This window comes from Chenopodium quinoa, unplaced genomic scaffold (assembly GCF_001683475.1).
Source record: "Chenopodium quinoa cultivar QQ74 unplaced genomic scaffold, ASM168347v1, whole genome shotgun sequence".
In the NCBI taxonomy this organism is placed as follows: Eukaryota; Viridiplantae; Streptophyta; class Magnoliopsida; order Caryophyllales; family Amaranthaceae; genus Chenopodium; species Chenopodium quinoa.
The window spans coordinates 6066592-6138680 of NW_018742263.1; the positions used below are offsets into that span (position 1 = coordinate 6066592).

Here is a 72089-nt window from a genome sequence, read left to right on the forward strand (position 1 = left end):
TTATATTTATTATGATCACCATATTGCATGTTTAAAGGGAATATGTAATTGAAAATCACGCCATATAAGATAATTTGGACAACCGATTTAGGTTCCTTTTTAATCTTATTGTTTAATCAAAGTGATCACAAATATTAGAATTATATGTTACATTAAAATTTAACCAATTTAGCATAATAATAGTTTGGATCAAATTGAATATTTTGTTTGCATGCCTTTGAGATCGCAAGAATGCTTTTAACTATAAGAAACGAGTAGAGGCCGATACGGGCGAATATGACTCCATGACTCACTTCGTACCATCATCCCCGATCCTAATTTCGTGGTTTCGAACCATATGGAGTTAGTAATATCATGGATTATGAATGGGGTGTAACCTTCACGAGTCAATCGTCGTTGCCTATCGTTGTCCCTTTATCGTGGTTACCTTTTATGATCCGTGAACGATTTACAAGTTTCTTAAAATCTTGGTGGCGGCTCCCTACTTTCCTTGTCCCTAATCGTATATGTCAATCCCCACTTCCTATGAGTGCCAAGCGTAATCACCACATGCTTTAACATAGGCGCACTTCGAACGACGCCTACAATACTTAAGACCTTTCTGTTTTTTGAACAAATTTAATGTAGCTTATGATTTCCCTCTAATATTTTTAGCTTAGTTAAAAGCCTCTCTCTCTCGTTTTAGGGTTAGTTTAGGAGTAGTTTTAGAGAGAGAAAATGAGGAATTTCAATGCTTATTTGTGAGATTGAAGATTAACGGTGATAATTGTATTGAAGATCTCCATAATGAATCAATGAGCATTTCTCAGTCTCTCTCCTTTTTATTGCTTTGGTTAATTTAATGATTGTTGATTTTGTTTTAACGATGATTGTTGATTTGCTTTCTAGGGGATTGGGTAACATGTATGATTGATTGTTGAGATTGATTTGGGAATTTGAGTAGTTGTTGTGATCACTAGTACAAAACTAATCTTAAGTAACACCCAAAATGTGTTACATAAAGTAGTAAACATGTTATCATAGACAATAGGTAACACTTTATTGAGTGATACCTACGCCCATGTCACCTTAGGTCTTATGTAACACTTTAGGTGTTTTATTGTAACACTTTTAAAAGTGATACTATAAACCCTCTTATGTAACACTTTTTATATTATTAGTATCATTTTTAAAGTGTTACTTTTTATTTCTTAGGTAATACTCACTTGTCTTTGGTAACATTTTTCAATCATGTTGTAACACCTTATATGACATTATGTATCATTTTTCGATCAAATGTAACACCTTATTGATTATTAGGTAACATTTTTTAGTTAGTTTATTTTTATATATTGTAACTTTAGTTGATTTTATGTATCACTTTTTTAAAAATAATGTATCACCTTATTAATAAATAGGTAACATTTATTATTAATATGCAACTTTTTTCTCTTTCTTAAATATAAAAATACTATTAACATGTACAACAATCATGAATGTGAAATTAATACATACAACAAACAACAATTTGAATTGATAAAATTTCATAGTTTATTTAAAAAGAATCCATAAACACCAATTTTTTCTTTTGCCTAAACAATTTAATAAACAAAACAAAAGAAAAAGAAAGTGAACCTTGGTCTCTTGCTTGACCACCAAATTCACAAACATGTTAAGCAAAATAATTTTAAAAAGTCAAGCGGTAGCAAATGGACAGCAGTAGCAGCAACTAGGAGTAGCAACCAATAGCAGTAGCTGATAGTAACTAAATTCAACAATACCAGGCTAGCGGTAACAGTGGCTAGCAACAGTAGTACTAGGATAGAAGTAGCAGCAGCTTGTAGTAATTTTAGTGAGTAGTACTAGGCTAGAAGTAACAACAGCTAGCAGCAACGTGCAGTAACGTTAGTCAGCAATACGAGGCCAACAGGCAGTAGTAGCAACAAACATCAGTAGCAACAAGCATCAATAACAACATTAGACGTTAGTATCAGCATCAACAACAACAGTAACATTGGCAGCTACATACATGCAAGCATTTTTTTTAGTCCTGTACGTAGCATGGCGGAAGTATTTCTTTCTATCGTCTTTGAACTTCCAATGCTCTAACTCATGGTATCTCACTCCCCCTACTCATAAATTGAAGAGCATCAATAAATATAATGAGAATTTTAAAAAAGTATAAACTGATACTCTAAGAGTAACTTTTGAGCAATACACGACCATGTTTCTTACCACCTAAGTAAACTCGAGGCTTTGAACAATGCCTGGTCAGGGTTATTCTTAATTAAAGTTGCTGCAATTTATTACAGAAAGATACGCCCTAGATGATAGAACTCTCTAAAAAATAGGAAGAGTTGCTTAAATAAAAGATGTGAGTGTAAAAAGAAGCATCCAAGCAATTGTCTTTATTAGAAAGGCTAACAATCACAAATCTATATGCATAATTTCCAAAGTCATGGACATTAGAGCGATGATCATGTGTTATAACTTAAAGTCTATATCATGCCCTGAAAGTCGCAGCTGCTATTATTACTAGGAGCTCGTTTCCCTATTTCCTTACCCTTATTAAACCCTTACTGCAGCATCAATACAGTAGTATCAAATTTGAAGAATTAATATAAGCCAACGGTGGAAATTATTTTTTGAAAATATAAGCATCAAAACTACAAAAATAGAAAGAAATAAATTAAGAAATTATTTTCAGAAAATATGTTCAATTTCTTTTACTCACCGTATAAAACATTCCCACCAGTCCATAGTCCATCCAAACCCTTTTACCAAAAGAAAAAAGAAAAGAGACAATGGGAAAGTCTAGAATGAAATGCATGATTCACATAGCTCAAAAATATAAGACAATTTATGTTTGAAAGAAATGAGGGCTATATAAAGAACAAGTATAATTAAGGATATGTATGCAAACAATATACATTCAATTTGGAGGTACATGGTAAAATACCCCTCACACCAAGACAATCATGGAACTACAATGAGATTATAAAATTCACCATTTCTAGTACTTACCTATCATTAACAAATATACAACAAACAAGTAAGTGATGCTCTCTATATTTATAGAGAAGGGGTATGAGATAATTTAAGTATTGATTCATCTTTGTTTTAGTATTTATAGAGAGGGGGTATGAGGTAATTTAAGTATAGAGTCATCTTTGTTTTAGTTAAACTAATGCTTTTTTTTTTTTGCTTTCCTCATAAAACTCCTTTTTACGAATTCAACAATGAGAGTTGATTACATGTAATAGACTAACATTAACAAGGGTAGTTTGGGAATTTTAGTACTTTTAGGTTAGTAGCCCTTATTCCTAACTAAGCCTTAGTATAAATAAGGGATAGTGTATGCATTAGCTATGGGGTGAATTATGAGGAAAAATGTTGAGAGTAGTAACCTCAAGGTACTAGGAGAGTGATAACCTAAAGTTATCAAGAGAGTGATAGCCTTAAGCTATTAATCTATCCTTTTGTACCCACATTCTGCCACTATTAATCTAAATTATCAAGCTTTTATATCTTAATTAGTCCTTAAATTAGAAAATCCTTACCTCCAAAGCTTGTTGCTCAACAGTCCTCTGTATGTAAGGATTCAATCAACCAACTTATTAGACAAGGTATTGCACAATCATATTTGCAGCCTTTGTCTTGCCTACTCATGTTACTAACTAATATAGATTTTCTTGCATTAAGTGTCATTCATCACTACCCTGTAGACATGAAATGTGAGTCTAATTCAATGAGATTTTAAGCAAAAATTGGTCATATATTCTTTGTTGTAGATCTTAGAGGCAATATTTGGTCCACCTAAATAAAGGATTTTTTCCATTGGTACCCAAGCTGCAGTGCATGGACAATTGTGATCAAGATTTGATAAAACAAGGCGTGCAAACATAAAACTAATTACTATGAGCTTGTTAGATGAAAATGAGACATGAATTGTTTAACAGATTCCAGTTCTACTAGGGTCTACAATATAGCTAGCAAAGTAGCAATTGACATGATAATCACGAATTCATGATCATAGAACAATCAATTTCTTTTTGCCTTCCTTTTTACGACAAAGTGGAGTATCAACCATATTTAAGCAGATGTTCAATCACCCAACCTAACTTCAACATACTTCAAATACACAACGTCAAATCAATCTCCTTAATACATATCTCTAGATGCTCAAACCAGCAATTCAGTTGAGAAATTGCAAACCTTTACACACAAATCAACTCCTTTCTCCTTAATGCAGTCAATAGACTAGCTTCTCACACTATCAAAACTTTAAGCATGGAAGAGTATGAACACATCATCACACCCTGATCTTAATTTATTATAGAAAAAAAAAACTGATAATAAACTATAATTCAAACCAAAAATAAAATTGGGTACCTCAAAAATCAAAACTCACTTAACAAAGCAACATAACTAAAAATTGGGTCAGATTAAGAAATTGGATCATCAAATTAATAAGTGGGGCATTGACGATACACCCACATTACAAAATCGAAAGATAATCAAAGAGTTTTAGAATATGAGATGAGGGAATTTTGATAAGAAAATTAGAAGTATAATGTCGATTAATAAAGGGTGGGTTGAACAATCAATCAATTTTAATAACGTATTTAAGAAAAAAAAAAAAAGTTCGCTCAATGGAGGAACCTTTTATAGACACCATTGATGAACCTTATAAAATTACGTACCTATAATTTTTTGCCTTTGAGAAGAAATAAGGTGTACAATAAGGAGATGAAATTGCGATTGTGGTTGGTTTCCATTGAAATTGAAATCAATAATCCAACAAAAACACCCATATAAAATTAAAGATTACCTTTCACGAAAACACTCTGACCCACTATAAGAGTAGCAACGGCCGCCAAGAATGCTAGATCGACAGACATGTGGATCGTTTGCCAGTGGGTGGGGACGTAGGGAGGTCGGTGACAACTATTTTCTCCAATGTGGGTGGGCGTCAGCGTGGACTGACAGTGAGGAAATTGAGTTTTTGAGATATTAAGGAATTGGGAACGAGTAATAAAGGAGGAAAAATAATCTTTTTTTTTTAGGAAAGAGAACTCAATAAGAACATTTATGTTTTTATTTTATTTTTTAGTATCAAAATATTACAACCAAATGCTACATAAAATCAAAGTGTTGCAACAAATTATTACCTATTATCAAAATGATACAGTCATGTGTTACTGTATACACCTAAAAATGTCTCCTGAAAACCAAACCCGATGATGAACAATCTTTCACCTCCATTGTTGTTCGAGTTCAGTGTCTAATCCCGAGAGTGCTTAAAAATTCGTATTCAATCAAATTCAGTTCATAAAATAGTTAACAGATTAGTCTTAATATTTAGTCAAAGCATAATTCAATTTTTATTTTGGCCCAAACCTTTTTATTTATTTTTCATTATTTTTTTTAGCCCAATTAATAAATAATAAACCTGAAATAGCCCAAAATTATGAATCGGCACTTAAAAAGGCTTAACTTAATTAGGGCAAAAATGTATTTGGACGGAAAAAAGGGAAACTGAGTCACCCGCGTCACGGCAAACTGTGCCGTGTCACGGGAAATACTGCCGCGCCACGGCATGATTCCCCGTGACACGATGCCATTGCCGTGACACGGGACAGTTCTGTGTCGTTTTCGCGTACACCCTTCACGCGTATTGACTCATGTAGGTTAACTATTTCCCGCGTCACTCCAAAATATCCTGCGTCACACAAGGCTTTCTTGTGTCACGTCAGATTTTTCCATGTTACGGCAGTGTTTTTATGTTTTTTTCTCCTTTTTAGGGTTCCGTGTGTTCCCTCTACTCATTTTTCCTATAGATACCCCCTCATTTCTAATGTACAGGGCACCGATTAACTCTATTTTCTCTCCTCCATTCTCTAGCCTAAACACTAGCCTACCTTATTCTTTCAAAATTCCTTCCTTAAGCACTCCAAGGAGTCCGTACTTTACTCGAGGTTCCGTTCTTAAACAAAGGCATGAAAGGAAGAACTGTTTGAGGGTTTGGCTCAAAATCAATTCTATTTAATTTAATTTAATTGTTGTTTTATTAATTTTCCTTGAAGTTACTAACTAGTTTATTGTTTTATAGTTGCAAGCAAACAAAATCTAAGTAAGAATTATGTTCCTTTTATTTCTATTATTTTTCTAACAATTTTATATTGTTGGATTTATTGTTAAATTTCTTCCAATATTAATGTTTATGTTATGAAATATTTGCGGATAACCATTATCCTCCTTTGTATCATTCCGAAACAATCTAGATCTAGGGTTTATATTTTTATCCAATCAAACCCTAATATATTGTATGTATATATACACCTTATCATATGGAATAATATACACAAATTTATTCTCTTTCAATCTCTCATCTTTCCCCTTATTTCACAACAGTTATTAGCACCAAACTCTACCCGATTGAATTATGTTAATCTACTATGAGAATTAGGTTTGTTTTAAATGAGTATTATACTATTATCACATGTATAGCATATGGATACAATTATGTGAAGTTATATATCGTTTGATTTGATTTGCAAAATATTTTAATAGCATGAATCTTTTTACGTAATATATGAATTTGTAATGAATTGTAAATTAATTATTGATCACCAAAGCTCTAACACAATCAATTAAGATTAGGACTAAACCACGGTCGAACGTAAATATGCGGCCATGTTAATTGTCACCAATGATTTCTTGCAGTAGACCTTTGTTGTAATTCGACTATATTGATGAAGGAAATTAAATCTATTCTAGCTTAATCTTATTTGCCGCTTCAATTGACGAAGGAAATTAAGTTGCTGCTCCATCCCTTATATTATCCCTATTAATTAATGAAGCCGCACAAGATATAAAAATAACAAAACCTTTTGTGTGTCCCGGGTGTACAGTAATTTATTGTACATCAGCAATTCTCACACGTGTGCCACCAATAAATTCATTATCCCCAATACTCTGTATTATTCTCTCTCCTCTCTCTCTTCCAACAAACTACCAAATTTACGACCACATTCAACCTCAAATTACAATAAGGTTGTTGTTAGGATGATCTCTCATAGAGTTTCGCTTCCTTTGTCTATATTTCTCAGTCTGCAATTGATTTTTCGTTTTATCAAATTTCAAACCCTAACATTCTTAAATTGGTTTTTTTTTTGGTGCTACATTCTTAAATTGTGATATTTCGCTCTCAAATTTTTCTGATTTAGGTTTCTAATTGATATTCTTATCAAATTTCCTAGCCTTCATAACTTTGGATTTAGAGAACGAGTGAAGTATCAATCGAAAAATCAGGTATTTTTTTCCATTTTAAAATCAAATTTTCATTTTTATGTATAAAAATTACCCTTTTACCCACAAAAGTTACCCTTTTTATCTATAAAAGTTACCCTTTTTACCCACAAAAGTTACCCTTTTTATGTATAAAAGTTACCCTTTTATCCACAAAAGTTACCCTTTTCGTGCATAAAAGTTACCTTTTCTACCCACAAAAGTTACCCTTTTTACCCACAAAAGTTACCCTTTTTATTTATAAAAGTTACCCTTTTTATGTATAAAAGTTACCCTTTTTATCTATAAAAGTTACCCTTTTTACCCACAAAAGTTATCCTTTTCGTGCATAAAAGTTACCTTTTCTACCCACAAAAGGTACCCTTTTTATACATAAAAGTTACCCTTTTACCCATGGAAGGTACCCTTTTCATGCATAAAAGTTACCCTTTTTTTCTTCTTCTGCTTCCTTTGCAACGTTTCTTCTTTCCTCGGCATCTTTCTTTTTCTTCTTTTTCTTTGCAATTGCAGCCTTTTTTCAATTGCATTAACATAATCAACATTTTGAAAAAATCATGAAAAAATTAATAAAACACACCTTCATCTTCTGACGACTTCTTTGTACTCTTCTTCTTCACCATTGTAGAATCAAATAAAAAACAAAGAACAAAAAAAAAATAAAAAAACCTAAAAGTCGAAGAATCAAAACAACTAAATTAAGACACATTTTCACTTTAACTTTTTTCTTCTTCAAAGATTTTTTATCAACCAATTTAGTTGATTCTACTAAAACACGAGAAAGGAAAAACAAAAGGAGAAGAGGTAAGATGAAAATGCAATGAAGAGGAGAAAGAGAGAGGATAAGGAGATTATAATTGTATAAAGACCAAAATATAGAAAAGAAAAGAGGAGAGAGAAAAAAATCAGAGAGTGTTTCAGGAGGAGAGGACAAAATCAGAAAGAGGTAAATAAAAAAGTAAAAAAAAAAAAAAAAAAAAAAAAAAAAAAAAACCTGGCACGTGAGAAGACTAGAAAAGGGCAATAATTCCTCAAATTGGGCCGCACGCCATACACTAAATATTGTACACCGGCCTTTTTAAAAAATTTGTGTAGAAATATTCAATTATCCTCTTGTAATTTATATATTTTCTGTAGAATTATCCTCTTGCAATTTATATATTTTCTAAAGATCATGATTAATTTTTATCCTATATTAATAAGAAAAGATCAATTATAAAGCATTGATAGAGTTTTATAAATTGGTTGTAGTAATATTATAATGGATTGTTATTGCTAACTAAGTATACAAGGTAAAGAAATTTGTTTAGTGTGGCAATAAAAAGTCATTAAAAAAATTTGGGATTTGGTCTAGCTGATTATATTTGACAGTACGCAATCAATCCAATTGTAATTAAAGGTATGCATATACTATACTATATTATTTTATTATTGGTTTATATACAATTAGCATGAATATTTTGAATAATAATTCCTCCCAACAATTCATATTAGACTAAACAAGTGCAATACAAATACAAATACAAGTCTATTATTTTGTGCCCTGCAGATTGTTGTAATTATATATTGTTTTGTTCACTTTGAATCATTGCCATCGATGCTCTTACAGTCTTACGAATGAAGTATATGTTTCACATATAGTCTTAGAACTCACTTGATGGCTCTTTGATAATTACCTTACATGCATGATAAATCATACTTTGTACTATGTATTTGGTTTGTTTTATCAATTATTTATGTATAATATCACATATTAATATTATAAGAGCATTACTTTAAATTATCTAATTAAAATATAATGATAAACAAATATGTCATAAAATTGTATTATGTCTCTAGATCTAACTTTGTTAGTAACTTGACATCTATTATACATGATGGTTACAATTATGCATGATTCCTTATATATACATTTGTGTTGATTTCTCTTATTAGTGAGATTGCTAATATATACATGATGCCATATATTTAATATAATTGACTATGTGGATATTTTCTAGTTGACCTCAAATTAAATTATGATAATACACGTATACAACCCCTTTGGATTCAAATGCAATGTTGAATAATTTAAAACAAAATTATAGACAAATCCATTATTTTGTTAATCATATCAGAAAAGGATTTGATTGATGAATTACAATTTGCCATGATAGTAATAAGTATGATATCATATACATATAAAATGGTAAATGTAAGTAGTGTAATACTATTAACTTGCAAACTAATACTCTATAATGCGTACTCCTTATGTCTTAAAACTTAGAAATGTTAATTTGCGTATGATTGATTTTGTTTATATACCTATATATATGAAGTTGAATTGGATTATAAGAATAATGAATAAATTGAAATGAAATACTTACACGTATATATGGACCTAAAGTTCCTTAAATTTATAAAGGTTTAAAAACCCTAAAAATGATATAAAGATACGTATATGACCTAGAAAATTCTATTAGTTTCTAATAAAGTATGTTTCTAAAAAGCATCTGCGATACTAATGCGTCTATATATAGACACAATTCGATGAGAAAGAATTTACAAAAGGTTTTTAATGTATTTTAGGTATTGAATTCTAAGTGAGTATTGAAGATACATAAATTACTATATTTACTCACTCCATAAGTGAAGAGATTTCATGTGATTAAAAGGAAGCATATTTTCATTATGTTTTCGTAATTACAAATCATTGAAAATCTTAATCAAAATTGCAAAGATGATTACATATTAACTGTTGGACCAAGAAATAATGTTTTTAAGTTTATAAATTACAATATGACATTGTGAGAAACTATACATAATCAACGTTTTATTATACCCATAAATATAATAGGTTTTGTTTTTTTAAGATGAATGTAATTGAGCATGAGGAACATGATAAGTATTCTATAAGTATAATTTTATATAAGCATGTATTTGCTAAATGGAACACGTTACCTGATACATGACATTGCCAAAAGAGTTTACGGCTTAAAAGTTGCAAGGATTTAAAAGGTTGTTGGATTGATTCATTCCATACCCCATATGTAAGGATTAGGGGGATATTGTATGTAATCCTTGCATATAAATAAATAATACATTGATGGTCAGTTTGATACATACAATAACTTAAATATCAACGATTTATTTAATAGAAATGGCCACATGTTAATTAAATATTTTGAAATGATACCATCCTAAAGATGGATATAAACAAATGACATTTATCATATACTAGTTGTAAATACTCTAATTTAAAATTCATGTCCTAAAAGTACAACATCAATTGTTGATGAACCTATAGCATGCCTAAAGCGTGATAAATCAATAGGTTCTAAAGATTATTAAGTATCTTTGAAAAGGAAAGGAGTCACTATTGACAATGAAAAATTTGAGGAAGTGGTAAATCTTATTACATTTCTAGAAGAAATCACTTTTAGTAAAGTTCATATGTTTCATGATTATATAAAAGACTCCAGAAGAGTATGAAATATCCAACAAGATTAACAAGTATCAAGTTTATACTTTAAACTCCAGTAGAGTATGAGTAATTATTGGATAAAATATTAATTGATTGTCTTGCCAATTGTATAAAGAAATACATGTTGCTGTTATAATATCACATCATATTTCATGGCCATGGTTAAAGTAAGTTTAATAAAGTAATCACAAGTGTTAGAAAACTGACTAGAGTTCAAATTTAAAGAAGTGACAAGATGTGATAATTAAATTAGGCCATCCGGGTTTAATAATTACTCGTTATGGAAATCTGAAGTTTCTTTTGATACCGTGCTGACGTTCTATCAATGTTAGATGTATGAAATGAATTGAATGGCAAGACATAACATTGAGATTGAGCTATATTTGGATTGTGATTCACAATAATTTGTTTATATGAAAAATTTCATGGGTTAATAAGTTTTGATTTCTTATATAAAAGAGTAATGGGTGACAAGAAGTTCACCAAAATAACTTATATATTATTGTCAAATATCAAGTGACTAGAAGCTCACCAAATACACTATTTAAGTCTGTAAAGATTAAGAAGATCACAAACTAGTGAAATTGCAAGTAAGTGATTTATGCTTGTATAACAATTTTTTTGATTGGGGCTATAATCTGTCAGCACATAAGAAAAAGGAAAAGAAGAAAATTCAACTGCACAACATATGTCTCCCATTGATGTTGAAGTATTAATCTCCTGAAGAGAACAAATTATGAAAGATTTAATAATAAATACATATGCGCTATGAAGAAATAATTTAAAAATTTCTCTCAAGAAGAGATAAAAGCTTGTTTTAATATAATTATTCTGAGAGATAAATTTTGTTGATTATGATCCTCCTATGAAATGAATTTTATTGGAAATTTGTATACTAAGTTGGTGAAGAACTGTGATGCCCCTATATATGAGTGTAGACACTCATTTGTGTCTCCCCAAAACCAAACCCAGTGATCAGTACCTTTCGCGTCGAATCATAATCGAATGAAGCGAAAGTGTGGAAAGTTTAGTGTTGTGGATAGTTTTAATTTTTTTTCTCTTCACTATGTTTTTGAAAACTTATTTTAAGAAAACAGCCAATCTAGTTTGGTTGGTCTATGATATGGGTCCAATAATAGTGTAGTTGGGCTGGGCTTAACAAGAGCTTTCCAACGATATATTATAAGCCCAATTCCGATAAATATTGAGGAAGTTATGGCCAATTTACTAAATTGGGCCCAGTTTGAGCCTTATATGCGACACAATGATCTTGGGGAGGGCCTAATATATGATTTATCATTCCTTATGCAATGAGGAATGGTTTTAGTCTTCTAGATTCTTCTAGAAGGTTCTTTTCATTCCTAATTCAATTAACATTGATAAATTGACTTTTGTTGACTTTTTAGAGTTTTAATTAAAATCAAATAGCATTTTCGAGGAAAAGATACGGTTTTATCCTCCAGTACGGCAAACTTATCTGATTTTCAAAAACGAATTGAAGCCAGGCCTGGCGCCAATGGCCAATGGCTGGCGCCAACCTCTGTTTTTCGTGCGCTAGACTCTGTTTTGTTAATTTATCTTTTTGGCTGATTTTCTCTATAAATAACGTATTAAAAACTCCGTTTTCATTCACGAATTCTCACCTACAATCAGTTTTCATTCGCTAATTCTCATCAAGTTTTCTTGATTAATTCATCTCTCTCTTTCCTTTTTCTAAACTAATCTTTTTGCATACAAAATTAAGCATTCATTAGATCTAGAAACACCTATCCATATTCGAAGTTGTCTTCGCCCTAGACGTGAAAGGTTTAATTTCTGAGGGTTTGGTCCCAAATCTCTATTTTAATTATTTAATTTAATTGTTTTGATTTATTATTTTCCTTAAAGTTACTAACGTGTGTATTTTGTTATTAGATAGAGGTACGAGGCATCAAAGTAAGTAATTTAATGGTTTTTAATGATGTAGAAATCATGTTTATATTGTTATTATGATATTCCTAGTATCATGTCAAGGGTAATTTTAATATTAAATATGATTGTTACGATGCTTCCTATGTTCTTCCTAATATTTATGATTGTTAGTATCATGTTAGGGCTAAAGATTTGATTTTTATTGCTTAGTGACATGCTAGGATTTGTTATTAATCTTGTTAGTATCATGCCTAGGATCTTGCTATTATTATGCTTTAATATTAACATGAACATGATTATGATTATAATTGTTATAATTTATGATGATTATGATTATTATTATTATTATTATTATTATTATTATTATTATTTTGATGATATTATTATTATGATTATTATAATTATTATTCATGATTATGATTATTATGTTGCTTGATATTTATTGTTATTGCTTGATCACGCCTTTATGCATGCTTAAAGGGAATTTAGTACTTGTAATCGCGCTTAATAAGATATTAATTAATAATCTTGTTTAGGGTTAATTGTGATTATAAATTCAAGTGATCGCCAATGATAGTTTTATTTGTGCATTAATATTCAACCAACATAGATAAACAGGTTTAGGGTTAATCCTATTGATTGCATGTTAATTGAAAAGCGCACATGAATACGATCAGAATAAAGTAGAGGCCTATTATTAGGGCAGGTTCAATCTCTTTTAGGTTGGGTTTGTACCTTCATCCCCGAACCCTTATTTGGTTCTAGACCTTATGGAGTTGACGATCTCTTGGATCGTTAAGGGGTGTAACCTTCACCTCGTGAACGGTTTACAAGTTCCTAAAACTTGTTGGCGACTCTTTTGCTCTATCTTCTTCCCTTTTGGACGCCATTGTACTTTAGTGTATGATCACAGTGGGGTTCAAGCTAGGGAAATTTATTCCCCATAATGAGATATTTTACCAACTTAGGGGGAGAATTGGAGTAAGTTGGCGAAAAAAAACTGATGATCCCTATATAAATAATGGTAATTTGAAATGTTTTCTAGCTAACTTTCGTCAATATCCTATAAAGATATGTTTCACATTGAGATAAAGTTTGCCAATTGCATATACTTGAAACACTACACCTGAAGTGTAGATTATATAATCGGTTCCAAAATAAAGATGTGGTAAATGGCAAGATAGTGAAGTTGACACTTTTAATAGTGTAATAGTATATTAATACCAGGTGTATGAAATACCTTTGAAGTTGCCTAGATGTCTGAATTATTACAATAGATGGCCTATGATGTAAGAAAAATTATGTTGGTACCAATGAAAAATGTATTCAGATATCATTGTCAAAATATCATGCAAATTAAAATTGTACCTTTATATGATGATACCGGTATCTGATGGACCGATAAATAATGCATATGCATGATATAATAGACTAGAGAATAATGGATCTGGAATATATGTCCTTTTTATTGTTGACATAAAGATAATAATTAAAGTTTATCATCGACCAGAAGTCCATGAAATATGGATTTTAAAATCCACACTGTATACTGTCTTGCATCATTTTGAGTCTTATATTCATGTGCATGTGAGTCGTAGATTAATGGTTTATTACATATGTAGGAAATTAGATGCATTACTCATTGTATGATTTGTTTAATATGTTTATCATGTTTTATATATCTCATATTGCATGGATTAATTTCTTACCATGGATGTGATGTATGTGAATGTTCATTTAAGACATATTTACAACTTTGATGAAAAATTAGAAAGAGAACTTTATATTCCAATGGACTTATAATTGTAATGAAATTATTGATGACACTTTTTTAATTGTACGTTATAAATCATGTAAAAAGAGTTCCTGAAGAACTTATATACAACGTATTTAATTATCCATCCCTACCAAGTTTATCTCTTGAATAATGCAATTACTATCAAACTCTTAAAAATTCTATGTAACTACATCAATGACATCTCAACCTAAAGTTTGAGCATATGAGAGTTAATGAGATTTACTATTTGTATTTGCAATAGATCTATAGTGTCAATTATGAAACGTCTAAAGAATATCAATGGAATACTTATGCGTGAGACTGTTTCCTATGGTCCAGAAGAACCATGATTAATGTATATAATTGCATATGTTATATTATAATTCATCTGAGATTGAAGAGCGACATTAAAAATGTCAATTTTTGTCATCAAATGATTATTAATGAATGTTTGATCAAATAATAATTATTAATTTCTATTATTAACGACTTCCAGAAGAAGTCATAAACGCATAAGTTTAATTATTAAATCAACTATTAAACAAAGATTTTAAATAATGATATTAGAGATAAACACATGTATGGTGAAATGAAGACACTTCACATGTTAGCGTGAAGACTTGAAGATGCAATTTCAGTTTAGGAGGATCGAAGATCATATCAACCAGTGAAATTTTACTACATATGAGAAGATACACAACATATTGGATTCATTGTTGCGTCACTAGAAGATCTCAAATTATGTATTCATCAGGGGGAGTAAATATGCGTTGCACTCTTTTTAATGAGGCAGCATCTCGAGCGTATTACGAAGAATGATGTACTCTTTTTCCTTCACTATTTTTTTATCCCACAGGGTTTTTCGTAGTAAGGCTTTAATGAGACACAATCTTAGATAATTGACATCCAAGGGGAGTGTTACGAAATATTTGTGGATATCCATTATCCTCCTTTGTATCATTCCGAATTAATCTACATCTAGGGTTTATATTCTTATCCAATTAAACCCTAATATATTGTATGTATATATACACCTTATCATATGGAATAATATACAAAGATTTATTCTCTTTCAATCTATCATCTTTCCCCTTATTTCACAACACTTTATTCTATTATTATGGATCACCATATTGCATGTTAAAGGGAATATGTATTTGAAAATCACGCCTAATAAGATAATTTGGACAACCGGTTTAAGTTCCTTTTTAATCTTGTTGTTTAATCAAGTGATCACGATATTATAGAATTATATGATGCATTAATATTCAACCAATTTATCCTAATAATAGTTTGGATCAAATTGAATCTTTGTTTGCATGCTTTTGAGATCGCAGAAATCACTTTTCACTATAAGAACTGAGTAGAGGCCAATACGGGCGAACGTGACTCCATGACTCACTTTGTACTATCATCACTGATCCTCCTTTTGTGGTTCCGAACCATATGGAGTTAGTAATCTCATGGATTATGAATAGGGTGTAACCTTTACGGGTCAATCGTTGTTGCCTATCGTTGTCCCTTTATTATGGTTGCCTTTTATGATCCATGAACGGTTTACAAGTTCCTTTAAAACTTGTAGGCGGCTCCCTACTTTATTTGTCCCAAATCGTATACGTCAATTCTCTCTTCCTATGAGTTCCAAGCATAATCACAACATGCTAACGTAGGCGCGCTTCGAAAGACGTCTACAGCTACCTAATATAAAAGTGTTACAACAAAGTGTTACTTAAAACTAAAGTATTACTCAAGTGTTACTTATATATCAGATAAGTTCATAACTATAAAAGTGTTACCATTTAGTGTTACCTAATGTCACTTTTGTACTAGGGGTTTAATTTGATTAATAGAGGTTTGCATATTGTCTAGTTTGATTAGAGTAGGGAAACATGATGCTAAGCTTGATTGCATGATTGAATTGATTGACATGACCACATGATATCGATTTGATCATAATTGGTTGAGTATTTGATTATGTTTCTTCTTATTGTTTAGCGCTAGAGAAATCTAGGTTAGAGAGTATGAGGATGATTAATTGAATGCTCCTAATTGCTCTTACTATTTGTCTTTACATTGCTTGCATTGCTAGACTCCCTAGTTAGCTTGATTATCATGAATGCATGTTGATGCTTATTTCATAGTGTTTATTTTTTTGGTTCTTGGTTTAAGTAGTTGATTAGTGTTACCTTTCACCTTCGACTTTGACCTAGCTTAGACGTTCATTAAAAATACTTGAACATAACCATTCCTAGTAATTCGACCCTTCACTTACCTCTATACTTGTATTTAGGTTTGTTAAGTAATTATAAATTTGTTTGGCTCTAAGGAAGATTAGATAACAACCTATTTTCTCTACATCAACGATATTACCGCTTAAAGGTTAATCATTATGTAGGTGCTAATAATATTTCATTGGTTAACAAAGTTGTCTTACTTAGTTGTTTTTTATTGAAGTTGCACTTTCCACCTTAGCGCAAGATGGAAAATTTCACGTGATACTGTTTTCAATTATGATGATTTGTTTACGTACTTTATAATCGAACTAATGACATTATTTCTCATGAGATTCTTCATTAGAAGTTCACATCCCTTTATAGGACGTCATCAATACTCCCATTCTTAAACGTGCCTATTTGCATAATTTATTTTTCTATTCTACAGTTTAAAAAGAAAATCCCGAGAACCTTACTTGGGATTATTGCCTCACAAAAAAGGAAAAATGAAAAAAAAAATTAAGATATCACTTAGTCTTCATGGTTTGACCCTTTACTTGCCATTAACTAGTTTGGTGTTTGATAAGGTTTTATAAATATTTAATTTGGTTAGGGGTAGTAGTCCCAATGACCTATTAACCCGCGATCAAATTTTGGCGTCATTGCTGGGGACTACGGCGTTCTTTAATGTTTGTTGATTAGATTAGCTAGGTTTTTGTATATTATTTGATTTTTTTGTTTACTTTTCTTTGTGTTTTTGTATTAAAATATGCTTATCTTTTCCTCAATTTGACGATGAACCCTTCTATGCTTACTTTTATGGATTATATGGTTTTCTTAATTCCCATGGGTGTTCTCTTAGTGATGCTTGTAGTATAGCTTGTTGGGGTATGATGAGTATTATAGGGGAATGGTTCAGAATATGTATAATAGTAGATTCCATCTTTTGTCTATGCATGATTCTTCGAATTTCTTCACTGGGCTTGCTAGAGATTCTTATGATAGAGAATATCATGTTTCTTGTTTTGATTCTTAATGTCAAGATTCTTTTAATTTTTGCATGAATTCTCTTGATGCTTCTAATATGCCTTGTGATGATCCAAATATGCATGTTGACCCCTTCCCTCTTATGCTCATTGTGATGATGTTTGTGCTAATTTTGATGATATGCAATTTGATTTTGACCATGAACCTCAACCCAATAACATTGATGCCAAACTCTTCCTTAAATACAATATCTCACCCAACAAGTTCAAGAGCTTCAAGAGGAACAAAAATTAAGAGAAGTAAGGCTTGCCGAAGTGATGAGTGGTATAGTTTATGTAAATGGAGGTGAGGCACCACATTTGGAGTGTGAGAGTGTTTTTGAGGATGATTTGGGCCAAGGGTGTGAAGGTTAGAGAAGATTTTCTTGTGATGAGAGGGTTTTTACGGTTTTGATCCTTTTCATTCCCCATTTGAGCTTGAGTGTCATCCTTCCCCATATTTACCCCTTTTGAGAGCTTCCCTTGGTGAAGATATGAGTGAGCCATCTTTAATTTTGAATGAGGGATTTCATGAGGATGAGTTTGAGCTACCAAAAAAGATTGAGAATCTCTTTAGTGATGGTGGAGGAGTTGAGAATGAAGAAATTTTTTATTTTGAGGATTCCAACCCCCTTCCATATCTTTAAGAGTCTACTTTGCATTTTTGTGACCCTTCTATCCATGAGTCTTTGGACTCTTTTAAGGTTATTTCTAGTATATTCATTGAAGGAGTAACAAAACACTATAGCCTTTTGAGAGAGTTCATTAGCAATCTTCATTAGAAAGAGATGAGTTTGAGAGTAACCTTTATCCTTTCACGCATGGTTTGAGACTCTATACTTTGAGCTTGATGAGGAAGTTGTTGTGCATCGGTGTGATAGAGAGGATGATGAGGTTATTTCTCTTGAAGAGTTTTTGTTTGAGGGAGATGTGAGTCATGAGTTTTCTTTTGAGATTTCTATGACTGATTTTCATGCCCTCATAGGTGATGTGAGGCTTTGTGAGACCATTGTTTCTCCTCCCCTTTCTCATGTCCCTTTTTCAAGGAAATTTGACCATATCTCCTATCATCCTATGTTCCTTCTTTAGTTGTAGAGCCTATTGAGGACCCTTTCGTCTTTGATGAGACTCTTCCTTCTCATCCTCCAATTATTAAGGAAATGGGTAATTGTGCCACCCAAAAAGAATTTGAAGAGGTTTTGCTTTTTTATTCTTTATCTTCTTCCTCTCCTTCTTATTTTTCTTCTTATTTTCTTAATTTTTCTTTTGATTTTTTTCTTTATTTTGGCATCTTCCTCCTCACATATGTGCAATAATCTTGTTACACGTTCTTATTTACTAATTTTCATACTTTTTATCTTATGAAATGATTAGTAGTGCATTTGACAAGCTCTTGCGTGCGTAGCAATATTATTTACTATAGCGATCTCGATTGGACGTTAAATAAGCCTTTTTCGGGAAGTAACCCGAGTTTTTATTGCTTTCATTTTACTTTCTTTTTAGATTAGATTTTCTCTCATGGAAATGTTTGTGTGCCCCTTGCTAGGTACATGACTTGATATACTCTTATGCAATGGTTTGGATCAAGAATCAAGGAAGTTTGACGCCTATTTCTGCTAGCACATGGAAACCAAGATTCAATTCAAGAAGAAATTGGCTTTGAAAGGTTAAATTGATTCATTTGCGGGTATTTACACCCACCTATATCTGGTAATATCTTTCCTCGCTCTTCCACTAATGGTTAGTGACTTGGTGGATATATGTTAGTTTGTTGGATTGATTTCTTTCTTTTCCCCTCCCTTGGACTCTTTGGTTTATGTTTGAGCATATTGTCTCATTCAAGCTTGGTGGAGGGTATTCTATCATGTTTGGTGGGATGTTAATTCATTTATGCCGTGCACTTAAGTATATGCATTTCCATATCTTTTCTTTTATTTTAACAATTAATGAGTGTCTTTTATGGCGCTCTTAGGCTAGGTTTTATTTGTAGTTTTATACTCGTTTTTATTCTTTTATGTAGTGTTTTTACATAATAATGTTGGTTTTGCGTGTTTGTGTGTAAGTTTAGAGATATGCATACTTGTAGTGCTTTTCTTGTTATTTTATTCATTTCTTGACTATTTCTCTCGCTTATTCGTTTGATTGACTTGTTTTGTAGGTGTTGAGTTTCCCGAGGTTTTATTACCAAGGAGAAGCTCGAGCGCATACAAGGAGTTTGATGGAGATAAGTTCGGGAATCCAAACATGCAATTGAAGCTACCTCCGCAAGCGCTTTGGCTCGAAGTGTTCAAGTGCTTGTAAGATATAAGAGCTTCCCTTCTCACGAGCATCGCCTTGAGTGCACCAATGATAGGGATGATCGAGAGCGCAGAGGTTAATTGAGTAAGCGAAGAAGGCAGGCCACGAGAACCAAAGCAGGGGTACATGCGCGACATATGTGGTGCATGCGCGTAGACCAAGGTGTGCGCGCGTGCGGCCTGGGTGGTGCGCAAGCACTAGGAGACCCGATCCCTTTCGCTCGATTTTCTATTTATAGCTTTTGACTTTCCTTTTTTTAGGGAGACGACTTATTTTGTACTTGACACTTATTTTTCTAGAAATAGTAGAGAGATAAAGTAGAGAGAGAAGCCAAATATTACTTTATTGTACTTGAATTTGATCTTTGATTTCAATTTGATCCTGGATTTCTTCTTCAATTGATTGAAAACTTGTGAAATTTTTTTTCCTTTCAATTTACTTTTATTGCAATTTCCTTTAATTCTTGAATGTTTGGTTTTAATTTCATTATTTGCTTTAGAATTTTATGAGTGATTGAATTTCTTCTTGATTAAACTTGCAATGAATATGTTTGTGATTGAATTTGTTTTGTTTTTCAATTTCACCATGAATAGTGAGTAGATTAGTTGCTAGGAAGAAAGGGAAGCATGCTTGATTGATGATTTTTCTAGTTGATGATCCTTGATTGATTGAATTGTTGCAATTAAATTGGTTAACATAGTTGTGCATGTGATTACTTAGACTAGGATTAATCAACCTATAACATTTATCTAGATTGCATTACAATTTTCAATATGAACCCTTGATTTGATAATTGCTTTAATTGATTGAATTTTATTGTGATTTTCCTTGATTGTCATTCATAGTGAACCCTTGTTTGGTTTATAGTGGATAGCTTTTGAATTCCATTTATTGCAACTATTGTTTGTCCTTTGTGATGTTTGAATTGATTGAGTGATCCATCAATTAGCATAATCATTGAGCTTACATGTGAAACCTATATCCTTAATGTTTAGTATATTGAATTAATTGAGTATTTTAGCTCTCTTGATACCTTAGTTACAAACCATAACCTTCTTTATTCTTCGAAATAGCTTGACATAGGCTATAGCTTACACCTACTCATTCCTTTAGGTTCGACCCTTGACTTACCATATACTCGTATTAAGTTGGTCGAGTGTTTACCAAATTAGTTTGGCTCTAAGAAAGGGTAGAAAATGACTTACATTTTCCTTGCGTCCAAATGGCGTCGTCGTCGGGGAATGATATTGGTGCTTTGTTATATTTGTTGAGTCTATTTCATCCTTAATTGAAAATAACAAAAATATTTTTCTTTTAGGCTACACTTGTAGCCGTGCTACTAATCATTTCTTTTGAGATTGTATGCATAGAGCACCTGGTCATTCACTAGTGCCATTTGATCCGGAGATTGAGAGGACTATTGCAAGATTAATGGTTGCTAGATGATCTTTAAGTTCTACCACTTCAAGTGAAGAAAAACCAAAACAAGAAGAACAAGTAAGAGTGGGAGAAAATCCAAGGGTGGCATTGAAAAAATTAGGGATTCTTGGTGTTTACAGGTTTGAGAGTGGTATTGCTCCACCTAAAACAGCGGAGAATGATTTTAAAGATATGGCCGACAATGATCACTTTGATAGAGAGGCGAAAATTTAGTGGGTCCAACCATGAAAGCCCACTAAATCATCTCAAGGAGCTCGAAAAATATTGTAATTCTATCAAGGTGAATGGAATTCCCCAAGAATTCATCCGCCTCAAGCTCTTTCCCTTTTCCCTCATACTGCATGCCTTGGAATGGCTAGACAAGGAGGTTAAGCTGAATTCTCTAAGGACATGGGACGAAGTGACCAAGGAGTTTCAATCCCGTTTCTATCCACAGAAGAAAACGGCCGAGGCTAGAGCTTTGATTCAAGGTTTCAAACAAAAGCCTAGTGAGAGCATGTATGAAGCATGGGAGAAATACAAAGAGTATTAAAGGGAATGTCCTCACCATGGAATTCCTACTTACAATATTATTCGAATATTCTATGGAGGCCTTAGTCCTCAAGTAAATCATTTCTAGATGGAGGATCCGGAGGTCCCATCATGAATAAATGGAAGAGGAAGTGGTAGACATAATTGAAGACGTAGTGAGATAATATAGAGATTGGCAAGATGGAGAAAGAGAGTCAACTAGCATGAGTAGATCTTCGGTGTACTCGGTTGATCATCTAAATGCAATAAACAATCTCTCCTCACAAATGACAAACTTGGGGCAGGAAATGTCCTCTATCAAGGCAAAGTTGGAAAGTTCTACCTCCCAAGTCTCGTGTTTTCCCTCCCAATCTAAGGGGAGAGGTATGTCTTCTAATCCTCAACCCTCTCCCTTTTTTAGTAATATACCTATTGCATGCTTGTTTTGTGATGTTTGTGGATCATATGATCATGATGCTTCTAATTGCCCTTATGCATGTATGGATGTTTGTGATGATCAAGATGGAAATTTGAATGAGCATGTGAACTATGTGTTAATTAATAAGGATTCAAGGTTTGAGTATAAAAGAGGTCAATGGAATTGGAATTACAATAACCATGACAATTTTGACAACTACCACCAAGGTGGTGGTAATAGGAACCATGAGAACCAAAACTCCTGAGATAACTATAACAACCAAGGTTATAATGGCCAAAATCAAAACCAAAATTATGGTAATCATAACAAAGGTTATGGTAACCATAATTAAGGTAGAGGTAATTGGAACAATCAAAATAGGGGAAATTTTCAAAATGACTCTTAAAGGGGTCCCACACCCGGATTTGCTTCAAAGACCCAAAATGATAATTCCTATGTTCAATTATTATTTTCTTCCTCTAGGACTAATTTGGAAGAAATCATTGAATATCAAACGAAGTTGTTGAACACTTACATGGCCGTAAGTGACAAGAAATTTAATGAAATGATGACTCATAATAAGATGCTTAAAAACCAAATTTCTCAACTTGCTAATGCTTTGAAAAACCAAGCTTGTCCTTCTTGTTTACTTTCCTATGGCCTAGATCCTAAGAGACCGGTAAAAGCTATTGTTACAAGGAGTGGTAATGTTCTTGAGGAGATCTTGCCTAGGAAGAGTAAGAACAAGGAGTCCACAAACGAGGTTTTGGTAGAATATGAGAGAGATGGTGCATCTTTGAGTGAGGTTGAGATTGAGAAACCTAGTGAGGTGAGAGTGGAGAAAAAATTGTGAAATCCAAGCTTCCTTATCCACATAAATTCATGAGACACAAGTTGGATGAACTATTTGGAAGATTTATTGACATGCTTAAGAAACTTCACCTTTCTCTACCATTTACCGAAGTTGTCACCCAAATGCCCAACTATGCAAAACTCCTCAAAGACAATTTGAGAGGTAGGAGGACTTGTGATGTTGTAGAGACGGTGAACTTGACCAAGAATTGTAGTGCAATTATAATTAACAAGATGCCACCTAAGCAAAAAGACATCGGAAACTTTTCCATCCCTTGTGCCATTTGCAAAATTCAAATCGAGAATGCCTTACATGACTTAGGTGCTAGTGTTATCCTTATGCCATATTCGGTATACCAAAGACTTAAGCTAGGGGAACTCTTACCTTCCAACATCACTTTGGAATTGGCTGATAGGTCAATTAAGTTTCCTAAGGGTAAGGTGGGGGATGTCCTTTTAAGGGTTAGGAAATTTGTTATTCTAGTGGATTTTGTGGTTCTTGAGATGGATGAAGATGATAGCATTCCAATCATTCTAAGGAGACCATTCCTTTCTACTTCGAGTGCTATGATAGATGTGAAGAGTGCTAAAATTTCACTTAAAGTAGGGGATGAGGTTATAGAATTTTACTTGAATGATAGTATGAAGTATCCAAGTTCTTCTTTAGAAGATTGCATGTTGATTGATTCTCTTGATCATGTTGTGTCTTCCATGCTTGAGCAATTGCTCACTTCTAATGATGCTCTTGAGAATGTTTTGTTGAGTAAGGAAAATATAGGTGCTCCTAGAAAGGAGATGGCTTTGTATGAAGGTATGCTCAACGGAGGCCTTGAGGATGTTGAAGAGCAAATGTGTTTGAGCGTTTCTAGCCAAGAAGCGTTCCAAGTGGCTACATCAAAGGAAGGTAAAGGTGTTCCAATGGTTGAGCTCAAACCTCTTCCATCACACCTTAGGTATGAATTCTTGGGACCCAACTCCACTTTTCTCGAGGTTGTTAGCTCTTCTTTGAGTGAAAGCCAAGCTCAAGAGTTGTGTTGTGTTTTGAGAAAGCACCAAGGTTATTTGGGTTATAACATTGATGATCTCAAAGGTATAAGCCCTGCTTTATGTACACATCACATAACCCTTGAGGAGGGTGCTCTACCTTCTATTGAGAGGCAACGAAATCTACATCCCTAAATGGGAGAGGTATTGAAGAAGGAGATCACCAAACTTTTGGATGCGGGAATTATATTCCCCATCTCGAGTTCTAGGTTGGTTTCTCCCATTCATGTCATCCCAAAGAAGGAAGGTATGATCGTCATTGAGAATGAAAAAGCTGAGCTCATTCCGACGAGGACGGTCACGGGATGGAGGATGTGTATAGACTATAGACGTCTAAACACATCTACAAAGAAATATCACTTCCTTCTTTCTTTTATTGATTAAATTATGAGAGATTAACGAGGCACAAGTTCTATTGTTTTCTTGATGGTTATTCGGGATTTTTTCAAATCCCTATCCACCCGGATGACCAAGAGAAAACAACCTTCACTTGTCTATATGAAACATTTGCCTATAGGAGAATGTCGTTTGGCCTTTGTAATGCTCCCGTAACATTTTAAAGATGCATAATGAGTATATTTGGAGATAAGTTGGAGGAGGAGATGGAGGTGTTTATGGACGATTTTTCCGTAGGAGGTGTTTCATTTGAGGCATGCCTTGAAAACCTTGAGAAATGTCTAGCAAGGTGTGAGAAGGTGAACTTGGTTTTTAATTGGGAAAAGTGTCATTTTGTGGTAGAGGAAGGCATAGTCCTAGGCCATAAGATTTCTTACAAGGGGATAGAGGTGGACAAAGCGAAAATTGAGGTTATTGAGAAGCTTCCACCTATGGTCAATGTGAAAGGAGTGAGATCTTTCTTAGGACATGCCGGGTTTTATAGAAGATTTATCAAGGATTTCTCGCTCATTGCAAAGCCCCTCAAAGATGTTCTTTAAAAGGATGATAAGTTTGTATTTGATGATAAGTATTTGGAGGCATTCACTAAGTTGAAGAAGGCTCTAATCTCTAGTCCTATTGTTCAAGCCCCAAGATGGGATTTACCTTTTGAGTTGATGTGCGATTCAAGTGATTCGGCAATTGGAGGTTTCTTGGGTTAAAGAGTAGAAAAGAAGCTCCATGTGATCTATTTTTTGTCCAAGACTCTAAATGGTGCTCAACGGAATTACACCACAATGGAAAAAGAATTTTTGGCTATTGTTCATGCTTTTGAGAAGTTCTGTTGTTATTTGTTGGGGCCAAAGACTCTAAAGTACCTTTTTGCTAAAAAAGAATCCAAGCCTAGGTTGATCTGGTGGGTACTTGAACTTCAAACTTTTTACATTGAGAAGCGAAAAATGTTGTGGCGGACCATCTCTCTCGCCTTGAGGATTCTCAAATTCATGATGATGGTTATCCGATTGAGGATAGGATGCTTGGTGACTTCTTATATGCTATTGAGGCAAAGGAGATCCTATGGTTTGCCGACTTATTGAACTTTTTTGCATGTGGGGAGTTTCCACCTTCCTTTACTAAGAATCAACGAAAGAAGCTCAGGAGAGAGGCAAGACACTATGTGTAGGATGATCCCATCTTATACAAGAGAGGAGTCTTACTTAGGTGTTGTGTTCAAATGAAGAGGTGCCTAGTGTTTTGAAGATGTGCCACACTAATCCTAGCACTAGGTGAAAAATGAAGATTGGCACCGCCTTAAGGACACCGGTTTTTCAAAATTAGTGGGAAAAATATGGGAAAAAAAGCGGAGTTTCAAATGAAGATTGGCACCGCCTTAAGATCTTTTCATCTCTCCTTCTATCCCTTCTCTCCCCTCCGTTCTCTCTTCTCCTTCTTCCTCTTCGATCTCTCATCTCTCCTTCTCTCTCCTTTGTCCTCTCTCCTTCGTTCTCCTCCTTCATCCTCCATAAAATCCCTATTACCCAACCACCATCAAAACCACCGAAACTACCCAACTCCACCGGGGAAAAAAACCCATTACCCACGAAATCACCACCACGCCACCACCACACCAGCAACACCAACATCAACAACACCGATAGATTTACTTCATCAACATCAATTTTCGCTCTTTTTCGCAGTTTTTGGGTTTGATTTTTCGAGGTTAGGGTTTCTGGGTTTAATTGATTTTTTAATTGGTATGTTTAATTGATTTTGGAATTTTCTGGGTTTAATTGATGAGTGTTTATGAGTCTATGGTTCCGGTTAATATTTGATTATTCGAGGGTTTCTTGGTTTATGTTTAATTCGAAATTGCATGAGTATTCTGGTTTTTTTTTTATGTTTTTATTTTTATTTTTTTTCGTGTTTTTTGTGAGTTTTATTAATTTTAATCTTGGTGTTCTGATTTTTGAAATTGTATGAGTGTTCTAGTGAAATAGGATGCGTTTTTTAGGTTTTTTATTTAATTTTGATTTTCTAATTTTTTTCGGGGAATTCTTTGTTTATTTTTGATTTTTTTTATTATTATTTTGATTTTTTTGGGGTATACGATGCGTTTTGTTATTTTGAGTTCTTGAGTTTTATTAATTTTGGTATTATTGCTAAGCTTTTGTGGGCTTTAGCTTTTAAGAAAGATAAGCTTTGGGTCAGATGGGTTGATAGTTATTATGTAAAAGGGAGGAATATCTTCACTATGCCCATTCCTAAGTCCTGTTGTTGGAATCTTAAAAAGATATTTCAGGCCAGAGAGTACCTTTCTGGTATACCTTAGTCTGAGGTTATGGTGAAGAATAAGTTTTCTATTGACAAGATGTATCGAAAGTTGCAGGGGCCTTTTGAGAAAGTTTCCTGGAGAAGAGTTATATGTAATTCCAAAGCTAGCCCTCGTAGTAAGTTCATTCTTTGGCTTGCTGTTCAGAATAGACTTGATACTGCTGATAGATTGAGTGCTTAGGGTGTTGAGTGCTCTGTTAATTGTGTGATGTGCCAAGATGCTGATCTTGAGACTGTTGAGCATCTATTTTTTTATTGCCGTTTTTCAGCTGAGATTTGGAGTGGAGTTCTTCAGGCTATTAGAGTACAGAGAAGCAGTTTGCATTTTACAGAAGAATTGAGATTGGCTATAACGATGAGCAGGAAAAGGACATTCCAAGCTAAGTTATACACAATATGTTTTGCTGAGACTGTGTATCAAGTGTGGCTGCAGAGGAATGCCAAAGTGTTTAAGAGTAATTCAGAAGCAAAAGATACTATTATTAGAAGAATCATGTTTAATGTAGCTTGTAATTGTAATGAAGATATGAGGAGATGGCTAGTGTAGGCTCTTAGTGTTGTCCTGTGCTCAGGATTTGTTTTTTAGGGTGCTGGTGTTTTGTTGGATGGTTTGTACTGTACTGCTCTTGTAGCATGTTCTTTGGTTATTAATAAAACTTTAATTTCCAAAAAAAAATTTGGTGTTTTAATTGATGCAGGTATTAGATTATGACTCCACGAAGAATCAGGATCTTTGTGTCAAAAAAAAAAATCAAGATGTTGATTTTGGAATATTCTTTTAGAAGTTAATATATTTTTTTTTATTTTGATGTTGTAATTTTATTTATTTATTAATTTATTTTTATGTTGTAATTTTATTTTTTGTAATTTTTGTATTGTACAATAACAATTTAATGATAATAATATTTTGGATTATATTTTGGTTGATTTCAATGTTGTGTTTCTTACATTGAATTGTTGGATTATATTTCAAGTGGAAAAAACAAAACCAAAAAAAAAATATTTACATGTACATTGCCACCGGTTAACCGGTGGCATTTATATATAATACCAAAAAACAAATAAAGCTGGAAGGGTTATTGCCACAGCTTAACTGGTGGCAATACTTAATTTTGCCACCGGTTTTGAACCGATGGCTTTTCAATCAAATATTTCCACCCCCCAAATGCCCAGCGGTTTAAAATCGATGACATAGGGGGGTTTTGAACCGATGGGGATTTCCTATTTTCTACTAGTGTAGTGGTGGCCATATGGGTGTTTCTAAACCCACCACTAAGATTCTTCAAAGTGGTTTATGGTGGCCACATCTCTTAAAGAATTCATGGGGTTTTGTTAAGACATGCGACCGTTGTCAACGAGTTGGGAATATCTCCAAACTAAATGAGATGCCTCAACAACCTATACTTGAGTTGGAAGTGTTTGATGTGTGGGGAATTGATTTCATGGGACTGTTTCCTTTGTCCTTTGGAAATCAATATATTCTTGTGGAGATGGATAACGTGTTTAAATAGGTAGAGGCCATTGCTTCCCCAACTAATGACCACAAGGTGGTAATGAAATTGTTCAAGAAGATCATTTTTCCAAGTTTTGGTGTACCTAAGGCGGTGATAAGCGATAATGGTTCTTATTTTATTCACAATGCCTTTCAAAAGATGTTGCAAAAGCATGGAGTTCATCAACAATTGAGCCTTCCATACCATCCTCAAACAAGCGGCCAAGTTGAGGTTTCCAATCGTCGAATCAAGTTAATCCATGAAAAGACGGTTGCTCGAAATAGGAAGGATTGGTGGTATAAGTTGAATGATGCTCTTTGGGCCTATAGAAAGGCTTTCAAGACACCTATAGGTACCACTCCATACCGCCTAGTCTATGGCAAATCATACCGTCTCCCAGTAGAACTTGAACACCGTACTTTGCGGGCAATCAAGAAGATAAACTTTGATTTGGCAAGTGCGGGGGAGAAAAGGTGGTTAGATCTTCATGAGCTAGAAGAGCTTCGACTCGATGCTTACGATTGTGCTAGCATTTACAAAGCTCGTTCCAACGAGACTCATGACAGTCTTATTGAGAATAAAGAGTTTTGTGTTGGTAAAAAAGTTCTTCTCTACAATTCAAAAATGAAGTTGTTTCCCGGGAAGCTGATGTCAAGATGAAGCGGTCCTTATTTGGTTAAAAATGTCTTTCCTAGTGGTGTTGTATAGGTTTTAATGATGTATTCTTCGTCTTCGTTTAAGGTCAATGGCCATCGACTCAAGAAGTATTTCGATGGTGCTTTTGTTGGCCTTATTCATATTTTGCTTCTTCGAAAAATACCCTAATAGGTGAAGAACGTGGAGCTATGACGTTAAACAAGCGTTTCCTGGGAGGCAACCCGGTTTTCTAACCTTTTTCTTTTTATTTTTCTATTCTCTCTATATTTCTTTTATTTTTGAGAACTTTTCTTATTTTTCTTTGTTTACTTGATTTTAGGTACTATGAGATTGGATCGATGATGATTTCCAATAATTTCAGTGTTAATTCAAGGTTTCAAGAGGTTTGGTTAAACTTAGGTGAAGGAGTTTGTTGGGGATACATGCTCTCGTGTTTGAGTTTTTATGAATTTTTACTTATGATCGGGTGATTTTTGAACTATTTTTGTGTTGTATTTAAGCACTCAATCATGACGCTCGTTATCGCCGATGAGAACGCAAGCACGAGAGTATTTTCAAGAGGAAACTTTTCTCTCATATTCTTTGTTTGGTGCGCACACATCATAGGTTGCGCACGCGCACCAAAGGGGTCAGAAATTTAAGCTCATTTTGATGAAAATCGGTCGAATTTTGAACCCCTCATTACCCTCCTAGTGCGCACGCACCATCCTCCCTACGCGCGCGCACCAAGGGGGTCTGAACTTTTGGCCTTATTTTGGTGCGTCTTAAGGCAAAGCAACCCCCCTCATCAGATGCGGCTGGTGCGCACGCATCCCTTTTTCATGCCCCTCTTCTCATAACCCTCCCCTTTTCACTCCATTTTCTCTCCCCCAATTCCCCCTTATTCCACCATTCACTTTTCTCTTTCTAATCCCTTTGCAAGTTCACACAAATACATCTTTTTAATTTAATTTATTCACAAATACGTTAAACCATAAACAAATCTTTTCAAAAACAACAAAAAAATCAGAATTTTTTGAATTGAAATTCGAAAATTTGGGCTAAAATTCAAATTTTGAGGGTTTTATTTTGGTGCTTAGAACTTGACTTTGGGTGTTCTAAATGTTCTATATCTTTCAAATTGTGGAATTTGCAAGTAATTGAAAGCTTCATTGAGGTATAATTTCTCACTTTCTAGTCATCTTCTTCTTCCTTTTTAAAGCTTGAAACCCTTGTTTTTGCTTTCATGGTAGAACTCCATTGTTGTTTTTTTTTTTGCTTGTACTTTCTGTTGAATGATGTTATTGGATGTTAAATTGAAGAATACTTGAATTACCATTGTTGGTCATTTTCTCTCTCATGGGTATTCTTTATGATAGCTTTATTTTTCTGATAATTCAATGTTTTGGGATTAATTTGCTCATAATGATTCATGATATGATCTTTTGTGTTCAATTTTACCTTTAACTCATGACTAGTTGCTTCAAACTTATGTTTCTATATTCATGGCATAGTTCATGTGTGACCATTTCTTGCTTCATTATTGAGTGAATTACATTTGTGCTTGATTTTTGAGCAATTTCTTATGCATATTCTTCAATAATGATAATTGTAAATGAATTGCTCATGAATTGCTTTGCTTCTCGTAGATGGATCTCTCCTCCATCTACAAGAAGCAGGCTAGACCAAGTTCAAGCAAAGCTAGGCACGTTGTTCCACCTCCTCCCGAGGTTGTAGAAACATACGACATTGAATTCTCTAAGGAATTACATCGGTATTGTTTCAAGCAACTATCCAAAAGGAATCTCAAGTCTATAAGACTCTATGATCAAACAACAACCAAGGTACTTGGAATTGATGATGACGTTCGCTACCTAGCCAAAAACCTCAGTTCTTAAGAGTTCTTGGATTTTAGCGCCCCTACCTATGCTAGGGTTACCTTTGAATTTCTATCATCCCTTGAAGTGGTCTGAGAGACAAGTAGTGACTCCTAAAGAACTTTGACCTTTCAACTATTCAGCAACGATCATCGGTTGTCTAAGTCACAACTTTGTTCTTACTACCGGTTTCCATGGGCCATTGCTGAAGACTATATTGTCTATCCGGCCAACGGTAAAATGACAAGTTACAATGGATGTGATGAGCTTCAATGGTGGCGGCGTATCTCCGATGAGGGGAAGTATGAGCCTCAAACTTCTAAGTCCACATTGATTGTTCATCCAACTATGAGGTGCTTTAACCGTTTTCTCACATACACCCTTTGCTTGAAGGATTCTTTTGGATCCATTTCCCGAGAGATGATTAGTTGGCTATGGATAGCCGCCCAAGGGTCGCATGAGATCGATCTTGTAGATTTCGCACAACATTTGATCAATCGATTCTTAGACATTCGTGATGGGCTTAGCCTTTCGGGAAGCATCCAAATAGGAGGGATGATCTCTATCCTCTCTTTTTCCCTCAATGACTCTTATAAGGATTTGTTATGCGAACTCCCTCCTATAGTCGACCCTCGAGAAAGGACACCTTTTGATTTCCTCAGTGTCTACGCCCTTGTAAACAAAAAATTCATTGATTGTACCAAGAGGCGTGATGTTTTCATATGGAAGGTATCCCGAGTGAAGGATTGGTTCTTGATTCCAAGCAAGGAGGCAACTAACCGCAAGATGAAGAAAGACTCTTTGACTTGGAGACCTCCAAAGTGTAATATTGACCCTTCTCTTTGGCGGAAGACTAATCATACAAGAACCGCCTCCAATGATGCTCTCTCAACGAACTTCAAAGCTTTACCCCCGGTTGAACGGGGAAGTAATCCTATCCCTCCTTCTACTTCTACTTCTACATTTGATTTATCTACTATTCATGCTAAGCTAGACTCCATTACTAATGTATTATGTTCCACGCCTTTGGGCCGGGATTCGTCTCTTGGCTATGATTTCCACGCTAATCAAATGTATGATTCTCATGTGAGGAGAGGGGAAATTGACCCTTACATGAACTACCCATACCTCTTGGTCCAACAAGGACAAATCCCTCAATGGGAACCCTTTGACCCTACCGTCGATCCTAGACCTTATTACCCCTACTGGGAGGGTCCTCAAATCCATCCTAGTGCTATCATGGGCACCACCCCGGCCACTTACGATTATAAGCGTCCAGTGGATGTGATTATACATATGATCCCGCTAACCCTATGCCTTTTCCGGACTCTGAGTCTTTCGGTAGGTGGGGTAGGTCGAGCGAGCTGGTCTTAGATTATTGGTCTCACTACTTTGCGCTTGATCGAGTTAGGAGGGAGGGAAGGTTAAGGGGAAAGGCCCCCGTGGAGGTAAGTGAAATAACTATCTTAAGTCATGTTGTGGAGACCAGTGAGGGGAGTTTTCATTCTACCCCTTACCATAGTGCGGAGTGAGACTGCCTATGTGTTATTAGGTTTAAAGGTTGGGGAGTAGTTCATTTTGAGCTTGGGGGTGATTTATGTTGTTTGTGTGCTTCACTGTTTCCCCCCTCGCTTTTGTATTTCACTCTTGGTCTCTTTTGCTTCTGGTATTGATCACTGTGTACCTCGTGGTTCTCTAATGATGATGATGATGTAATTCTGATGATTTATCTGTCCAGTTCTTGGTATTGTTGTTTGATTTGCTGATCATTGTTTGCTATGTATCTCTGTTTCATTATGATTATGATTCCTGATGATGATTGTTTGATGTCTTATTTTCTGACTCTACTTCTATCTAATGATTTTGTTTCCGGGTTTCGTTACTTGACCCTGTTCCTAATGCTGCTATAAATTTCTTTTTCCTTAATTGCATACGTTTTCGTTCTTTTCTTTTGCATTGAAGTTACTAACAATTTTCTTTATATATAGTCTGTTTCTGTCTCACCTTGCTTCGTCGCTTATGCTTTGGATATTGGTGCTTTATTAAGGTTCTCTTTCACTTTGTTTGATGTAGCATAACTTCGACGCCCGGTGAGATCCTTCTAATCTTCTTCCTTTTATTTTCTTTTCTTGAATGCTTAGTTTATGTTTAGATTAGGAGAAGTTGAACGGTTCAAGGATGGTTGCTTTTTAACACCTTAGTGTGTTTGGGAACATTGGCGTTGTGGCCGAATGTTCACTTGTTTATTTATTGGGATTTTTGTGTTAGCTTCCTTCCTTGATGCATTTCTATTTCTCCATTGCTTTTCTATTTTTAATTTTATATCTTTTTAATCATTTTCTATTTTCTTATGGTTTTCCTTTTTCTTATTTTCTTCTACATTCCTTTTTGCATTTTGCTTTCATATGTTTTGATTTAAAACCTTCATGTTCTTTGAAAAAAAATTAAAAAATAAAAAGAAGAAATGTGAGAGAAAAAAAGGAAAAACAAACAAATAAAAAAACTAAAATCATCAAAAAGTTTTGTAAATAAAAATAAAATGTTTTTGAGGCATTGCTTTTCTCCCTTAATAATTTGCTTTTTCTTTGGACTTAGTACCACTTGGGCTTGCACATTGGCTATCATTCTTTCTAAGAACAATGGTTTGCACGGTTTGAGAGTATCTTTGGTTGACTCTAGGATAGAACATGCCAAGGTAGTTGTTTAGAACAATTAGGACCTTGAAACTGGTTTCTTTTATTTTTGAAAACTCGCAATAGTTTCCCTTTGGTGAATTTTAAGCTTTTAGTTAGTTTTTGCCACATCCTTGTGAGGTTTCGTAGTTTTCAAGCCTTCTTCAATTACTTGTATGAGCGGCATGGATCCTTGACTATTGCGGACCTAATATTGAATCTTAACTCATAATTCTCAAACATGAGACTGAACCATCTAGGGAGGACAAATGCATCTTTTTAGGGTGGTAATTTTTCTTTTCTAGGTTAATCTTCTTTATTTTTAGTTCTTGGGTTCACATTTGCCTACTTGCTAACTATTTGAGCCTTTTCTCTTCTTTTCTAGCTACATCTTTAAAACTTTGTGCCTTTTGTTTCTTTTTGTTCCATTTTTGGTTTTTGTGAAGCAAATGATCATGTTCTTGGAGATTGGGTATATGACTTTGGATATTGGTTCTTATTTGTAAGCAAGATTGTGTTTTGTATATCTTGTGAATAAGGGAAAGTGAATAAATGAAAAAGTCGTCCAAAGTTAAAAATGACAAGGACATTCAAATGAAAAGGTGTAAAAGCCGTCCATAGTTAAAAGAGGCGAGGACAATGAATAAAGTGTAAAAATGAAAAATTGAAAAGTTGGAAAAAAGCAAAGCAATTTCATATAGCTTTGGAAAAAAATTGAAAAAAGTGAAACATGAAAAAGTTCAAAAACATTTTGATGTAAACGTTTCTCCCTATTTTAAGCATTGAGGACAATGCTATTTTCAAGCTTAGGGGGAAGTGTCTTACGCTTTTTGTGTATATGATTGTGGTTATAGCTTTGAATAAGCTTGGGGGTGTTAGTTAGTTTTTGTTTGGAGACCACATGGTTTTGGTGTTGAGATTTAGCCAATCTTTGCTTCACAACTTAGGCATACCACCAAATTCTAAATTTTAAGCCTACTGTAAGGAATAATTCAAGCGCTAACCCTAGCTTGAACCCCACTGTGATCATACACTAAAGTACGGTGGCGTCCAAAGGGAAAGAAGATAGAGCAAAAGAGTCGCCAACAAGTTTTAGGAACTTGTAAACCGTTCACGAGGTGAAGGTTACACCCCTTAACGATCCAAGACATCGTCAACTCCAATAGGTCTAGAACCATGACTGGTAGTTCGGGGATGAAGGTACAAATCCAACCTAAAAGAGATTGAACCTGCCCTAATAATAGGCCTCTACTTTATTCTGATCGTATTCATGTGCGCTTTCTGACTAACATGCAATCAATAGGTTTAACCCTAAACATGTTTGTCTATGTTGGTTGAATTTAATGCACAAATAAATCTATTATTGACGATCACTTTAATTATAATCATATTAAACCTAAATAAGATTATTAATTATCTTATATAAGCGTGATTACAAGTACAAATTCCCTTTAAACATGCATAAAATGTGTGATCAAGCAATAAAAATAAATAATCATCAAGCAACATAATAATAATCATCACAATTAATAATAATAATAATAATAAAAATAATCATGTTAAATCATAATAATAGCAAGATCCTAGTCATGATACTAACAAGATTAATAACAAATCCTAGCATGTCACTAAGCAATAAAAATCAAAGCTTTAACCCTAACATGATACTAACAATCATAAATATTAGGAAGAAAATAAAAGGCATCATACTTTTAATCATACTTGATGTTAAAGTTACCCTAGACATGATACTAGGAATCAAAATAACAATCTAAGCATAATTTCTACATAATAACATCAATAAAAACCATTAAAGTACTTACTTGGATGCCACGTACCTCTTTCTAATAACAAAATACACACGTTAGTAACTTCAAGGAAAATAATAAACAAAACAATTAAATTAAATAATTAAAAGAGAGATTTGGGACCAAACCCTCAGAAATTAAACCTTTCACGTCTAGGGCGAAGGCAACTTCAAATATGGCTAGGTGTTTCTAAATCTAATGAATGCGGAATTTTGTATTTGAGAGAAAGCTAGTTTAGAAAAGAGAGAAAGAGAGTAATCAAGAAAATATTGATGAGAGTTGGTGAATGAAAACGGGGGTTTTAGGGAGCTATTTATAGAGAAAATCAGCCAAAAAGATAGAAAATCAAAACAGAGTTCTGACGCGTAAAACAAGGTTAGCGCTAGACGCTGACGTTAGCGCCAGGTGCTAACGCTAGCGCCAGGCGCCAAGCGTAGCGTCAGGCGCTACTGCTGGCGTTTGGCGCTGACTAAGTTTTTGACGCGTTTTCTTAAAATCAGATAGAAATTGCTGTACAGGAGGATAAAATTGTATTTTCCTTAAAAACGTTCTTTTATTTTGATTAAAACTCTAAAAAAGTCAACAAAAGTCAATTTATAAATGCTAATTAAATTAGGAATGAAAAGAACCTTCTAGAAGACTAAAACCATTTCTGATTGCATTAGGAATGATAAATCCATATTAGACCCTCCTCTAAATCATTGGGCCGCATATAAGGCTCAAACCAGGCCCAGTTCAGTAATTTGGCCATAACTTTCTCAATATTCATCGGAATTGGGCTTATAATATATCGTTGGAAAGCTCTTTTCAAGCCCCATCCAACTACACTACTATTAGACCCGTATCATGGACCAACCAAATTGGATTGGATATTTTCTTAAAATAGGTTTTCAAAAACAGAGAGAAGAGAAAAGAAATTAAAACTATCCGCAACACTAAACTTTCCACACTTTCACTTCATTCAATTATGATTCGACGTGAAAGGTACTCATCACCGGGTTTGGTTTTGGGGAGATATAAATTGGTGTCTATAGAAGCCCCCACTTTGACTGAGTTTGGAGAAACGCATGTTTCGAAAACAAAAGTCAAAGTATCGATATGGACGGAGAATGATTCATAACGTTCTGCGATCCTAAATCACTCTTGCAACGCCGATATCTGCAAGCTAGAGAATGCCATCCCGCTTGAAAACCGCTACGCTTGTAACTGCCTCCAATTTCCGCCTTGATAATATTCCATAAACCAGGGAACACTATCGAAGATTGCTTTGCTTGAAACGATCCTCTTCCGCTTTGTGACCATCTTCCACATCTTAGGGAACACGATCGAAGACAACTTCCTTGAAATCACCTTCAGTTGTTTGTGACAACTCTCCACAATCTAGGGAACACTGCCGAAGATATCCTTGCTTGAAGCTATCCTCATTTGTTGCGATAATTTTCCAAAGGAAATTACCAAAGACCTCCGCTTGTCGATCTTTAAAAAGCTCGCTTGAACTTTGCTTCCGCTATGCCTGTACGTTGGCGCTTTTATTGCTTTTAAAACTGTATGTCGGTGCCCTTTGATGAATGAATGAACCAATATGTCAGTGCCTTTTGCGAATGAACCAATATGTCGGTGCCTTTTGCGATGAGCCAATGCTTAGGTTCTTTAAGCTACGTGAGACGATCTTTCATAAGGTCGATCACTTTATGTAATCAAGCCGATTACTAAAAACCGTGTCAAATTGCTTAGTGGGGATAACTGGCGTACAAAGGAACCCAAAACATATTGCATAAGGTTAGAACAACCGTACTGAGTGGCTGAACATTTTGGCGCCGCTGAAACATCGTCAGCGCCACTTATCTGGCTGTAGCGCCAGACTCTGGAGCTAGCACCAGGCGCTAAAGCCTATCGACTGACGCTAAGGTCTGACGCTTAGCGCTAGAGTCCGGTTTTCCTTAAATACCCTTCTCTTCTTCCTTTTCGCTGCTGCTCTTCGCGTTTCTTGCTCGAAAATTCTTTGAACTTCATTTGATCCAATCTTGCTCGTTTCTCAACCAAATTCGCTCAAATTTGTTGCAAATCAAATCTTATTCCATCCATTTTCCGATCTATGTAAGTTTCCTTCAAACTCACACTGATTTTAATGAATTTCTGTGTTTATTTATTCCCGAATTTCTTGAAAATTCGAAATTTAGAATGCTTAATTCTCTTTGTTTGTCAAATTTTATGCCATGAAATTGCTTGATTATGTTTATATATTGCCTTGGGAGTAATTTGAGACTTGTTTGACTCAATTTGGTGAAGAAATGAACAAATCACCATTGTTGAACCTCTTAAGGTCGGGAATACAATGTGGCTTGTTCTTGAAGTTTTTGCTAGAAATTCTTTTCCAATTTGTCACAATAATTACTATAGTATTGCAAGAAATTGTTTGATTGCTGGAAAAATGCCGTTATGCTTAATTTGAATTTGTGCTCTGTTTTAGTACTAGGTACTCTGTTTTTTTGTGAACATAGTATCATGCGGCTAGGCGAACCTTAGATACTATAGAACCTTAATTTATGAGAATTATGCACAATGTAGGATGGCTAGACAGCGAGGTTCTGATTCACGGTCCCGAGACGTTCGACGGGAGCATGAGCCCGTAGAGGACGATGTCGAACCGTCCACTTCGCTTAGCCGACTCCCCGAGTGGGATGAGCGGACATTGTACTTTTCCCCCGTCCATCACATTTCTGAGACGGTGAGACGGGGCATCACAGTTGGGTGGACGCGCTATCATAGTTCCGGTTGTGATGGCTTAGGCGATATGTACAAGATGTACATCGCCAGAGACGATCAGACGAGACTTCTATGGGAGTCTTGCGGGCTTACTACGCTGTTCGAGACCTCCGAGGCAATGGTTGCCTCTAGCGGGGGTCATCATGTAGTTCGTGCTCTGGTGGAGTTCTTTTGGGACACCACCAACACTTTCCACTTTCCCTAGGGTGAGATGATGGTCACTCCTACCGACTTCAGTCTCATCACAGGGCTGGATTTTAGCTCCGTGCCACTGTCATTCGACAGCGGGATCGACGTCTTTTCCCCTGAGGTCGAGGAGCTGTTGGGTCCGATTGCTATTCGGGCTCGAGCTGAGGTCGAGTCGACTCAGTTTAGTGCTAGGGGGATTCGCCGCTCGACTCTAGCAGCGGCTTTCGATGATGGTGCGACCACCCGAGAGTAGTGGGTGCGCATCTTTGCACTTATCTTGCTGTCAGGGACATTCTCTCCTGACAAGGGTAGTAGGGCGCTGCTTTATTATCTTCTTGTCGTCCGCAATCTACACCAAATCGGGACTTAAGATTGGGCCAGCTTGGCCTATGCTGATTTCATTCGAGCGTTGTGGGACTTGTGTCGACATCGATCCTTTGGGTCGAATGTTGCTTGTCCGGCTTTTGGAGGGTCGTAGAGGTAAACCCTATTCCTTATAAAGTTTAAATCTACATTTAAGTTAGCATTTACTAATAACTTTAGTTTCTTGTAGATCTGGTTCTACGAGTACTTCCCCTCAGCTGCGCCGGCGAGACCGTCGCCACGCAGGCTTCCAGTTAGTGCTTCATGGGCCGCCGTGTGGGGATGTCCACTGCCTATGTCTAAGATTGGATCATCTCGGTGTGATTCTTTTTTTATTTGACATTTTTTGATGCCTTAGATAGATTCTTGCTTGACTGACGCTCATTGCAGGAGCCTGAGGTGTTGTATCGACCGTGGGTTGACCTGGCACTCCTTGGGTTAGCGGCTCAGTATTCTAATAAGCGTCGCTATTTCTTAGGGACCTATGGAGCGGCTGCATATCTTGGAGAGAGGGTTGCTATTCAGCATTCCTCCGACACCTTTGTCGTTCCTACTCCTCCCCCACGTCACATATTTAACGCCACGAGGTTGGTGAGCATGTCAGAGGGAGTTGGTACCCCTTGGCGATCTTACACGATCCCTGGGCGATGCTATGGGGAGGAGCTATTGCCGTTGTTAGCTCCAGTTCCTGCACCTGCCGAGGATGTGGCGGTACAATTTTCAGCTTTTATCTTTCGTTAAGTAGCCCCCAAGTAATGCTTTACTGATTTTGTTTTTCCTTGTCAGGACGATGTTGCTGAGTTCGTTCCACCCCGTATGTCTATCCATTATCAGGGGACATATGGGCCGATTGAGGAGATGTTTCCTCCGGCTCCTGAGGACGAGCGCTTTATGGAGCGGTCGATTCCTCGCCACCAGACTTGAGTAAGCTTGTTTATTTGCAACTTCTGTCCATACATGTTATGCATGTTTTCTAACTTATTTCTTTGACAGTTCTCACGCGAGGTGGTTTTGGCGATGGCACGATGCATAGATGCCTTCCGGAGCAAGCTTGTCCGGATGAGGAACGTGGCTACCTGCCGCCGAGACGACGCCGTTCAGGAGGTAGTCTTCCCTTCATATGTTTGTATTACCGCTTCTATTTTGCCTGTTTCTGATTTTATTTTATTTTTTTTGCAGGGTCAACCCATTCCTTCTCGTACCCGCACGAGAACTGAGGCGCGGAGGGATCCGGCGAGGTCTAGCTCGAGACGTCGCCGCACTGGTTCGGGAGGTAGGGGCGATCGTTCTGAGGCTGCCCGTACCGAGGCGGTAGAAGGCTCAGGCTCTTCATCTTAGGGTGCACATGTTGTGCTGGTAGGCTAGGGAGAGGCTACCTTGGCTCTTAGAGGTGGTGGGATGTACGAGGTTGGCTCGTCATCACAGCAGCCTTCGCAGCCTCAGCCTTAGGTTGATATTGAGTGGACAGGTCCTGTGTTGAGCTTTCCTCCTCCCGCGGAGACTGGAGGCTGAGCTGGTGGAGGGGTTACTCCTCGTACGGCGGAGTTTTATGCGATGATGGGTATACGTCCCCCGGCGCCGTAGCTTATTCCTGTGCTTTTTATTATTCATTTTGATTTTTTATAGAACTTTGCCTTTTAGTTAGACTCATTTTTTAGACACGTTTTGTATATACATACTATTATGAGTTTATTTTTTTTATCATGTTTTTTTCATTTCTTTTATTATTATTATGTGCATGTTTGTGTGTGCAAGGAAATGTTACAAATAATTTTACGCAAAAATTCCCTCATTTTTATTATTGATGGAGGTTATCCGACTTTCTCCCCCAAAAAGAAAAATGAAAAAAGGAAAATTCAAATAAAATATTGGATTTAAAAAAAAACTTGGAAATTAGTCTAAATAAAATCAGAAAAATAATGTAAATAGCTATATTAATTAAAAAAAAAAAGAGGAATAAATGAATATTTAGAAAAAGATGAGGAAACCGTAAAGTCAGTAGCGGACTCGTATTGAGTCAAAAACGCGGTTTTTTAGAAAGCGCGTACGATGAGGCATATTGGCGCCAGCTGGCGCCACGCGATTTGGGCGTTTGGTGCCTGGCGCCAATAGTTGGCGTTTGGCGCTAAAGAGCGCTGACTTCGAATCCTTGCTGGATTAAAACTGCTCCGATTTTGTGCATAAATAGCCCCCTGCCCAGTCGATTCTCTTCATAATTTCAGCAAATAAAATATTTCTTAGCTCTTAGAAAAATAATATCATGTCTCTAGTCACCAAGAGTTTCACCAACTATACCCATGAATGGTGTCTGTCTCTTAATGCCAAAGAGAGAAAAGAATTAGATGTGTTTCACTTGGGGGGTATTTATGGTATCAAAGGGGTAGATCTTGATTCAGATTTTATTCTTACCACTCTAGAATATTGGGATGTAGATACACATTGCTTTAGAATAGGGTATGATGAAATTAGCCCTTTGCCGGAAGAATTTGGTGATATTTTAGGTTTCCCTGCAATATATCTTATAGTAATCCCTAGAATAAATAAATATTATTATAAGGATTTTGAACGCTTTTTCAATTTAAAAGACAGGGATCTATCAAAAATAGTAGATGGTAGTATAGTTAATTTGAAAGAATTTGCTCGCCATTATTTTGATAGACCTTATTCTGAATCTTTCCATGTTTATAGAAGAAGTGCTTTCTTGTTTTGCATGCTTAATCAATTTTTTCTTACTAGTGGTAAAAATAATGAGGGTCAATCAATTATTCCACTTTATTAGAACAAATTGAATCAGGGAGAAATCCAACGCCTTTAATAGTTGGAGAGACTATGCTTAGTCTTCATGAATTAAAGAGGAATCCAAAAGCACCTTTTCGGGGCTCTCCAATTTTATTACAGGTAGAAAAATAATATTTTTAATTACAGAAATCAAAAATATATTTTGTATTGTAATAATAATTTATTTGCATTGCAATTTTTTTTTACAGATGTGGCTAATGGAAAGACTGGAATTAATTAGCCCTCCAGACAACATGGAGAAGTACACTCCAAATTGCTTCGTGAGGAGGAAGAAACGCTTATCTAAGATGGGGCGCCATGAATGGAAGAAGGTTTTCGAATCTTGCAATTTTTTCCATCAAGTGGGTCATCCCTAGGTGGAAAATAGAAAGGATGGTTGGTGTCAACAAGCAACCTTTCTGTCGTCTTCCAAGCTTGTCCCGTATGACTTTTTACTATCCCTGCAGGGTAAAAAGACAATACGGCCTACTTCAGACTATTCCTTCTGGTGATCTTCGTCGTCCTTACGAGTTCCCTGTCTCCTAGGAATTAGACAAATTTGATGCTTATTGAAGCGCTAGACCTTTATGGGAAGTAATTACCCAAAAGGTTCCTCCTTCCTTGCCCAATGATGTGAAAAAGTGGCTTCTAAAGAAACACACGAAGGACATGAAGAAAAATCAGAGTAAAACTAATGTGAAGAGTCGTCTAGGTGACAAAGTGGTTCTTGTTAAGGAACGCTTAGGTGAAAGAATTGAGTTCAAAACACCTATAATGCCTAGGAAGAAGATTACTGCAAAAGATAAGGGAAAAAGGAAAGCTGACACCACATAAAAGAAAGCTTGGGTAGAAAAGAAGCATGGAGTCCTAGCTGAGGGGGAAACTATTTATTCCAAGATTGAATGTAGATCCTCTAAAGGATGCCTACTTGCTAAAGTTATGGATGAGGAGGAAGAAGCAGACAAAAATTTGAAAAGGGCTAAGAAAGAGAAAGAAGATTAAGAGCATTGCTTAATTTCCAATTATTAGACTTAGTTTTTTTTTTTTTATTTAAAGTTAATTTATTTAAGCTTTATTAAAATTCCATCAATAATGTAATTTATTTTATTAATGAAATTCCATCTTTTTAATTAAATTATTTACTTTAAATTTATTTTATTAAAGCAATGAAAACCGAAAAAATTAATTTTCTAGAAATTTTTTCTAGTACGGAAGTCGAAAATTTTCCGAAAAACACCGAAATGTTCCAAGAATTTAAACTGTTAATTGGCGCCATGATTTCGAGACTGGCGCCGGCTGCGACAGTCTGGCGTCAGGCGACAGTTGTCGTCGTCTGGCGCTAACGATTATCGGCTGGCGCCAGAATTTTTTTTGTGACGCCGATGTTTCGTCGATCTTCTGTCGAATTTTTAATTAATTCTGGGATGCAAGATTTTTTTAAAAAATAAAGTGGTCGTACCCGTAAAGGGTTGCCTACGTATCCTTTCTTAAAGAATCAGGCCAAACATAGCTCTCTTGAGTATCCTACTCAAGTAATTATGGGTAGTATTTCTTAAGTTGGTCAAGATTTGTCATGTTCGAGAACTCATTGCCATCCATATCAGTTAATTTTGCTGCACCTCCTGACAGGATTGTTTTGACAATGTAGGGTCCAGACCAATTAGGTCTAAATTTTCCCCTTGGATCTAAAACATTTTTCCTTAATGCTTTTAACACCAAGTCTCCTACTTTGATGTTTCTTGTCTTGACCTTCTTATTAAAAAGCCTAGCCATACGAGTTTGGTAACACTGAGTGTGATGTAGAGCTTCTAGTCATTTTTCATCTAGTAGAATTAACTCTTCATATCTTGCCCTAATCCATTGAACTTCATCGAGTTTGCTCTCTAACGCGATGTGTAGAGATGGAATCTCTAGTTCTACAGGTTGTACGACATCCATTCCATAAACCAAGGAAAATGGCGTATTCCCTGTTGATGTGCGAATTGACGTGCGATAACCCCACAATGCGAAGTGAAGTTTGTCAGGCCAATCCTTATAATTTTCCGTCATTTTCTCGATGATAGTCTTTAGATTCTTATTAGCTGCCTCGACTGCTCCATTAGCTTGAGGTCTTTAAGGGGAAGAATGATGATGTTGAATGCCATATTTTTGTAGCGATTCTTCACATTCGGCTTGAAAGTGAGTTCCATTGTCACTTATCATTTCATGTGGGACTCCGTATCGACAAATAATATTTCTCTCGATAAAGAGTGCTACATGTTTTTGCAGTGAGTTAGCGTATGGTTGCGCTTCGACCCACTTTGTGAAGTAATCAATTGCCACTAGGATATATTCGTGGCCTCCTGTTCCCGGGGGAGTGATTTTGCCGATGATGTCAATTCCCCATGTAGAGAATGGCCATGGCGACGTGTAGGTGTAGAGCAAGGATGGAGGAACATGTTGTAAATTGGCATAGATTTGGCACTTAGGGCATCTTTTTACGTATTAATGGCAATCCATATTCATTGTAGTCCAATAATATCCTTCTCGCATTATCTTTTGGACTAACATTTTGCCATTTATGTGAGTGCCACAGATTCCTTCGTAAACTATCCTCATTGCTCTTTGTGCATCCTTTTTTCCTTACCATAAGAGAGCTCGACCCTTAGGTACCCTTTTATGTAGCTCGTTGTCTATGAGCACATATTGGGAAGCCAAGAGTCTTAAAGCTGGTTTTGCTATTTTGTCAGCATGGGGAGGATATTCTCCTTTGGTGACATAATTGAGTATATCCGTGTACCACGGTTCTTCTTCTTCGTCTTGGACTACTTCATCATCTTCTATAGCCTGAATGTATATTGGTTTGTGCCTTTTTTCTATAGTTAGAGGCATTTGCTCATTTTTCGTGGGAATCCTAACCATCGAGGCTAGTCTTGCCAAGGCATCAGTAAATTGATTTTATTCTCTAGGTAGATACGTGTATTCTACGTTCTCTAACTAATTAGTAAGAGTTTCCAGATAGGTTTGGTAAGGGGCTAGACTTTCGCTCCTTACTTTCCACCTTTTGGATATTTGATTGATGATTAATGAAGAGTCTCCGAAAATTCGTAACTTTTTTACTCCCAATGCTAAAGCTGTTTCAACGCCTACCACGCATGCTTCGTATTAAGCAGCATTGTTGGTAACATCGAAGTCAAGCTTTATGGAGATTGGGACATGCTCTTCTTTAGGTGATACTAGTAATACTCCAACGCCACATCCCTTTTGGTTTGAGGCTCCGTCAAAGTATAAGGTCCAAGTATCATCTTCAGTGACCATTAAGTCTTCATATAGAAATTCATTGTCTTGTATCGGCATCGAGTCTTCTTTTGCAAAGTCCGCTAGAAAGTCTGACACCACACATCATTTGATAGCTTTTTGCGGCATAAACCTTACATTAAACTGGGCTAAATTGACTATCCATCTTGATATGCGTCCATTGAGTGTAGATTTCTCGAAAAGATACTTGAGTGGATCTAATCGGGAGACTACAAAGACGGTATGCACTAGCATGTAATGTCTTAACTTGGTTGTGGCCCACACCAAGGCGAGGCACAATTTCTCAAGTGGTGTGTAACGTGCTTCATATTCGAGCATTTTCTTGCTTAGATAGTAGATTGCGTTTTCTTTGCCTTCTACTTCTTGTGCTAGCATAGCTCCCATTGTCTCTTTGGTAACTTTTAAGTACAACCTAAGAGGTATTCCGTGAAGTGTTGGTGCTAATACGGGAGGATTTGCGAGATAGGCTTTGATCTTTTCAAAGGATTTTTGACACTCGTCATCCAATATTACTGGTACATTCTTCTTAAGCTTCTTAAAGATTGGTTCACATATCGTCGTTAATTTTGATATGAACCTACTTATGTATTGCAACCGGCCAATAAATCCTCGAATTTGTTTCTCGGTTTTGGGTGGTAGCATTGACATGATTGCTTTGATCTTGTTTGGATCTATCTCTATTCCTCTAGAGCTTATGACATAACCCAAAATCTTGCCTGAGGTGACTCTAAAAGCACACTTAGATGGGTTCAACCTCATATTGTATTTTCTTAGCCTTTCGAAAAATTTTCTTAAGGCTACTTGATGGCCTGGGCGGTCTTTTTATTTTACAATCATGTCTTCCACATATACTTTGACTTCTTTATGCATCATGTCATAGTTTCTGCACGTTGGTAAGTAGCACCCGCGTTTTTCAACCCGAATGGCATTACCGTGTAGCAGTAAGTGCCCCATGGTGTTATGAAGGTTGTTTTCTCCATATCTTCTTCTGCCTTGAGAATCTGATTATAACCTGCATATCCATCCATGAACGAGAGAAGTGCGTGATTTGCCGTGTTATCCACCATAATATCGATGTGTGGTAAACGGAAGTCGTCCTTTGGACTTGCCTTATTTAGATCTTGATAGTCGACACACATTCTTACCCTTCCATCTTTTTTCGGAACAAGGACGACATTAGCGACCCATTCAGGGTATTTAGATACCTTGATGAAACCTGCAGTTATTTGTTTTTGGACCTCTTCTTTTATTTTAAGAGCTACGTCGGGTTTCATTCGACGTAACTTTTGTTTTACAGGTTTCATTCCCGGAATTAGTGGTATAATGTGTTGAGCTATTTCTCTATTAATGCCTGGCATATCTTCGTATGACCAAGCAAATACATCGATAAATTCTTTAAGTAAGTTAATTAAATCGGTTTTCTCTTGTTGATTAAGTGTTAGTCCGATTTTAACTTCTCTTTTATTGGTTGAATCATTTGAGATATCAACCGTTTCAGTTTCTTCAATTACCGGTGTTTTCTTTTCGAGTGTTTCCATTGCTTTAATAAGTTCTTTATCTTTTTCATTGTTAGTTAAGAAATTCTCGTCATCTTGGGTTAGAGAAGAACACAAGAAGTAAGGAGAAGAAATTATATCATTATACTCTGAGATCATTACATCAAAGAGTGTTATGTCCTTAGCGACTTGATCACTAACTATTCTAGGAGAAGAGATAGAAGAGGAAGGTGCTACTACTAAAGACCTAGATGACTCTATAGGGAGAGACTCTGACTCAGACGACTCTTCGAACGTCGGTCCTTGCCCTGTCGTGATAGATATCTTCCTTCCACTTGGAGTAGTCACCTAACGGTCTTGCGCCACCCTTATAGTGATCCTTCCGCTGGAGTGATTAGCTTCGAGGGATCGAAGGTTTTGCTTTGTAGGATTGTTTGAATGAGCGTGGAGTTATCCTCTGTGTAAGTCGGCTCATCCTTTTCTCGCCCAAATAATAATCCCATGACGTTAAAGTCAAAGCATGGGGGTGTTTTCTCCTTAAGGACAGGAGTTGGGATTTCATCCGTGAAATAGAAATCCAAGAAAATCTCAAATCCCGGTTGCCTTATGGAGTTTACGATAAATGGTTCAGAAAATTCATGGCATGGATAGTCCACTCCTTCTTTTATGAATTGACCATTAAGTGTGAGAGGGTACTGATCTATTAGGATTGCTTTCTTTTGAATGCGAGCGTCCCTACGTGCCTTTGATTTTTCATGGGCTCGCTTAAGATCTTTCTAAGTCGGTTCGAAACCAAGTCCGAAAGTATCTAATTTAGGGAGGCCAGGTTACTCCGGCGGTTTTGCTATTACCATTTTCTTTCCTAGGGTCATCCTAGGAAAATGTCCTTGTTTCTTTAGAATAGCGTTTACGATCATGTTAGAATGGGGGTCGTGGCAGAGAGGGGTCCTTTCATCCTCCTATATTAAGGAGACCTCTTTGTTAAAGCCCCATAAATCTTCATCATCTTCATCGTGCTCCACATTAATTATTGGATTTTCTATAGACTTTATTCTCATAGGTGAAGCATCGATGGTGATAGGAATTCCCCTAACTATGGCTTTTACTTGTTGGTGGAGAGATGAGGGGACGACCTTTAGGTCATGAAGCCAAGGGCGTCCCAACAGCGAATTGAATGAAGCTTTGATATCTACCACTTGGAAACTAGTAGCATGTTCTATCGCTCCGGCCGTTACATTCATGGTAATTTTACCAAGAGCTTGACGACGAGTGTTGTCGTAGGCTCTTATTCCTTGTGTTGACGGGGTTAAATATTCATCCCTTACGCCTAGCATCCTCGCATAACTAAGTGGACAGACGTTGATGGCTGATCCATTGTCTACAAGAGTAATAAGGACGTTCATTCTCTTGCAAACTACTGTGAGGTTTAATGCCTTATAGTGTTTGTCACCTTCTAAGGGTAAATCCTTGTCAGAAAAGGTGATCAAATTGATAGGACTAGGTAGATCACTCGTGAGGAAGTTAGCCAACCCCTTAGGAGTGGTGTCGGAATCTATCCCTATTTTGTCCAAGGCATTCATTACAGCCAACCTATGTTCTTGGGATGTCGCCAAAAGTTTCCATATGTTCATTTCAACTTTTGTTTTCTAGAACTGCTTGACGATATCATTATCTTCAATGATAGGTATGGGAACTTGTTGTGTGGTTGGCATGGGTTGTGTTGAAACGGGAGGTTGCATTATCCCGGATCTTGTGAGGACGTCTATCGATGAATCTTCTTCAACCCAAAAGTCATCCATGGCGTATGAAACCGAAGGTGGAGGTCCTACCATGTCTTTTAAGTAGATGTATTCTTCATCGTTGTCCCAAACTCCATTAATACTTGCATCCTCTTCTTGTGGAACTTAGACTAGTTTCTTTTCATCAATCATTTTCTGAATTAAATCCTTAAATTTAAAACAGTTTTCGATAGTGTGACCCCCTGATTGATGATACTAACAGTAATATCTATATGTCCTTTTCAATGATTCGAATGGTCTCGGTTCGAGAGGTTTGATCTCGCCACTCTCGGAGAGCATTTCGAACATTTGTATATATGGGATCCAAATTGGAGTGTAGAGTCTATTACTCTTCTTGGGTTTTTTTGGTGACTTGTAAAGGAAAACGCTTTGCCTCATAAGTCGTTCCCATAGGTGTGAATTCTCCCTTAGGTTCATCTTTCAAGAGTGGAACCTCGTCATATTTCTTCTGAAGTTCCTTTATAGCCTTGAGAGTTTCACGTAGAAAATGCGATCCTTCCATCATAGACAGTGTGAGCGATTGTATGTCCTCTTTACTTGCTGGCTCTGGAAGGTTATCCATGGCGTCGAAAAAGATCTCCTCCTCTTCTTCGATGGTGTGGATTTATTTAATAGGTTGATGAGAGACGAGGAGTGAACCTCGTTTTCCTCATCAAAGATAGCCAAGGAATGAGCGAGAGGCACATTATCAATACTTGGCTTCTTACTGGCAGGGGGCAATGGCAGCTTGTTGTTGTCGATTAAATCTTGGATAGCTTCTTTAAGCTTCCAACAGTTCTCGGTGAGATGGCCCCTACCTTGGTGATACTTGCAGTGTGCATTGGGGTTCCAGTTAGCCGACCTCTTTTCGACTGGTAGGTCCCTAAATGGTCCAATGGGAGTTATAAGACCTTTTGCATTTAATCGATCAAATGCGGTGTCATAACTTATGCCAATAGGAGTAAATTTCCTCCTAAATGGTTTCTTTTGTCCTTGATTATTCATAGCAAGGACTTCACCTAGGTTAAAAGTGCTAACGTTGTATGAGTGGGTGGTTTTGGAAGAAGAAGGATTGTCGTTCTTCTTTCCTTTCCAGCCACTGTTGGAGTTATTGTTGGCAGCTTTTAACTTAGCCAGGTCGTCTTCAATATTGATTCCAATGTCGTAGACGGCCTTGAAGGTATGGAGATTTTTTTGATACTTGAGATGCTTGGAGTATTTTTCTTAAAGGTTTTTGATGAATAGCCATACAGACTCTTTTTCACTCGGCACCTCGATCATCTTAGCTGAGGTTTCTCTCCATTTGTTAAAGAAGGAGGTGAAGCCTTCGTTCTCCTTCTGTTTGAGGATTTCAAGTTCCCTATGGCCAGTCTCAACTTGAATGTTGCATTTGTATCTATCAACGAATGCGTTTGCTATGGACTCCCAGGTGGAGCTTTTTTCTTTCTCGCGAGAAAAGAACCATTGTTGGCAAACGGTCTCGAGAGATAGTGAGAAAAGATAGGAGAAAACCTTCTTATCGATACCCTTAATACTAAGTATTATCTCGAAGGCTCTTTAATGAAACTAAGGGTTATCGGTTGCTTTGAATTTCGAGATGTCGTTGGCATTGAACTTCTGTGGATGAAGATCTTTGTCCACTGAGACCCCTTGTGAACTAATCCCTTGAAACTTGTAGTCGCTAGATAGCTTGCTTAGACTCTCTTGCATGAAGTCTATCTGTTGTTGTTTCACAGGATCATCGATCTTAAGGGTTAGGAGCTTTAGTGCCTCAGTCACGGTAACCAGTTGGTTCCTGAGCTCATTGACTTCTTCTGGTGTTGCCATTACTGTCCTAGCTTTCCTCTTACGAGCTATGGGTTTGTCGAAAAGTTGGACTTGTACGAAAAGGTTGTCTTTGATTAACTGCCCTTCCTTTCATGACCACGCGCTGTAATTTAAACCATTTTGCGCTTTAATTATTTGACTCAAATCGAGCTTGACTTTACGGTTTTAAAGAGGAAAAATGAAAAACAGGTGCATATTTTTGGCAAAAATAATGTATATATTTTTTAAGAACTAAGTATGGTATTTAAATTGGAATATTAATATCCGACTTACCCCCTTAAAAAAAAGACGGAAAAAACGCGCATACAAGACTCTCTTAGATATGGTCAAAGTATGTGTATTGGTGTGTGCGTTGAGTGTAAGTGACATGCTTGGACTCTTGTGTAAGACCATGGGACTTAGTGCCTAGACTCATTTAATGACTTAACAAAGTATTATTGATAGTAAAATTTAATCGAATTACTTAGCAAACTGGTTAATTAGACATAAGGTGATGACTCGATCAATAATCCGAATTGTCGTCAAAACGACAGGACTGATGTCTCTATTTGCAGTGTAGCGCCAGACGACAGAACTGTCGCCAGGCGCCACACTTCACAGACTGGCGCTATAGTTCAAACTTTGGCGCCATTGCTGGAGCTTCAATCTGAAACTGTTTTCGGCGTTATTAATCAACAGGGGTATGCCTAAAGTCGTACTGGGTCAATTTTGGTTAAAATATTAGACTTTATTTACTCAAATTAATTAATTAATTAAGCAAAGTTCTTTTATTCATAAATTTATTTAATCTTAGCACAAGTCAAACAAGCGGTTAAGAGAACATAGTATATGCACAACAAATAATGCACAATTAGTCAAGTAGGCATAATATGATGCAATGAGTTTGCAACCTAACCATGGTTCTAGTTCTCTAAAGTTCGGGATATGGGTTAGTCAATAGATGTCCGAATGCACCGCACGGAAGCCTAACCGTGAAGGGTTGGCGCAAATGGATGGGACACCGCAAATTTAGAAAAAAAATTCGCTTCCATGGTTTGGTGAATTCAACAATCTTGGATGTACCCTTTGTTGCTCAGAGCGTTCAATCAGGTAGATGGAGCATGAATTCCCAGAGGGTTATGTCCATATATAGAACACATATGGGTTTTAGAAAAGTGAGAAAAATACAATCAGGAAGTAGGATCGAGCGAACAATGCGAAAAACTGGTCGAAATTAGAACGCATATTTCTGGCTTGGTATTGGAAGAATTTGGCGCCAGCAAACAGAGATTGGCGCCGAATTTTGGCCGTAGCGCCCGACGACAGAACTGTCATCTGGCGCTACAGTCAAGATTTTGGCGCTTATTTTCTGTTCGCTGACGCTAATTCCTACATGCCTCAGCAGCTTTCTTTGCTCGATAAAATTTTCCAGTTTCGCAAAGTGTTATTTCGGTCCTAGTTGTGAAAGATATTCCTCAAATTTCCTACGTGTAAAATCCTATGTTTTAACTCATTACGGATGGTCTTTCCAATGAGATCTTTTTTATGCATATGACAATAATGTTAATCAAAATTACGCACATGAAATACTTAGAACGTTTCGAGTCTCATCCACACATTCTAAATCATTGCCGAAATAAATTTCAGGAATTAAAATAGAAATACTCCCCAGTGGAGTCGCCAAAAATTATAGGGAATATTTCAAGCGCTAACCCCTAGCTTGAACCCCACTGCGATCATACACTAAAGTACGTGGCATCCAAAGGGAAAGAAGATAGAGCAAAAGAGTCGCCAACAAGTTTTATGAACTTATAAACCGTTCACGAGGTGAAGGTTACACCCCTAAACGATCCAAGAGATCTTCAACTCCAATAGGTCTAGAACCATGACTGGTAGTTTGGGGATGAAGGTACAAATCCAACCTAAAAGAGATTGAACCTGCCCTAATAATAGGCCTCTACTTTATTCTGATCGTATTCATGTGCGCTTTCTAACTAACATGCAATCAATAGGTTTAACCCTAAACATGTTTATCTATGTTGGTTGAATTTAATGCACAAATAAATCTATTATTGGCGATCACTTGATGATAATCATATTAACCCTAAATAAGATTATTAATTATCTTATTTAAGCTTGATTACAAATACAAATTCCCATTAAACATGCATAAAAAGTGTGATCAAGCAATAACAATAAATAATCATCAAGCAACATAATAATAATCATCACAATTAAAAATAATAATAATAATAAAAATAATCATGTTAAAGCATAATAATAGCAAGAGCCTAATCATGATACTAACAAGATTAATAACAAATCCTAGCATGTCACTAATCAATAAAAATCAAAGCTTTAACCCTAACATGATACTAACAATCATAAATATTAGGAAGAAAATAAAAGGCATCATACTTTTAATCATTACTTGATGTTAAATTTACCCTAGACATGATACTAGGAATCAAAATAACAATCTAAGCATAATTTCTACATAATAACATGAATAAAAACCATTAAAGTACTTACTTGGATGTCTCTACCTCTTTCTAATAACAAAATACACACGTTAGTAACTTCAAGGAAAATAATAAACAAAACAATTAAATTAAATAATTAAAAGAGAGATTTGGGACCAAACCCTCATAAATTAAACCTTTCACGTCTAGGGCGAAGGCAACATCGAATATGGCTAGGTGTTTCTAAATCTAATGAATGCGGAATTTTGTATTTGAGAGAAAGCTAGTTTAGAAAAGAGAGAGAGAGAGAGTAATCAAGAAAATCTTGATGAGAGTTGGTGAATGAAAACAGGGTTTTGGAAGCTATTTATAGAGAAAATCAGCCAAAATAAATAGAAAATCAAAAAAGAGTTCTGACGCGCAAAACGAGGTTAGCGCCAGACGCTGACGCTAGCGCCAGGCGCCAAGCGTAGCGTCAGGCGCTACTGCTGGCGTTTGGCGCTGACTAAGTTTTTGACGTGTTTTCTTAAAATCAGATAGAAATTGCCGTACAGGAGGATAAAATTGTATTTTCCTCAAAAAAGTTCTTTTATTCTGATTAAAACTCTAAAAAAGTCAACAAAAGTAAATTTATCAATGCTAATTAAATTAGGAATGAAAAGAACCTTTTAGAAGAATCTAGAAGACTAAAACCATTCCTAATTGCATTAGGAATGATAAATCCATATTAGGCCCTGCTCTAGATGATTGGGCCATATATAAGGCTCAAACCAGGCCCAGTTCAGTAATTTGGCCATAACTTCCTCAATATTCATCGGAATTGGGCTTATAATATATCGTTGGAAATCTCTTTTCAAGCCCCATCCAACTACACTACTATTAGACCCATATCATGGACCAATAAAATCGGATTGGCTATTTTCTTAAAATAGGTTTTCAAAAACAGAGAGAAGAGAAAAGAAATTAAAACTATCCGCAACACTAAACTTTCCACACTTTCACTTCATTCGATTATGATTTGACGTGAAAGGTACTTATCACCGGGTTTGGTTTTGGGGAGACACAAATGGGAGTCTACACCTACCCTCAACCTTTTTCCCTTACGTTACAACCTTTGGCAAAGCCCTTTTGACCTAGGGGTTGAGTCACATACTAAGGGAGGGCATTATGATTTAAAGCATAAGGAAAGGGGATGCAAAGTCAAGATATCGAGAAATCCTATAGAGATGGTTTCTAAAAGAAGATTTGAAGCTAATTTGGAAAATGTGCTAAAATTGTATTTAGATGAAAATGAATTTTGTTTTGGTAGTTCTTTATACTTAGCATGTCCTATGTTTCAATCAACCCTCAATATTTTAGAACGTGATTACCATTGTTGTTTTAGAAAGTTTGATATCCTCTTGTGTTGTGACCATGTGCAAAAGTACATTGTATAAGCACCTCTTTTCTTATTATGTTTTAACTTTCTATTTTCTCTTTATATGCTTTGCCTCATTTACTAAAGAGTTATGGGTTAATCTGATCTCTTAGAAAACCCTTACGAGAGCATTACTCGTCCTCCAGAGCGATCTAGAGGTTTAAATGGCTTGTCAATTGTTGCTAAAATTTACCGTGATTCATACGAAAGTGAGTTAGTGTACATTCTTATTTTCTCTAGCTTTTCTCATTTCCTTATTGCCTAAATAGTGTCATCACCTTCCTTTAAGTTTGATTTTATTTTGCTCGAGGACGAGCAAAAGTCTAGCTTGGGGGAATTTTATGAGTGTCATTTATGGCACTCTTAGCTAGGTTTTCTTCTTGTTTTGAGTCTTTTATGTCGTGTTTTTACATAATAATACTTGTTTTGCGTGTTTGTGTGTAAGTTTAGAGAAATGCATACTTTTAATGGTTTTACTTATTTTATTCATTTCTCGACTATTACTCTCGCTTCTTTGTTTCTTTAACTTGTTTTGTAGGTGTTTTAAGTTTCCCTAGGTTTGATAACCACAGAGAAGCTCGAGCGCATATAAGGAGGTTGATGGAGCTAAGTTCGGGAATCCAAACATGCAATTCAAGCAAGCTCCGCAAGCACAAGGACCTTGGAAGCAATAATGCTTTTGATCGAAGTGTTCAAGTGCTTCGAAGATAAAAGAGTTGCCCTTCTCACGGGCATCGCCTCCTTTGCACCAATGATAGGGATTCTCGGGAGTGCGGAGATCGATCGAGCAAGTGAAGGAGGCAGGTCATGTGCACCACATTAGGGTAGTGCGCACATGACATAGGTGGTGCGTGCACGCAGTCCCATCTCTGAGCGCGCGCGGCCTGGGTGGTACACACGCACTAGGAGCCCCAATCCCCTTCGGTCGATTTTCAATTTATAGCTTTTGACTTTCCTTTTTTAGGGAGACGACTTATTTTGTACTTGACAGTTTTTTTCCAGAAATAGTAGAGAGAGAAGCTTAAGATTACTTGATTGTACTTAAATTTGATCTTTGAATTCAATTTGATCTTGGATTTCTTCTTCAATTTAATGAAAACTTGTGAGATTCATTTTTTTAATTTACTTTTATTGCAAATTCCATTAATTCTTCAATGTTTGATTTTAATTAATTTCATTCTTTGCTTTAGAATTTGTTAAGTGATTGAATTTCTTCTTGATTAAACATGGAATGAATATGTTTGAGAGTGAATTTTTTTTTTTTTTCAATTTCACCATGATTAGTGAGTAGATTAGTTGCTAGGGATAAGAGGAAGCATGCTTGATTAATGATTTTTGCTAGTTGATGATCCTTGATTGATTGAATTGTTACAATTAAAATGGTTGACATAGTTGTGCCTTTGATTAATTAGACTAGGAGTGATCAACCCATAAGATTAATCTAGATTGCATTGCAATTTTCAATGACATAAACCCTTAATTTGAGAATTGCTTTAATTGATAGAATTTAATTGTGCTTTTCCTTGATTTCCATTCATAGTGTACCCTTGTCTGGTTTATAGGGGATAGCTTTGAATTCCATTGATTGTAACTGTTGTTTGTCCTTTGTGATGTTTGAATTGATTGAGTGATCCATCAATTAGCATAATCATTGGGCTTGCATGTGGAACCTATATCCCTAGTGTTTAGTATATTTAATTTCTTGAGTATTTTAGCTTTCATGATACCTTAGTTACCAACCATAACCTTCTACATTCTTCGAAGTAGCTTGACATAGGGTATAGCTTACACCTACTTATTCCTTTGGGTTAGTGTTATTTTAGATGAACTACTACAAGAGGGGGGGGTGAATGGTAGTAGGTTCCAATCGCGGAACTTATGCGGAAATTAAAACCAAAACGTGAAGGAACTTAAAGCACACGACAAGTTTTACGAGGAAACCATCTAGTGCCTAACTGGAAGTAAAACCTCGGCCCTATTGGGACTTATAAACAAATTCCACTATAATAGGCAACTTTCCTAGTACAACCTATTACACAGACCTTTGCTTTGCAAGTTCCACCACGGACACTTGACTATATGATAGGACACCTCCTACCAGACCTAAGACACTTCTCAGGACCCTTTTTCTCCCTTTACCCAGGACACTTCCTAGGTGACCCAAGACACTTCTCAGGTTCCTTTCACTCACTGTGCACTCACAGCTACCACTCGAATTTTAGAGAATTCAAACTCATACACTTGTGTGAATTTAAGAGAATCCACAATCTCACCCCAAAATACAAAACACTCAAAACCCTTTTTCCCATTACAAGATCTCATCGAATATCCCTAAATACATATCTATGAATAAAGAGATAAAACTAATATGTTGAACACTCAAGATCTGTTTGGAACTCACTAGACGTACTGTAACCAAAACCTGATAGGAACTTTGACCAGGAGGACAGACTTAGCTTCGTGGTGAAGGATAAAACCATTAAGCACGACCACTACACTTCGTCAGCCTCAACTTTGAATGAATACATATGAGCATATTTATAGTACACTCGAATTATTCATTTCATCTTGAAAAAGATAAGTTTTCTAAAAAGATAAGTTTAAAAGATATTTTCTAAAAATCAGTTTTCTAGAAAATATATCTTTTTGTTAAGAATAAAAACTGACAATAATAATAAGATAAACTTAGCATAAAATCAGATTTTATTCAAATCTTTTAGTTTAAAATACTTTTTAAACAATCTTATCTTTTTCCAAAAGGGATTTATTAGAAGATAAATATCTTTATTCAGTAAAACCAAATCCCTAAAAGATATGCACGTATTAGATTAATATATATATCATTAAAACCGACTTTTAATGACGTGCATATTTAAGTTCCTATTAGGTTCCTGAACTATGACAGTCTCTGAGTTCCTGACAAGTCAGTTACTCTATTTTCATTGACTGTTTGGAGTTCACCTTGGTTCTATATAGACTTGTTCCAAACCGACTTTTATGTCCAACATACTTACATGAATCCTAGAGAAATATACTTCTATTTCTCTGTCTTCATGTTGCTTCTCTGAAACTCTTGTTCTGGAATCCTGTAGTCTTGATATATTCTGGATCTTAGGGTTTGCCCCAGCATTACACCGGAACCAGGTCGTTACAACCCGTTTTGAAGTTCCTGTTAAGAAACTTCTGTAAGTTTCATTTCTGGAACTCTTCTTCTAACTTTACTTGTATCCTCATGGATCTTCTAAAGTTCCTCTGTTTCAGTTCCTACTTCAGCCCTCAACGCTTACTGAACCTGCAAACATCACAACACTAGAAAATCCTTATTAAATAGAAGTTTTCTCAATTCTTAACATCTTCATCAAAACCTCATAAGGGTCAATAAGTTGCCCCTTTTTAATGATGACAAACTGAGCAAACTTCTGAGGATAACAAAGTAACTCAGAAGGTTAGTTTTTTCATTTATAAAAAAAGTAAAGAAAACCAAACTAAATTAAAAGACTCCTACACATACATGACCTATATATGTATAGGATACTTACCTTATGAAGCTAACATATGCAAACACATGTTTACATAGTTACCTTCATGGTTCCTTAGCCATCATCATGCTTATCAACCATAACACTTATCGTTGTTCTTGTTCCTCTATTGCTTATCCTATATTGCTCAAGTTCCTTACATATATACCTGTCATTACTCAGGTTCCTTGTATCCTGTTCCAAGCATAACTTGCTCTTTATATGCACAACTTAACATACACGTTAGATAGATAACCATCATTAGTTTATAATCATCAAAACCTAATTGCTCAACAGTTAGACCCTTGACTTACCATATACTCGTATCGAGTGTTTACAAATTTAGTTTCGCTATAGGAAAGGGAAGAAAACGACCTACATTTTCCTTGCGTAAAAAATCCTAAAAGATTTTTGTTTTCTTTCAAGGTGATTTTAGCAAAATTTATTTTGTTAGTTATTGTTTTGGACATTCTATTTTGGGACTTGTATTCTTGAATGTTCTTCTTTCTAAGTGACAAATGTGTGCACTGTTTGAGAGTGACATTGGTTGACTCTACTATAATATATGCTAAGGTAGCTGGTTTAAGAACTTTTGGGTACCATGACGCCTTAGTTTATTGCTCGTGGTAAGATGGTGTTGGTCTTCATAGTTGATTTGAAACCCTTGGTTGGTAATTTCTTTATATCCCTTGTGAGATTCATTTGTTCTAGCCTTCATCTCCTTGTTAAGCGGCAATTTATGATCCTTGGCAATGCACACTAGTACAAAAAGTGGAATAAGAAATGCGTGATATGAAACGGGTTATAGAGACAAGCGTTCTATATAACTAAATAGAACGGTTTTCTCAGACAACCGTTTTATATGTAAAAGAATATAGGGCGGTCACTACCCAACCGTTCTGTATTTTCTCATGCTAATAAAAAATTATTAAATAAAAAAATGTAAATAGATATAGAACGGTGTTTAATAACAACCGATATGCGTCGTTAACCCTAAAAATACATCCACGTTCATCTTTCAATAAATGGTTGTCTTGTTTTCTTCTTCTCACCGAAATTTAACTTTATGTAATGTTATCAATCTTTCTCCTCCAAAACTAGAAAATACATGCAATTTCTCATCGTTTCAATTTTAAAATCTGAAATGTTTTGCTCCCATTTTTTTTGCTTTTTAAGGAAATGAAAAATAAGGGCTTGTACGACCAGAGATCAAGAACTCAAAAGCTATAAAGGTTTGATTCTGATTTTCAATTGATTGAAATCTTTAACACCTTAATTAAAATTGCTACATCCTTGAAGTTATTTGATTTGATTTTATTGAGGTTTTAATTTTTATTCTGTTGTGCCAAAGTATATCCAATTAAGTCTTTTTTATTTAAATCCTTCACAAAAATTGAAAAGAATTTCTGTAGTTTTTTTTTTAATAGGCAACTTTATGTTGTGTTAAGGTATTGAATCTTGATAATCGCATCAGCGATGGCAGATTAGAAAAGGCATTAAGGCAGGAATCGATGAATAGCGCTCAATTAATGGAGAAGATGATTCCCGTTGATGTAACAACAACGAGAATGTAGAATTGAAAGAAGCCAGTTCGACGGTTGAATCTTTGGTAAAAAAAACTTATCAACGGTGAATGATGAGAGTAATGGATCTTTCCGATCCGGATTCTTGTTTTTGCTTGATTCTTCTTAATCAAGGTTTTTGGAATGGGTTGATGTTGACAATATAATTTCTCAAAAAAATTTAGAGTTTGTCAATTCATGGTGTTATTCTTGCTGATTATAATTGCATGAGTTTTTTTAACGCAGATTTATTAGAGAAAGGAAAAGGAGAAAGCTATTTATAAATATTCACAAAAAATTCATCTCTTATTTTTTTTTTTAAAAATTGTGTAATCTATTATCAATTTTGTTGTTAAGTTGTATTGGTATAGACTATTTCTATAATAGTTGATATTTTATCATTTATTTTTTGTTGTTAAATTATCAATAGTTCTATTATTTTGTATTTGTATTATAATTCTGACTACTTGAGCCAGAAAATTCAAAATTACCATTTGTTCAAATTAGTTTTAATGTAAAATTTTGATAGTTGTTTCAAAAGAAAAAAAATGACTTCATTTAGGTTGCTTAACCTGGGAAATTCGCAAATTATCATTATCTAATTAAGAAAGAATAGAGAATGGTTAACTAATAAAACCGTTCTGTTTTGTATAACAAAATAAAACTATCAAGTTAAGCAACCATTGTCTTTTCCTTATTCATATTTAGATTTTAGGAAGGGAATATAGAACGGTTATGTCTGTTGACCGTTCTGTATGACAAGGGATAAAAAAACACCTCATTTGCTTGTTTTATAAACTTTATACATTGCTTAGCAGAAGAACGGTCCTAAAGCGTTCTATAAAGCCTATTTTAACAGTTCTCTAAGCCTATTTTTGTAGTAGTGGCATGTCTTAATCCTTGTTTTGATCTCTAGCTCCAAAGATCGTGACCGAGCCACTTCTTCATTTTTCTTTCTCTTCTTTTTGTTTTGTTACATATTTTGTTTTTATATTTGCATTTTCTCCTCTTGATAACCCTTTGAGTCTAATCCCTTTCTTGATTTTGAGCCACATTACGAGCCTTATGACCTTTCGTTTCCCTAACCATTAGTTTTACGAAGCATTTTGGTTTGAGAGTTTGTTTTATGTTGTGATGGTTTAAATGAAAATGAGAAAGCAATATGCTCTTTTAAACCAAGCAATAAAGTAATTTGTATATTTTTTGTGTAATAAAGCAAATGCATTCAAGAAAAAGTTGTCCATGGTTAAAAAAAAAAGGCAAGGACATCAAATAAAAGTTTAGTAAAAAAAATTAAAAAAAAAGAAAGAAAATCAATAAAAATAAGAAAAGAAAAAAAAAAACAAAAACATCTTAGTTAGTTTCATTATCTTCCCTATTTCAAGCATTTAGGACAATGCTTCGTTCAAGATTTGGAGGGGGGGGGGGAGCGTTACTAATTCATTTTTGTATATATTTTGTGTTGGTGTTCAGTAAGCTTGGGGAAGATGGCATTATTGGTATTTTTGTTTGATGTTTGATTACTTCTTGAGTTTGTTTTTGAGGTTTATTTGATCCCCCTTTTCCTTCACTTAGGAAATTTCACCAAATTTTTCAAATTTTTACCCCGCCTTGACCCCTAGCCTTATGTTACAACCAATAAAAAAAACCTTATAACCTTGAGGGTTGAGTCAACATCGGAGAAGGGAGACCCTTGTAAAGCCTTTGGAGAGAGTGTGCCTGGCTAAGATGTCGGGACTACCTTATCAAAGTTTTTAATTTTCTTTATCTATTTCGGTTTCTTTGAGGAATTATGAGAAACTAGCTTAAGGGTTGATTTGAAGCTAATGGAGAGAACGCGGACCGATTGGTTGGTGCTAGGCTGGATTGAGTCCTCATTAGTTCTTTATGCTTAGCATATTTTATGTTTCAATCAACCGTTGACATCTTGAAACGTGCATACATTTGTCTATTTAGAAAGGTTTGCATTCATTGGTCCTTGTTCTTATCTCTGTCCAATTATGAACTTTGTGTTTTCTTTCTCTTCGTATGTTTCTTTTACTTTTTTTTTATTGCCTTGCCTTGGTTTTTGTCTATATTTTTGGGTTACAGTCTTAGGAAACCCTCACGAGATCACACTCGTCCTCTAGGGAAAACTAGGGGTTTAAATGACTTGTTTTTTGTTGCTAAAATTGACCGTGTTTCCTATGAAAGTGAGTTAGTGTATATTCTTTCTCTTTTTAGTTTTTCTAGCTTGAATAAATAATTCTCCTTATCTCGTGTTTCTTGTTAAATTCACTACTACAAAAATGCTCAAGGAGACCCGAAATAAGAGACCCGTTAATTAAATAACCGGTCTCTTTGTTTCAAGAGACCCAATGTCGCAAATAATCGGTCCCTTTAATATTGTGTTAAGAGGTGAAAATTTAAGAGAGACCATTTACCGTAGATAACATGTCTCTCGTAGTTTTTTTTAATTTGAAATTTAACAGGGGAGAGACCTAACTGCAACTCAACCGGACTCTCTTAAGTTTTTTTATTTGAAAATTAAAAAGGGAGTGTGACCTATATGGAACTTAACCGGTCTCTTTTTTTTTTTTTTTTTTTTGAAATTCAAAAAGGGAGAGACATGTATACAAGTTAACCGATCTCCTTTACTCACAAAAATAAAATATGAAACCCTAACACTTCACTTTCAATCTGCCTCCAGCATTCCATCTCCTTCCTTTACCTTTCATTCTATCTCCTCCCTTTCCTCTTAATTTGATTTCCTCTCCTTCACCTTTGAATTCCCCTGTTCGGAGCCTCGAAATCGTTTGAGAGATGTGTGGTTAAAGGGGAATAACGTTTTGATTTTGCGATGAATCTCCATGTTGTTGCAGTGATTTATTAAAGTTTGAGAGGTTTGATGATGAAGTGATTCCAGTTATCGAACAAGAGATTTATGTTCTAGATGTTTTGAAAGGAGTTTTATGGGTTTATGCAGTTAGATGATACTCATTTTATGTTGGGTCATCTTGATAAATCAATCGATTGTTATAAATTAAGATGGGTTTAAAATCTAGAGTCAAATTCTTGGGGATCTGATCCCAAATTTGCCGAAACTACTTGTAGGTCTCTTCTTCTTGGATTTGGTTTTTTTTAATTGATTATTATTTATGTATTTTTGTTTTTGTTTCATCTTTTGTTGTGGTTTCAAGGTCAGTTGATTTTTGATCTGTTTGATGTATTTTGCACTATAGTTTTTGTGGTTAGACTTTTTGGGTTGTGCGGTATTATCATTGTTATCGTCATTTTCATTAGCAAAACATATGTGTTCATGAACTGTAGACTTGTAGTTGTGGATCCCCATCTAATTTACATGGATGGAAATATATTAGATTTGTTTTAGCAAATTTCATGTTCATCATTCGTTTAATTGCTACCATGAATTTACAGATTTTTGTTTTTGGATGAGTTGATCTTTTATTTTATTAGTTCATTTTTCAGTTAATTTTTCTAAACGAATGTTTAATTTTGTGGTTTTTCTCAATTATTATGATTGATTCATTGTGTGCCTTTTGCTTTGACAGATTTGCTTGTTTTCACACAAGAATCTCAAAACAAAGGAGAGAGGAAGAAATTGGAGTACTCAAGTTACATGTTTGATATAGTTATACGTATAAATTACAATAATTCATTTATATATTTTTACTAGAATTTAATTAAAGTTTGTTAAAATTCTTTGTATCATAGTACAAACATTAATGTGCCAATGTTATTCTCTTTTAATGTTATCGATTTAATTATAGCATAAATCAAATTAAATTAGCAATGATTTTTTTTAAAATTTTAAATGCGCCCAAAGAGACCTGTTAAGTGAAATTGGCGGTCTCAGCTTACCAAAAAAAAAGACTTCCTGACCTTAATAGGCAGTCTCTTTTTTTACTTAAAAAAGAGACTATCTATCTTAGATAGGCGGTCTCAGTTTTCTCAATATGGAGACCGCCTTAAATAAATCAGTCTCTTTGCCAAAGAGACCGCTTAGCTAGAGACCGCCTCTAAGGCAGTCTCTTTGGCTAATTTGGACGGGTCTTTTTGGCCATTTTTGTAGTAGAGTTTGCTCGAGGACGAGCAAAAGATTAGCTCGGGGAGTTTGATAAGTTACTTCTATGTCACTTTTAGGGTATTTTTATGCTTATTTTTCGGTTTAGTTTCTAAATAATTTCCCTAGTTTTACGCTTTATTTCTCTCTTTTTCTTATATTTCTTATTTGATCTTTATTTTGTGTATTTTTAGTAGTTTTTAGTTTATTTTCATAATTTATTTTATATTTGTTACTTTATATAATGTTCTTAGTCTAGGTTCTTGTTAATATTTTTCTTTTCGTTTTCCTCTTATTTTCTTTTATTTTTATGTTTGTTTTCTTTACTTTATTTAATGTCATTTAATTTTATTATTTATTTTAGTTTTAATATTTTATTTAACTTTTATTTTATCCTTATTCTATTTTACTTTATTTTTAATTTTATTTTATTTTATGTCTATCTACCCTCGTGATTGTTTTTTGTTGTAGGTGTGTTCGGGCTGATGCTCGGTTTTCATGTTTAAATCAAGTTTGGTGTTCCGGGTTTGAGTCATATGTGTCAAATTTCACAATTCAATACCTTCCAAGCCATCATATTTGCTGCCACTTAAACCGTCACCCCATACTTAACTATCCTACACCACCCAAAACAACACACACAAACATCACAACACTTCCCCTGCTCACGCAAACATGCCCACGCAACTCCCTTCTCACCCATCACCACCAGCCAATTCCCCTGCTAGCTGCTCCAATACACCAAGTTGTCACCTTAATTACCACCACACACCACCAGCCACAACAACCTAACAATGACAGGAAACCCCACAAACTAGCCGCAACTCCCAGCCATACTTCACCTCTATCCCACCGCAACCAACACATCATCCCTTAATCATATCTCTTGACACCTACACACCACCAGTTCATATACCTAACATTTCTAGCCACCACTCTTCATCAATTCCCAAACCGAGCAACCTTAGTCAAAACTCAATTCAGCCTCAATTCGATTAGAATTGACCGCTGGCGCGTCCTATTCAGCCACATGCATGGATTTGTCCTTCCACCCTTTATCTAGTATTCAGTAGATGCCGAGGAGACGCCTGGGAGATGGCGCGGCTCAGACCACCGCGGGCGCGACCTAGTCTTTTGCAGGCGCATTCTTCTGGGTGTGAAATACTATTCAAATTACTTTGATATTTGAGATGCTTAGAATATTTTTCTTGGAGGTTGTTAATGAATATCCTTACAGATTCTTTCTCACTAGGCACCTCAACCATTTTAGCAGAAGTTTCCCTCCACTTATTAATCAAAGAAGTAAAACCCTCATTCTCTTTTTGCTTTTACATCTCGAGTTCTCTATGATCGGTTCAACTTGAATGTTACATTTGTATCTATCAATGAAAGCATTTACTATTAAATCCCAAGTAGAGATATTCTCTTTATCTAGAGAAAAGAGCCATTGTTGACAAACGGTTTCAAGAGATAGTGAGAATAAAGAGTGAAAGACTTTCTTATCAATCCCCTTAATGTTCACTATAGTTTCAAAATCCCTTAAGTGGAAATAAGGATTGTCAGTTGGTTTGAACCTAAGGATGTCATTGGCATTGAACTTCTACGGAAGAAGCTCCTTGTCCACTAAGACCCCTTGTTAGCTAATTCCTTGGAACTTATAGTCATTGGAGATCTTGCTCAAGCTTTACTCCATTCGCTCCATTTGTTGCTGTTTCATAAAGTCATTGACTTGAAGAGCCATAGCCTTCATGATTTCGGTTAAATTAGCCAAGTTTTTCCTGAGTTCATTGACTTCTTCTTGAGTTGCCATTATCTTCTTAGTTTTTCTCTTTTGACGAATCAGTTAATCAAAAAGTATGACTTCAACAAAAGCATTGTTCTTGATTAGCCGCCCTTCCTTTCTTGACCAAGTACTGTAAATTAAACCAACTATTTTTATGACTTGACTCAAATTGAATTTGATTTTATTGGTTTAAAAGGCAAAAAAAAAAAAAATAGAAAGAGACAAGAAAAGGGTGAATATTTTTTGGAATCAAATATAGGGTTTGAACAAGTATGGTTTAATTTGAGGATTAATATCCGACTTACCCCCCTAAAAACGACGAAAAACATGCGCACACAAAACTCTCTAGACATGGTCAAGGTGAAACATAAATACAAAGTGTGTGCTTTAATAGTGAGTGAAAGTGACAAGCTTTGACACTTGTGTAAGACTATAGTAATATGTGCTTAGACTCAATTAAGGACTAAATATAGCTTCTGCCGTTATAAACTGATTAATTAAACTTAAAGTGCGCACTCTAGCAAAAAACTGGACCGTTGCTTCAGCTACGAAACTGTTGTAAAAAGCTGGGACCAACGCGATGCGACAATACTGCCGCATAACTCCGAACCCTAGCGTGTTGCGCCACAGGCCAAACGTTTGCGTCATTGCTGAATCATTAGTGTAGGTATATTTCCAGTGTTTTACTCTAAAAGGACAAGCCTATAGTCATACTAAGTTAAGTTTGATCAATTTATTAATTACTCATATTAATTCATTAATTAATTAAGCAAAATCTTTCAATCATTAATTAGTTTATTTAGATTTGTTCACAAGCCAAACAAACGGTTAGCGTAAACACACATAAGTTATGCACAAGCTAAGAATGCACAAGTAATCAAGCAAACACAATTTGATTCAATGAGTTTACAACCACATCATGGCTCTAGTTCTATAAAGTTCATGGATAAGGGTTAGTCAAAGAGGGTCCATGGTTATGAGTCCAGATGCACTGTGTGGAAGCCTTACCTTTGGAAGGGTTGGCGCATGTGGATGGAACCCCGCAAGTTGAACTCGCTTTCACGGTTTGGTTAATTAACAAACTCGGATGTACCCTTCGTTGCCATGAGCGTTCAATTGGGTAGATGGAACGTAAATTCCCAGAGAGTTATGGCCAGATGTAGAACACATATGTGTTCAAAAAAGTGAGAAAAACTTAATTAGAAAGTAGAATAGAGCAAACAGTACTAGAACTGGACGAAATGAAGAAGGTAGATTTTTGGCTCGGCATTCAAAGAACATAGCGCGAGACAACAGGGCCATTCGCCAAACGACAACCTTGTAGCCAAACGACATTGTTGTTGAAAGGAATGGTGTCCTACAAATAAGTGTATTATTCCAATAGAGGGTTCAGGATTATTAGAAAGCTATTTATTCAGTGAGGTCAAGTGATCGGAATTCCTAGGTGGAGGTCGCTTCTGATCAGTTATATTAATGTATGATTAATATTACAGCTTAATCTTGACTGAACCCTTTGAGTCAAACCCAAGCAATTAGTGAACCGAAGCGACGAATTAATTCGAGCGTCGGAAGTCGAGTCGAAAATGATAAAAAAGACGAAACAAAAAAACTAATAAATCAACATAATGACTAAAATATCCCTAGCATCAGAAAGTTGAGTGCTGGGGGTGTGGCCGAGCTAGCAGCCCGCACCAAGTGCTGGGCTTACTAGCAAGTCGCTACTAGGAGCCTGCACTTGGTGCATGGGCCTGCTAGCAGGAGCCCGTACGCATGGTGCAAGGGCCTGCTGGCCGAGAGTGCTAGCCATATCGCACTGCTGCAGCAGCCTACACATGTATGCTGGGCCTGCTGGTCGTGGGTGGCAGCAAGCCATGGTAGCCCACTTGGGGTGCCTTGGTTCCTAAGTGGGCCTGCCATGTGGCGCGGCTTCATTGGGTGTCTATGGTGTGTGTTGGCCGATTTTTAGAGAAGGAATGGGGAGCAAGTTTGGTCCACCCCGTTCTCCTAATGGTCCTCACCTAACCTCTCATGTGAGCTTGACACTTGTTGATTTATTAGTAGCTTGTTTATTTATTTTCTTTTAGATTTAAAATAAAATGGAAAAATTAAAATCTCCCACATGGAAAGATGATGGGAATTTTTTGAGCCTTTTCCTATAAACACCAACCTAGGGAGTTGGGAATTCTTCACTTGAGTAAGTGTTAAAAAAGGAATCACAGTGTGAAAACCTTTGAACAATAGTTACTCGGGTTATGAGGTCGGGCCTTGCTAACTCCAAGGAAATAGACCGAGTTCGGTGCTCGCGTTGCGGGTGGACTTCAAAGAAAGTCTCAGTGTGAGCGGAGCTAAAGGGCTTACAAAGTAGAAGCTAAATTAAATGAGCGAAGCACGCTACAAAGGCAATAATCTCTTACTTAGTATTGTGTTTATTTTAATTGTCCATTATGGTTATAATTATTGTGAGTTTGGTTTTGGGGTCGGGTTTCTTTCCGTAGTGGGTCGGACTCACCGAAACCAAACAGTGGTATTAGAGCCTTGCTCAATTATTGTTATAATCATATTGTTCAAGGTGTTTTTATGGCTTAATTTTTATGGTTTTAAGTTGCTAATTAGATTAGTAGCTCGATTTTGTTAATTTTAAACCCGTATTAGAGCTGATTTCAGCCCCGAACTTATATTTTTGCTCAAAAATAGTGAATTTTTGTGGAAAAGGCGTTTTTATCCAAAAAAATAATCAAAAATGCACTTTTCGAGGGATTTTTTATTTTGACAAAAAAATTTAAGTCTTTATAACCTTAAAAATTCATTGCATATTTATGGTGGTTATGCATTTGGTTCATTCCTTAATTTATATGCAAGTTTAAACCTCTTTAAGCATGGTTACTTGGTAGTAATTGTTGTTTGAAAGTTTGGTTTTATTTTTAATGTAATTGCAAATTAATTGCATTAAGTGTGAAAAGTTTGTTCTTTGTTGCTTCCAAGTACTAAAGATTCAATCTTTAATTGTTGTAAGTGATTGAAACATTGAGTTACTAAATTCCATAAATTTTTGGTTGAACTTTTGATTTAATCATGTATTAAGTTGATTAGAATCATAAAATTTGAATCTTGTGATAGAAATTTCATTTATCGTCATATTGGAAGATATAATTTTTCAAGGATTCACAAGTGTCAAATTTGGAATTTTTAGGTTGAACTTTGTGTTCATATTTCCAACTCCCTTTTCATTTGTTAAAATCTCATGATTAATTTAAATTTATTAAATTAAAAGTGATTTATTGCCCTTATTATTTTATTGCACCAAGTTCAACCAATTTTATTAAAGAATGGTTCTTGGAAATAATTTTGCAAGTGTGCAATTTTACGAATTTTTAATTAAAGTTGGACTTGTTTAATTTTTCATTTTTGCTCTCTAAATTTGTTCTAAAATTAATTTAGAATTAATTATTTAGTCACGCAAAAACTTGAATTTTGATCAAAAGAGTATGGCAAGCAAACCAAGGCAACATCTCTCGGCTAGTCAAGCTGCTGTGCAGCCCGTATGTGGCTACCAAGGTGGGTGATACCTGGTGCGCGCCACACAAGAGCAGCGTGGCTAGCGCCCAGCCACAGCTGCGGCACAACAACACTGTTAGGCAACAGTGCTGCGTACGTGTGTGCTGTTGTGTTGCGGGGGTACGTGAGCAGCTGTGCGGAGGCTTTGTGCTTGCTGCGAAGGGGCAAGTAGTTGTGGGGCATGTTTAACACCCCTAAATCTCCCTCTATAGAAATACCAACATAATACGTATAATTATACCATAGTGATAGACTTGGGCGTATTACCGTCACGTGATTACGCAAGGCTACTCAAAATATACTAAACAAAACCAATACTTTGCAGTGGAAAACATCAATACTCTTCTTTTTATTAATAATAAACCATAAATAGTAACTATAGTCAGAAGTACTCAAAATAAACATAAAGACCAAATCATTGAGTCCACCTGAAATTAGTCAACACTGCTTACCATTACGGTAAACAGGGCGAACCAAAACAAATTAAGAAATACTATTTAGAAAAATATGCTATGTATGATAAGTGCAAGTTAATGTAAACTCAATTTATTAACAAACATTCTTTTGAAATAAATTCCATCCATTCCAATAATTAAACCAATAATTCCTACTCATAAATCCAAAACTTTTTTCAATAAATTCCATCCATTCCAATAATTAAACCAATAATTCCTACTCATAATTCCTCCAAGCTAGTCTCTTTATGTTACAAGGCTATTCTTGAGGAAAGACCTGGTCATACAAAGTTTAAAGCCTTATCAATAAACCAAATCCGCATAGTTGGATTACTAACATGCTTGTAAAGCTTTAATAATAATAATTCAATAAATCTTCTTTAAATCCAATAGTTCCAACTTTTGATAAAAATTTAAACTCCTTTTTATTAATTTCCAGATGCTTTTAAAATCAAAGCTTTTCAAACATGAATACTAATTTTAATTATTTAAAATATGATATCAAATACTTACTCAAATTTAATTATTAAAACCAATTATTTAAACATATTTTTATTTCATAAATCATAATTCAATTTAATTTAATTCAATCATCTTAAATCATTCAAACATGCTTAAATTATTCAAACCAATCAACCACCTAACGTACCTTGATCCTTTCTTAGAAAAACACACCAAAAGTACTTGAAGAACATTGATTCTTAATATCAAAAACACTTCACACTTTTAAAGTTCAATCACAAATACACCTTGCAAATAATATAACCATAAGGATATCACAGCATAAAATCAAATTTATTGTGCATGGACTATAAAACTCTTTTAATAATTTAATGTAAAATTATATCTTTGAAATAGGTATATGTATTTTAGAAAACTAACCATGAATAAGATAAAGGGATAGGCTTAAAGAGAATTGAATTTTCGTTGCAAAGAATAGGCAGAACTTGGAGAGGCCCTAACTCCTTCAATATAACTTCGAATTGGGTGATTCTTGAGCCTAACCTCAAGAATTATTTGAGAGGAACATTCTTCTATGAAATGTCAATATAAAAACTGACCAGAAGTGCCCAAAAAGTGGCTTCAAAGGTATATGGGCTGATTTGTAAGAAAAGTATGAAAAGGTTTAGGGAAAAGAAGAAGAGAGAAGAAGAGAATTGATTTTTGGTGTGAAGAATATGAGAGGTATGAAGGGGTATTTATAGGCTAGCTCATGCAAGAATTATGAAAGAGAATTTGGGAAGAAGTATGGCAAATAGGGTTTATGGAATTACTTGGAGTAGTGAATTAAAGAATTAAGGAAGGTTTTGATATTAAGGTAATTGTGTGTAATTAAATTTGGAGGGTATGTTCGCCATGAAAATTAATATGGAAGTTGGAATTACATGGGAATAATTAAGAAGAATAAAAGGTAAGAATATTTTATGATCAAATATTAAAAGATGGAGAAATGGAATTTAGGAAAATGAGAGATTTTGGAAGATAATTAAAAATACAGTTTTACCAAAAAAATTTCCCCCAAAATAATACAAGAGGGCCGAAAATCTTGAGAATTTCATAGTTCAGATATTTGGATACCCTTAATAGTATTTAGGAAGACTTTTGCTCGGTTTGATGAATAAAAATAATTGTGTAAATAATATAGAATAAATTATTAAATACCAATTATTCACCAATAATTAACTTAGAAAATCAGATTTTCTATACATAAAAAATCCGAATTTTCAAGCTAAATAAATGGGAATTTTCGGCCATTTAATATAATTAATAAAATATAATTTTGCTTTAATTCAAATATCAGAAATATATAAATAATCTAATTTTTAAAATAGGATAAATGGATAATAAATCTTATTCAAAATAATGATTAGTTTTCAAAATACTTTTGGCGCCAAAATTAAAATATTATTTTGGATACAAATAATTAATTTACTAAAATACCATTTTTATAAAATAATTCCTAATTTCTTAATTAGAAAATACGTATGAAAATACAGGGTATTACAGTCTACCCCCCTTGAAATAAGTTTTGACTCGAAACTTAGCCAAAAGAAACAAAAATAATTTTGAAATTATTGGTTCATGCACATCCTAACTTGATTTAAGACTCCAACCTAACTCAAGTAAGACTCAAAATCACTCAAAAACGACTCAAAAATTAGATGCGCGAAACTCTATCGCCCTCTACCCCCCCTAAAAGGAGTTACGCCCCCGTAACTCGACTAACACACTAACTCACTAAATAAATCAACTATATTAACAATTTATCAACAATCATCAAACAAAGCAAGGAAAATAAAAAAGTTTCAAACATCCAAAGAGCTTAGGTTTTAAAATGATTTGAATACGAATAAAAGTAGAGAGTAAACTCGAAAAATATTTTTATAAGTCATTCGAAAAATAATTTAAAATACTTACATTAGGAGAAATTGTTGTAACAGTCTCGCATATATATAATTACAAAGTATGAACTGAAATAAAAATACATAATAAAAGATTTTAAAAGATCTATAAAAGTTTTCAATTTAAACAATTATTTAAAAGCAACGAATACAAAACTTTATTTTGAAAACTGTGTATTTGAAAATTTATTTTGCATACTTGAAATAAAATACTTGTTTCAATAAAGTCTTACTTTTTCATAAAGAAACTAAATAATTACAATAATCATACATTCGACTTCATAGCAACACTATCGTAGGTACCGAGCATAAAAGGAACACATCCTATCTTGACCTTCTTATCGCTCTTAGATTAATAATTTATATGAGGCTGTCTTCCAAAAGTATTTAAAATTTCCCCAATATATTCATAGATCTTGGTAATATATCCTTAAATCGTAATCATTAACTCTTGGTCACTTCATAATGTTTTAAACATTTAAAAACTCGATCATCTTTCTCATAACTTCAAGTTCTTCAATCTAGTTGTTATAATTCATAACTCATCGTTAAGGCAATTCTTTAATAACTCAATGCAAATCATTGATTATTCCATCACTGATAACTTCTCTATATCAATTAACTTTGTCGTCAATCCCTTAGATTAAAATCCTTTGAGTAACCATCCAAACAATAATTCCTTTAACTAACTTCAATAAATATCCATTCACAAGATATTATTTCTTCAAAATAAAGTTTGATTAAAAACAAATACCTTTATCTCAAATACAACCTTTCACTTGAATTGTTTCAAAATCCTCTAACTTTTGTATTTAGTTTATTCAAAGATTCAACCATCATCCATTTTGCTTTAAATAATAACCACAATAATTATCCTCACACCATATGGATACTTTCCACTCTTAGATACAAACTATCATTCATTAATGCTAATATCCAATTCGTATCTCCCAAAAATACATACCTTAC

General features: G+C 35.2%; 1 protein-coding gene and 1 long non-coding RNA gene across 2 annotated transcripts; both read left to right on the forward strand.

Annotated features, from left to right (window-relative positions):
- Positions 1–23224: 23224 nt before the first annotated feature.
- Positions 23225–24373, forward strand: LOC110683056. Its single transcript, XM_021859405.1, has one exon. It carries the CDS (start codon positions 23225–23227, stop codon positions 24371–24373), a length of 1149 nt encoding a protein of 382 aa, XP_021715097.1.
- A 37013-nt stretch (positions 24374–61386) lies between these two features.
- LOC110684006 lies at positions 61387–62643 on the forward strand. Its single transcript, XR_002503716.1, has 2 exons — positions 61387–61951; positions 62414–62643. It is a non-coding gene; the product is annotated as an uncharacterized LOC110684006 (long non-coding RNA).
- The last annotated feature ends 9446 nt before the right edge of the window (positions 62644–72089 follow it).

Excerpts from the sequence above, each read along its gene's own strand:
- LOC110683056 (XM_021859405.1), top strand. The coding sequence starts at position 23,225 with ATGAGACACAAGTTGGATGAACTATTTGGAAGATTTATTGACATGCTT.